The sequence below is a fragment of the Protomyctophum bolini genome, assembly GCF_963924005.1.
Source record: "Protomyctophum bolini genome assembly, chromosome: 11".
Taxonomy (NCBI): Eukaryota; Metazoa; Chordata; class Actinopteri; order Myctophiformes; family Myctophidae; genus Protomyctophum; species Protomyctophum bolini.
In genome coordinates this window covers 39,072,937-39,145,025 of record NC_137872.1, presented here as the reverse complement: position 1 = coordinate 39,145,025, position 72,089 = coordinate 39,072,937, and the positions used below count along the sequence as shown (strand labels likewise).

Sequence of the window (72,089 nt, the reverse complement as noted above, 5' to 3'; positions counted from 1 at the left end):
GAAACCCTCTAACAACCAGTCTGTGGTATAATGTCTAGTGAAACCCTCTAACAACCAGTCTGTGGGTATAATGTCTAGTGAAACCCTCTAACAACCAGTCTGTGGGTATAATGTCTAGTGAAACCCTCTAACAACCAGTCTGTGGGTATAATGTCCTAGTGAAACCCTCTAACAACCAGTCTGTGGGTATAATGTAGGTCGGACCTAGGCTGCCAAATATAAAAACCAATAGTCTGCACCTCTTAGCCCAGCTCTGAGATGGTACAGTATGTACAGTAGGAGTGCTTGGTATTGAATGACCATATATAGTCATAAAGGCTTCCTCTAGGCTGGGCTCAAAGGTGCATGCAACAGTAGCTCAGGGGTAGAGTATGGCCGGTAGAACAGCCGGATGGAGGTTCCCGGTTCGATCCCTATGTGGCGCTCCCCCAGAGTTAGTGTCAAAGTGTCCTTGAGCAAGACTCTGAACCGCCTTTGCTCCAGATGAGCAGGTTGGTGCCTTGCATGGTTTCCCCCACCATTATGCGTATGAATATTAGCTGTCAGACTCTTCATCAACCAACAACAACTAATGGTGTATTAGCTGTCAAAGATCTAAAGATGTCTGGCTTATCACAGAGATGAAACACACAGGGATGTTTAGTACATTCTCACTGAGGACACACACACACACACACACACACACACACACACACACACACACACACACACACACACACACACACACACACACACACTGAACTCCACTACCTTTTAGGTAACTGCTATTGTAACTCTTTACATCTGCAATTCAACAACTCGAATCAGTGAGATTGAAATATGCTTCATAGGATTATAATGTTTATTACTTACTGTCACTCTGTCCTCAGTAAAATAGTATTGTAATATTTATTAACATCCAGTCATCTACTGTCACTCTGACCTCAGTAAAATAGTATTGTAATATTTATTAACATCCAGTCATCTACTGTCACTCTGACCTCAGTAAAATAGCAGAGACATGACCCGCCTTATTCCACCTCTGATTGGTTCAGCTCAATAGAGGAGTGATGATTGGTTAAGGTATAGGGTCAGATATCATGGTAAACCAATCTGAGGCAGAGATGGGCGGGTCTTCCAGGTGCACTGCACGCAGACGCGTACACACACACACACACACTCACATCGCGTGCGTGCGCACACACACACACACACACACACACACACACACACACACACACACAGTAAAACACACCTGGCTCAGATCTGTACCTGGGCCGCTCGTTTCCCTCTACACCAAATCTATTTGAGGAAATATCAGATCTACAAGCTCACAATGCGTCACGGCATGAATAAATATCAGATATACAAGCTCACAATGCGTCACGGCATGAATAAATATCAGATCCACAAGCTCACAATGAGTCATAACATGGAGAAATATCAGATATACAAGCTCACAATGGCACACGTTCCCCCCAGAATAATATTGGCTCTCTGGGGTTCAAGTGTTTAACATTCTCAACCGTGTTACGGTGAAATTGGTGACCTGCTGAAATACGTGACCATCTTGTGGACTTCATGGCCTGAATACCGCTATAGGTTGAACTCTGATAATAAACAAACCACAATGATTTACATTCAGACACTGATGTTATATGTGATGTCTACATGATTGTCACATATTTCAGCAGGTCACCAATTCCACCGTAACACCTCCATGCTGGAGTGAGTGAGTGGCAGAGATTACATCATCAAACGCGGAAGTTATGCAGGAATGCCTACTGAGTGGCAAAAAAACTACTTTCTGCCTTGACAGCTCATAAATCCACACAGAAAAGTCCTCTCTGATTGCATTAAACAACATTAAACAATGTTTAACTCACTTTGCATGTTGCTTTGATGTGCCATTCACTTCAAGCATGCGCATACCCTCTATTGGAACTCAGCTAAAGGGACAGTTCACCCCCAAAATGACTTTGTCTCTATATGGACTACTCTCCCCATGGTCATGCATTTTATTGTTCGTTTGTTTTTGTCACATTCCTAAACCAATCATTTTATGAGAAGCAGCGGTTCCGGTAGGAGACACAAAGAGTCTCCTTTGTGTCTCCATAAGTAACTTTAATTCTATCCCATTAACCCATTTAGACCTGAGAACGATTCTACAAATGGCTTCTAAATCCTGACAGTTTTCTGAAAAACACTATGTTTCTGTGTCAGTGGTTCTCACAGGGTTAAACCCTATGTTTCTCTATGTCATTCATCCTCAAACATTTTCATGTCAAGGACCACCAAAAATACATGTAATTGGCCGCCGACCCCCCATCTGAAAATATGTTTTGTTCCAGTGACCACCCAGAGGCAAACATGAGAGTTAAAAACGTTCGCTCTGAAAGAATATATATTAAAAGATTTGCGCCACATTTTCATGATTTTTCAAAAATTGAGTGCCACGCTACGAGCTAATGCTTAAAACCCCAAGAGGGGATGCCACCCGAAATGGGTTAACACCAGAATAGAGAGACTATTGCTATAGTGTATAGTTTAAAATCACTTACCCTGCAATAATCTTTATGCTTTGATCCGACGTGGCAAAAAGAAAAAATGGCGTCCAGACGCCTCAGTTGACGTTGAATCAACACACTTACAGTTCTGTCATACTGGAGTCTTCTGGAGGTGGTGTCGTTGAACAAGAACCTATGAATGATGACACCATGTGATACATTGACCTGCAACCAGCACACACACACACACACACACACACACACACACACACACACACACACACACACACACACACACACACACACACACACACACACACACACACACACACACAGGTCAATGTTTAACTAAGGTGTGACACCATGATAAGTTGTTCCTGTTCTCACCTCACAGACTCTAGACTGCAGGGTGTTCAAACTGTGGCCCGGGGGCAGATTGTAGACGGCCCGCGGCTTCATACCGTGTTATGAACGGCCCGTCCGACAGTACGGGACATTTTTGGGGAGATTTTTACGTTGAAGTTTTAGTATTTGCTGATTTTTATTTCTGTTTTGCATAGATGTGTGTATTTGTATGTCTTTATAAATGTCTTGATGAATTGAAAATGGAGGACCCTGATGTAAACAAGTCTTCAGAGTGCTTTTTCTGTTTTTAATCAATCAATCAACCAACCTACCTGGGTGTTTCCCAGGGTATAACCAGTAAGACGCCTCCTGGGCGGAAACTACAGGCTGAGGCACTTTTGTCCAGCTTTTAGTGTATTTAACGCAATTTTTATCCCAACACAAATAATTGTTTAATATAATCTTACCTGCGCAGGTAAGACACCCAAAGAGGCCAACGCAGCGCGACGCCCCGTCACGCACGGCCTTCTATTAAACAAGCGCTCCCCCTCGCGTCTTGTTTTACGGCAGGTTGAAAAAATACAAAATGGCGGCTCGGAATGTTACTTGTGGAATATTTTGGACAGAAAGTATCTCATAACATTTCTACGGTGGATTTTTATGAAACAAAAGCTCGGCAGATTGAAAGAGGATCATTCAAGCTTGGACGACAGCTGCAGTTGGTGAGTTTAACGTTGTTTAAGACAAGCAGATCACAAACCAAATTGGATGAGTGGGGAGTCAATGGAGGGTATTGCAACTCTAGATTCATCCCATTATAAAATAAATCTAGAGTTACAAATTGTGGCTAGTGTACAGTAATATACACAGTGCTTTACAGTAGTGATCATATAGAGGATTACATTAATAAAACAAAATAACACAAATCTGTCCTTCTTATAAAATACAGAAAATGTCAAATACATACAGTATCATTTTATCATGAACTGTTACCATTTTTATATTTTAGCGTATTTATCAAATCACATGAATTTGCACAAAACATGAAATTACAACACTCGTAACATGCCTGCATTCATAAAGAATGGACATAGGAGACAGTGTACACAGTATGTCAGCATACATGTGGACCAAAGCACTGTCTGGGAAGACAACAATACAACCTGTCAACTACGGTTTTTTACAAGTAATAAAACATACACAAAATAATGTTTGACCCAACAAAAATTAGTCTAAAATAGTTAGCTTTCAGACCTCTAACCCAGATTAACTTTGAAGTGCTTTTCACATGAATGTTTATAATTGGTTTTGTCCACAGACATACAGACATTACCTGTCTCATGAGAATCCTCCACTACACTGAGGATTACCCATAATGCCTTGCTAATATGAGGCCTGGTGCAGGCATGAACAGCAGGTGGTAAAGTTTCCCCATTTAGCTGGATTTGAACTACAACCTATTTAACTATTATGTATACAATATATATATATATATATATATATATATATATATATATATATATATATATATATATATATATCACTTTAGTAAAAGTAAAAAGGTACCTATTAGCATTCAAATGTATAAATGATCAAAAGTATGCAGATTGTGCCATTTGAAATGTTGAAGAAAAAAAATCATTTGAAAATAGCAGATCTACAAGCTCACAATGTGTCACATCGCAATTAATGCATTGCGAGCTTGTAGACGAGCCATTTGCAACTGGCCAAAATATGGCTGTGGTGGTAAAATGACAATGTAGGCTAGTATGTTAATACCATTGTTTGGAACCATGGTTTGTTTGTGAAAACATTTACACCTCTGTTTGGAACCATGGTTTATTTGTGTAAACATTTTGGGCAGGAACCAATTTGGATGTTTTAATCATATTATGTTATGCTTCAACTACGAGCTTGTAGGTCTTCTATTTTTGAAAAATCTTGAAAATGTATGTTCCTGGAACAACATATTTTCAGATGGGGGGGGGGGTCGGTGGCATTACATATAAATGTTTGAAAACCACCGTTATAGAAACATAGGTTTTTTCTTATTTGTAGAATCGTCCCCAGGTCAAAATGGGTTAAGTTTGTTTGTTTGCTGATCTTCTCAAAAAGGACAAACATTCCACACATTGTTGTCCATTTAGTGTCACAATAAAAAAAACAACAGTGCTATAAAACCACTAATGTTTAAACAATAACCGTGTTTATGGAGGATAAAAGCGTGTTTCTCTAACAAACAAACATACCTTCAGCAGCACATGGTCCCAGACAGGCAGAGAGGCTCCTCCCACATGGTCCCAGACAGGCAGAGAGGCTCCTCCCACATGGTCCCAGACAGGCTGAGAGGCTCCTCCCACATGGTCCCAGACAGGCTGAGAGGCTCCTCCCACATGGTCCCAGGCAGGCTGAGAGGCTCCTCCCACATGGTCCCAGACAGGCTGAGAGGCTCCTCCCACATGGTCCCAGACAGGCTGAGAGGCTCCTCCCAGTCCGTTCCGTTCCTATTTAAATATGAAGCTCCCCCTCTATCACACGGAACTATGTTTTTTGTGTCCATATCACTACGCCCAAAAAGTAGTTCCATGTGATAGAGGGGTCAAAGTTGAACGAAAGTCGCGCTAATATTTTATAAATAGGCCAACAATACACATTATGTTCGTTTTGTGGATTAATTTACTTTTACTGCGTGGCCCCCAGTGCCCCCCACAAAATGACCAGAACTACTTAATATTCACTAAAACCAGAGCAGAACTCCCACCACGGGACTCGGGCAATCAATGAATACAGTTGCATATTAATGGCAAGTATTTCATACAACTTATGTTAAAAAAATCTGAACTATCCCTTTAAAACAGGAATGAATGGCACAGAACTGGGATAATGTATACAAGGAAGCAGATGTGGACAATGCATATATAACTCATTCATATCAATATTTAGGTCATTATACGATAAGCATTGTCCAATCAAGGAATACAATAAAAAAGAATAATAATTGGTTAACTAAAGGTCTACAAAATGCCTGTAAAAAGAAAAATGCATTATATAGGAATTGTATTAGACAGAGAACTAAAGTGGCAGAAGATAAATATAAAAAATACAAAAATAAGTTAACTAGTATTATAAGGATAAGCAAGAAAGAATACGTTAAGAATAAATTAAATAAGAACCAAAACAATATTAAAGAGATATGGAAACTATTAAACAGTATTATAAGAGATGGTGCCAAACAAAACAGCTTACCTAAATATTTGGTTGAGAATGACATTGAAAAGTACAATATGGAGGAGTTGGCAGTGTTTTGTTAATGTGGGCCCTGATCTAGGCAGTAGAATTCAGGACCGAGGATCAGATGGTGAACATGTGGGGGGGAATGGTTGATAGAAATCCTTGCTCAATGTTTTCTTGAGTGAATTGAAGATAATTTAAATTTTGGACATAGTCAAAAACAGTCAAAACAAAACATTTACTGACTATAATGATATTGACACATGTCACTGGTCAAGCAGGTCATTGGGGGGATTTCTAGGCCATTTACACACATATGTAGGCCTAATGTATATCATTGCAAACAAGTTAATTTCCAGACCAATAAATGATTTAGCAAAGGTCATTTCACTGTATAAAAATGGGAGCAAACACCACTTCACAAACTACAGACCTGTCTCATTACTGCCACAATTCTCAAAGATATTGGAGAAACGTTTTAACAGCAGACTTCATAGATTCATTCTCGGACAGATTTAATATACTCTCAGAGAGTCAATATGGTTTCAGAAAGAACAGATCAACATCTCAGGCATTTATGGAATCCATAGAAAGAATCAGAGACGCAATTGATAATCGGCAGTATGCAATAGGAATATTCATTTACCTCAAAAAAGCTTTTGACACTATCCATCACAACACAACACATTAGTACTGTACATAAACTGGAGAAAACGGGTATCAGAGGCATTGCAATAAACTGGATTAAAAGTTACTTGGACAGACGGCAACAGTTTGTGAAGCCGGGCACCTATTGCTCAAGTTGTCTGGAAATGACTTGTGGTGTCCCCCAGGGGTCAGTACTGGGGCCCAAACTATTTATTCTTTATATCAATGATATTTACAAAGTATATCAAAGCTGCTGTCACTATAGTACTTTCTGCAGACGACACTAATGTATTTTGCTCTGGTGATAATCTGGATAAACTGCAGGTTGATGATGTATATTGGAACTACAATTCACATTAAATATAGCTTAAATAACTGCTCTAAGTTGTCTCTCAACAAATGAGAGTCAGGCATGTCTGGACTCTGGACAGGATGCATGGACAGCAACAGGGGTCCCTGTATGCTAAGTGGATCTGGCCTGTTGATAGCAGCTGATTGATAGCAAACACCTACTGTTCTCCCTGTACCTTCTTCCTCGTGAATATTACCATATAGTGGACAGGGGGGGTTTGCATTCTCCTTTTGATGTCTTTGTCTTGAGTTATATAAAGTCTACTGAAATGTTTGTAAATGTGAGTGAGTCTCTGGAAGCCCAGGCTGAAGGAGCTCGTCCATGGGGCCTGGCCCCATGGCTGTGCGATGCTGTCTTTGTAGGACCCTCTGCAATAAAATGGACTTGGAAACTCTGATCTGCCTACACTGTCGTCAGTTCTCTTCTCTCTTAAGTTGGTAGGAAATTATACTTCACAGTGATGCCGATCCCGGTCGCTTTTTTGATGCTTTTTGCGTCAGGCGAGAGAACCAGAAGGGGGATTTTTCAGTCTAATATAGTGTTTCGGTCGGCAATTTTTGGATGGAGGAGGACGACGGTGCTGCGTGCTGCAGTCGAACCAGCGGCGATTCAACATGATGGCGACGGCCTGCCCAGCGCGGTGGGGAGGAGCGGCGATGGACGGCGGCGGCTCTCAGCTTATCGGTGACCGGAGGCGATGCAAAGCGGCTGGACGGCGGGGTGAGGATGCGCAGCGTAGCATATACCCCGGCCCAAGGAGCTCAGCTCATCGGCGGTCAACGATCAAAGGGAGGCGGTGGCGCTATTCATTGGCTCTTCTCGGCGTACGCCTCTGCTTGGTTCGGCAGCGACGGCAAGGCGGCTGATCTACAAGCTCGCAACGCAGCACGCAACAAGTTTCTGCCTTGCAGAAGCCTACAGGCTCCTGTGATGACGCTGGATCACTTTCTGATTGTTCAGTCATGATTGGATTGTCATGGCTGAAAGGGAGGAGGTGATGATAAGTGAATTCAGATCAGAATTCAGAACGAAAGTTTTCGAACAATGGGCAACTCTCCATAACAGAGCGGCCTACACGTCATTGCGGCGCATAAGTGTACTGCATCACAACCTCGTTTGGCCTGTCCGCTGGCCGATGAATGAACACTCGAAAAGGTGGGACAAAGAAAGAAGAGAAACGTTACAGGAGCAATGATTTTGTTTTGAGTTATGTAAACGTTAAAAGTGAAGTTGATTACAGTACAGAGGAGTTATCGAGGTGTAAAGGAGATTTTTCTGTGGTTTTTAAGCTAAAATGATGGTCTTTATATGTTGTTTCCATGGCGGTGAATCACAGAGATGTGGTCAGGTGCACGTGATGGTCTTTATATGTTGTTTCCATGGCGGTGAATCACAGAGATGTGGTCAGGTGCGCATGATGGTCGGGGCCATGCCTGAGTGACATGAAGTTAATGTTGTTAGTGTTTATTTTTTACGTTTTAGCCTAAGATTAGAGTAACACAGGGGGTCTTATGAGCACACCGATGATAATACTGTAATGTGATGAAGAACACTGGTAACGAGTTATGTGATTTGAATGACGCCATTCTACTGTAATTGTTTGATTTAATTATTTGTGTCATATTTTTGATGTTCCAGTCAGTCAGTGTCAAAGGGAGGACTAGGGTAAATTGTGTTCCATATTCGTTTTATGAGGCAAGGTTGCCTCAAAGGGAGGTTATGATGTATATTGGAACTACAATTCACATTAAATATAGCTTAAATAACTGCTCTAAGTTGTCTCTCAACAAATGAGAGTCAGGCATGTCTGGACTCTGGACAGGATGCATGGACAGCAACAGGGGTCCCTGTATGCTAAGTGGATCTGGCCTGTTGATAGCAGCTGATTGATAGCAAACACCTACTGTTCTCCCTGTACCTTCTTCCTCGTGAATATTACCATATAGTGGACAGGGGGGGTTTGCATTCTCCTTTTGATGTCTTTGTCTTGAGTTATATAAAGTCTACTGAAATGTTTGTAAATGTGAGTGAGTCTCTGGAAGCCCAGGCTGAAGGAGCTCGTCCATGGGGCCTGGCCCCATGGCTGTGCGATGCTGTCTTTGTAGGACCCTCTGCAATAAAATGGACTTGGAAACTCTGATCTGCCTACACTGTCGTCAGTTCTCTTCTCTCTTAAGTTGGTAGGAAATTATACTTCATTGACATCAATGAAGAATTAAGTAAATTAAAGTCATGGTTTGATTATAATAAACTATCTTTAAATGCGTTTATACTATTTGGTAACCAAAGGACTAACACACAGGTACATATACATATTGATGGGATTGCTATATTGACCGGGTCCATGGAAATAAATTTATTATATTATTATATCGGGGCGACTGTGGCTCAGGAGGTAGAGCAGGTCGTCCAATGATCCATGGGTCGGCGGTTCGAATCCCGGCTCCTCCTGTCTACATGTCGAAGTGTCCTTGGGCAAGACACTGAACCCCAAATTGCTCCCGATTTGCTGGTTGGTACCTTGCATGGCTTCTGCCGCAATCGGTGTATGAATGGGTGAATGTAATGCACAATCTATGTAAAGCGCCTTGGATAAAGGCGCTATATAAATGCACCATTTACCACTATATTGACCGGGTCCGTGGAAATACATTTATTATATTATTATATTATTATATTGACCGGGTCCGTGGAAATACATTTATTATATTATTATATTGACCGGGTCCATGGAAATACATTTATTACATTTATTATATTATTATATTGACCGGGTCCGTGGAAATACATTTATTATATTGACCGGGTCCATGGAAATACATTTATTATATTATTATATTGACCGGGTCCATGGAAATACATTACATACTAATTGTCTATTTTTTACAGAAAACTGCTCTAATTCACTGACTTTGTAGCTTATCAAACAGCAATAATAATGTACAAGGCTATATAGGAACCATAATTTACCAGCAAATATTCAGAATTTGTTTCAGGATAGGAAGGGGGGGGGGGGGGGGGGTTATAATTTGAGGGAATTTTTTTAATTTTAAAACGTTAAACAGAAATACCACAATAAAGGTGTTTGTGTTTGGATTAGGGGTGTAACTGTGGAACAGTTTGAGGGATGAGCAGAAACAATGTTCTAGCATAAATCTGTTTAAAGTAAAATGTGATTTTCACAAAATACAGGGAGAAGGAAAATGGATAATTCAGGTGCTTATGTGTTTAAAATGGATATTTTTTATATGGATGATGTGTATATAAAAGAGATACATTTTGATAATGAGTAGTTATGTAAGTAGTTGAGTACTGAGTTGAAGCACAGTAATTATTTAATTACAGAGGGGTGAGCTTGTAGATCTGCTATTTTTGAAAAATCGTGAAAATGTGCCTCAAATATTTGAATAATTATATATCATTACAGAATAAACATTTGAATCACACCCGTGTGAAGTGAGGGGCGCTCTTATCATTCATCCTACATCACTTTCCGTGTTCAACCAATCAAATCATCCGGAATGTCCTCACCGTTTCCGTCTTCAATCTTCCTGCCCTCACTTTTAGCTTCAATGTTTGCGTTCTGGTCACACTCACCCTGAACAGCTGTTCATAGGAGGGTCACACTCACCCTGAACAGCTGTTCATAGGAGGGTCACACTCACCCTGAACAGCTGTTCATAGGAGGGTCACACTCACCCGGAACAGCTGTTCATAGGAGGGTCACACTCACCCTGAACAGCTGTTCATAGGAGGGTCACACTCACCCTGAACAGCTGCTCATAGGAGGGTCACACTCACCCTGAACAGCTGCTCATAGGAGGGTCACACTCACCCTGAACAGCTGCTCATAGGAGGGTCACACTCACCCTGAACAGCTGCTCATAGGAGGGTCACACTCACCCTGAACAGCTGTTCAGAGGAGGGTCACACTCACTCTGAACAGCTGTTCATAGGAGGGTCACACTCACCCTGAACAGCTGTTCATAGGCGGGTCACACTCACCCTGAACAGCTGTTCATAGGAGGGTCACACTCACCCTGAACAGATGTTCAGAGGAGGGTCACACTCACCCTGAAAAGCTGCTCATAGGAGGGTCACACTCACCCTGAAAAGCTGCCCATAGGAGTGTCACACTCACCCTGAACAGCTGCTCATAGGAGGGTCACACTCACCCTGAACAGCTGTTCAGAGGAGGGTCACACTCACCCTGAACAGCTGTTCATAGGAGGGTCACACACACCCTGAACAGCTGCTCATAGGAGGGTCACACTCACCCTGAACAGCTGTTCAGAGGAGGGTTACACTCACCCTGAAAAGCTGCTGATAGGAGGGTCACACTCACCCTGAAAAGCTGCAGATAGGAGGGTCATACTCACCCTGAAAAGCTGCTGATAGGAGGGTCACACTCACCCTGAAAAGCTGCTGATAGGAGGGTCACACTCACCCTGAAAAGCTGCTCATAGGAGGGTCACACTCACCCTGAAAAGCTGCTGATAGGAGGGTCACACTCACCCTGAAAAGCTGCTCATAGGAGGGTCACACTCACCCTGAAAAGCTGCTCATAGGAGGGACTAGCGCTCCTCAAAGAAGGCTCATGGGAGGGTCAAAGAAGGCGTTCAACAGCATGAAATGTAAATATGTTTTTTAATCAACACATCTCAAATATAACAACAAATATATAGTTATATAAGATAACAGCATTGTGACAACAGTGTTGTTTTGGGCAGCACATTTCTATTTTAGTTTTAGTCAGTCTTTGGAATAAAACATTTGGCGGGCCTTGATGCGGTCGTAATGACTGTATTTACACAAAATAGCCGCTCTACAAGCTCACGCTGCGACACACTGGACAGCTTCTCAAAGTCTTTGTCTCTCAGGGAACGACTCAGGTGGAGAGAAGTGGATTGGGTGGATGTTTATCGGAGGTGCCGTGCCCCGTCGCGGTCCATTTGGTTCCATTTGAACCATCTGGACCCAATGCACACACACTATGTGTGTGTGTGTGTGTGTGTGTATCCGTCTGTCCTCACAGCCTGTCTGTCTGTCCTCACAGCCTGTCTGTCTGTCCTCAAAGCCTGTCTGTCTGTCCTCACAGCCTGTCTGTCCTCACAGCCTGTCTGTCTGTCTGTCTGTCTTCACAGCCTGTCTGTCTGTCCTCACAGCCTGTCTGTCTGTCCTCACAGCCTGTCTGTCTGTCTGTCCTCACAGCCTGTCTGTCTGTCTGTCCTCTGTCTGTCCTCACAGCCTGTCTGTCTGTCCTCACAGCCTGTCTGTCTTCACAGCCTGTCTGTCTGTCCTCACAGCCTGTCTGTCTTCACAGCCTGTCTGTCTGTCCTCACAGCCTGTCTGTCTGTCCTCACAGCCTGTCTGTCTGTCCTCACAGCCTGTCTGTCTGTCCTCACAGCCTGTCTGTCCTCACACAGAGACACAGAGGAGTCAGGGAACAACCCAAACCCAGCGTAGAGCGGTTGAGTGAACGTGTTCTGGACGGTGTACAGGTGAGTCAGAGTGTCCTCTAACACTCTGTAGAAGGACAGAGTCCCAGCGGGACGGTCCAGATATATGGCTACTCTGTTGGAGCCAGAGGGACGGATAGGAAGGGTAGTCTGCTTACTATTGTGTGTGACAGAGTAAACGTCACTATGCTGACCATCAGCACAGTCCAGACACCAGGAATGTTCATTCCCTCCAAGCCCACAGTCCCGACCGGCTCCTTTCCTACTGATGTCTCCGTCAGTCACTCCTATCCCAACCTCTCCACTGAACTGTACCTCACTGTAGCAACGTTCATCTAGACTCTCTGAACTCAGGACCTGAGCCCGTCTATCAAACCTGTCAGGATGGTCAGGATATGAATGACTCTGACCATCCTGACAGGTCACCTTCCTGTTGTTCTCAGACAGAGAGAGGTCACATTGTGCTGTGTTTGTGTCCAGAGTGAGACGCTGGAAATCTGATGAGAAAACAACACAGTACACATTAAATACATCCTTCACTGAATGATACGTGCACGGAGCACGACCACACACACACACACACACACACACACACACACACACACACACACACACACAAGGTATCAGATGTACAAGCTCAAAGCGCGGCACGCAGTGATGCGCTGTGAGCTTGTAGATCTGCTATTTTTAAATAGCCAACGTATAAAATATGGATAAAGTGTTTAACCCATTTTTGGGCGGGAAACCCTTTTGGTGTTAGCATCATGTTATGCTTTAGCCATTGAAAAATAGCAGATCTACAAGCTCATAGCGCGCCACCGAGTGGCGCGCTATGAGCTTGTAGATCTGCTATTTTTGAAAAATCGAAGAACGACCCACGACCCACGGACCCCCTGGAACCCCCCACGGACCCCTGGAACCCTCCACAGACCCCCTGGAACCCCCCACAGACCCCCTGGAACCCCCCACGGACCCCCTGGAACCCTCCACAGACCCCCTGGAACCCTCCACGGACCCCTGGAACCGTCCACGGACCCCTGGAACCGTCCACAGACCCCCTGGAACCCCCCACAGACCCCCTGGAACCGTCCACAGACCCCCTGGAACCCCCCACAGACCCCCTGGAACCCTCCACGGACCCCTGGAACCGTCCACAGACCCCCTGGAACCGTCCACAGACCCCCTGGAACCCCCCACGGACCCCCTGGAACCCCCCACAGACCCCCTGGAACCGTCCACAGACCCCCTGGAACCCCCCACGGACCCCTGGAACCCTCCAATGACACACACACACACACACACACACACACACAGTATCAGATGTACAAGCTCAAAGCGCGGCACGCAGTGATGCGCTGTGAGCTTGTAGATCTGCTATTTTTAAATAGCCTGTGATGATCGGGGATCATTATATCATTATAGTGTATATTTGGGAGGATATATATGAATATTTATCAGAAGTTCTCATATTGTTCTCAACTACACAGTACTAGGGTGGGGGGAGTGGTGCCTGTGTGTGTTTTCCCTAATCATCCGCAGGTGGACTGATTGATGATTGACACCTCTGAGGCTGGCCCGTCTGTCAGGGAGTGATGGGCCCTGACTGGCTGTCGGTCTGGAGTGGGAGTGCTCCTGATCATGGCTCTCCTACTCACCTATACTATATGAGTCAGTCTGTTCTAGAAGACAACGGGGAGACAGGCCGGAACCCTCTCTCTCCTACTCACCTATACTATATGAGTCAGTCTGTTCTAGAAGACAACGGGGAGACAGGCCGGAACCCTCTCTCTCCTACTCACCTATACTATATGAGTCAGTCTGTTCTAGAAGACAACGGGGAGACAGGCCGGAACCCTCTCTCTCCTACTCACCTATACTATATGAGTCAGTCTGTTCTAGAAGACAACGGGGAGACAGGCCGGAACCCTCTCTCTCCTACTCACCTATACTATATGAGTCAGTCTGTTCTAGAAGACAACGGGGAGACAGGCCGGAACCCTCTCTCTCCTACTCACCTATACTATATGAGTCAGTCTGTTCTAGAAGACAACGGGGAGACAGGCCGGAACCCTCTCTCTCCTACACTATATGAGTCAGTCTGTTCTAGAAGACAACGAGGAGACAGGCCGGAACCCTCTCTCTCCTACTCACCTATACTATATGAGTCAGTCTGTTCTAGAAGACAACGGGGAGACAGGCCGGAACCCTCTCTCTCCTACTCACCTATACTATATGAGTCAGTCTGTTCTAGAAGACAACGGGGAGACAGGCCGGAACCCTCTCTCTCCTACTCACCTATACTATATGAGTCAGTCTGTTCTAGAAGACAACGGGGAGACAGGCCGGAACCCTCTCTCTCCTACTCACCTATACTATATGAGTCAGTCTGTTCTAGAAGACAACGGGGAGACAGGCCGGAACCCTCTCTCTCCTACTCACCTATACTATATGAGTCAGTCTGTTCCTGGAAGACAACGGGGAGACAGGCCGGAACCCTCTCTCTCCCAGCCGCCACACAGTTGTGGACTTTTGTTTAGTTATTCCTTAATTTATTCCCTTCGGAAAGGAATTCATTTTGCTTTAGTTGTCGTATTATTTTGTGTCTGTTTGTTAGGTTTTCTTTTGAGTTTAATCTGTTATTCTGTAAAACATTCGTCTTTTCCCTATTTATTCATCCATATATAAAATAAATGTTCGCATTTTGAAGCTGGTGTCCTGTCGGTCCATTCAATGTTACACTTAATTACCCCTAGACTAATTGTGTCGTAACATAGCCAACGTATAAAATATGGATAAAGTGTTTAACCCATTTTTGGGCGGGAACCCCTTTTGGTGTTATAGCATCATGTTATGCTTTAGCCATTGAAAAATAGCAGATCTACAAGCTCATAGCGCGCCACTCGGTGGCGCGCTATGAGCTTGTAGATCTGCTATTTTTGAAAAATCGAGGAACGACCCACAACCCACGGACCCCCTGGAACCCTCCACAGACCCCTGGAACCCTCCACGGACCCCTGGAACCCCCCACGGACCCCTGGAACCCTCCACAGACCCCTGGAACCCTCCACGGACCCCTGGAACCCCCCACGGACCCCTGGAACCCTCCACAGACCCCTGGAACCCTCCACAGACCCCCTGGAACCCTCCACAGACCCCTGGAACTCCCCACGGACCCCTGGAACCCTCCCCAGACCCCTGGAACCCTCCACAGACCCCCTGGAACCCTCCACAGACCCCCTGGAACCCCCCAAGGACCCCCTGGAAACCTCCACGGACCCCCTGTAACCCCCCACGGACCCCCTGGAACGCCCCACAGACCCCCTGGAACTCTCCACGGACCTCCTGGAACCCCCCATGGACCCCCTGGAACCCTCCACAGACCCCCTGGAACCCTCCACAGACCCCCTGGAACCCCCCAAGGACCCCCTGGAAACCTCCACGGACCCCCTGTAACCCCCCACGGACCCCCTGGAACGCCCCACAGACCCCCTGGAACTCTCCACGGACCTCCTGGAACCCTCCACGGACCCCCTGGAACGCCCCTAGTTCCACAAAATATTTTCAGCAGATTTGGTGTAGAGGGAAAAGGAGGGTCCGAGGATAGATCCCAGAAGGACAGACAGACAGACAGACAGACAGACTCACGTGTTGTAAGGAGTTGAGGTTTAGTCCATTGAGGTTTAGTCCAGTGTTCTCCTCCATGATTCACACTGTAGGAAGTAGAACAACAATGAATCAAGTCAAAACCTCTGCTCTGGGCGGGAACCCCTTTTGGTGTTTTACCCCCTCAGGCCGGGAACCCATTGTTGGGTTCTGTACAGTATGGACAGTATTCAAAATTTTAAAATAATTGATGCTGCTATATAAATAATTTAAGTTTATGAAGGGTAGGTACCCTAAAAAAAACATGCAGTAATCCTGGTCAATAAACTGCCTCCCCCTGGCCAGCCGGGGCGCCTGATGGAGGGGAAAGGAACTGGTCTCTATACTGCCTCCCCCTGGCCAGCCGGGGCGCCTGATGGAGGGGAAAGGAACTGGTTGGAATAACGTGTTCCTTTCACGCGCTACGTCCAATCAGGGAAACTCCCCCCTGTCAGGTGTAAAGGAGCAACTTGGACTCTCAGGCATGAAGGAAGCATGAGTTCAAGTCCGTTGCTCTCCCCTTGTCCCCCATATATGGGGACAAGGTTGGCGGAGGGTGTGTAGAGCCCAGGGTCACATTAGATCATTGACACAGGGGTGAAAAATGGGTTACAGAATCGTGGGATAAAAATATATATTAAAATAATAATAATTGAAGTTTTTCAGAAAACTTAGGTCAGGCTTTAGAAGGCGTTTTTAGAATCGGCCTTAGGCCTAAATGGGTTAATGTCTCACATCGGCCTGTTTTAGGCCCACCAAATATTTACTAAACACATTTTGTCATCATTCTCCCACAGACTCTGTCCAAACATCACACACATTGGTACCATAAAGGAAAGGAAAGGTACTATGTTTACCCAGGGTAACTGGACTAAGCTCAAGAACTAGTTTACAGCCAGGCCCTGCTCATAGAACATTTCATGGTAGGGGTTCAATGCCTTGCTCAAGGGCACTTCAGCGGTGGTAATTGTAACGTGCCGGTACGGGGATACGAACTGGCGACCTTCCGATATCAAGACTTTCAAGACTTTGTACTTTCCCCCCTAAAGGACGCTTGGAGGCAGCTGCCACCAGTTTTGATGACTAAGACTAGACGATTTCAGATGAGTAAAATAGGACTAAAACTAAAGCGTGTGTTATTCAAAAGACTAAATTGGAATTAGCTGTCAAAATGAACACTGGCCAGGCTACCATATTGCAGCGTTGCAAACTGCATAATATTGCTGCCCTACAGAACAGATGTGAGTCAAGCAAGAACCCTCATGAAACAGAGGTGTTCAGAGAGCAACATCTAGTGGTCTATTGCACCTTTAAATCTGAGATTGTTTTGGGTCCATTTGGTTACAACGGAGCTTGTGATTGGCTATTTTAAAATTGTCTATAGGCAACCTTAGGCACAAATAAGGAGGGTGATCACTGGCACACTGCGGCATAAGTGTGTGAAAGAGCCTTTTTGGTTTAAAATAAACTATTAAAGTCCCTCACATGTACTGTCTGTAAATGGTGCATTTATACAGCACCTTTATCCAAGGCGATTTACTACATGTGCATTACATTCACCCATTCACACACATTCATACACCGATGACAGAGGTAAGTAATTACATCTAATTACATTCTACATTAATTAAAACTCAGAACAATAACCCACCTATCTCCCTAGTCAGAGTTCTGCTATATTTCCACCCTCACCCCAGAGGGACACATATTACACATTACATTGCACACTACTGTCGTAGCAAAAACAGCCAATCTACAAGCTCAAAACACGCCGCAATGTGACGCGTTTTGATCTTGTGGATCAGCTATTTTTGCTATTATTTGAACTGAAATCCTGAATTATTCTTTTGCTATTTTTGAATTGGAATCCTGAAAAGTAACATTTTTATTTAATTTCAAATGCATTTAGTTATAGTTATGTTAACTTTATGAACCAAATACAAATACATTGGACATAAAAAATAGACCCTAAAACAATAATATATCAATGTTCGGATATATATACCTGGAACATAGACACTATCTACTGTATATTAATCTATGTTATAGAACCATGGAACATAGACACTATCTACTGTATATTAATCTATGTTATAGAACCATGGAACATAGACACTATCTACTGTATATTAATCTATGTTATAGAACCATGGAACATAGACACTATCTACTGTATATTAATCTATGTTATAGAACCATGGAACATAGACACTATCTACTGTATATTAATCTATGTTATAGAACCATGGAACATAGACACTATCTACTGTATATTAATCTATGTTATAGAACCATGGAACATAGACACTATCTACTGTATATTAATCTATGTTATAGAACCATGGAACATAGACACTATCTACTGTATATTAATCTATGTTATAGAACCATGGAACATAGACACTATCTACTGTATATTAATCTATGTTATAGAACCATGGAACATAGACACTATCTACTGTATATTAATCTATGTTATAGAACCATGGAACATAGACACTATCTACTGTATATTAATCTATGTTATAGAACCATGGAACATAGACACTATCTACTGTATATTAATCTATGTTATAGAACCATGGAACATAGACACTATCTACTGTATATTAATCTATGTTATAGAACCATGGAACATAGACACTATCTACTGTATATTAATCTATGTTATAGAACCATGGAACATAGACACTATCTACTGTATATTAATCTATGTTATAGAACCATGGAACATAGACACTATCTACTGTATATTAATCTATGTTATAGAACCATGGAACATAGACACTATCTACTGTATATTAATCTATGTTATAGAACCATGGAACATAGACACTATCTACTGTATATTAATCCTGCTACCCTAATAGACAGGGGTACATGAGCACCTGGCCGTTCATTCGTGCTCTATCTCCGACCAAGCCACACTTCCACCACACATCTCTCTATGCAAAATAAAACCTGCACACTCCCACAAAAGACATAGACTACATTGCATTCGCCAAAAATGTCTTCTTTACTGTTTAAATATTACTTTTCTGAAACACGCTATTCTTGCTCAACCTCAACAGCCTACGTCAGAATCGTCATGTTGGCGTCTACTACGCCAACTACGTTCACTTAATGGGGCCAGTCCTTCACAGTGACACACGCGTTAGATGAACCACGCGACCGGGATGGTTTCTACCCCTCAATGTCGTGCCTACTCTACACTGCCATCCCAAGTCCCCTCCCCCTTTCACTGCTCCTGTGTGTGACCTGTGAACTACTCTCTGACTGCACTGTGGCTTGATTTATATGTGCGAGGTTGAAATGTAATGCACATAAATTAATTATAGGTCCAGCAAGCAAATCATGATTGTCTGTTTGTGCTCAATAGGTCACCATCACATTCCGATTTTAGGTGTTGTGTTTTCTATGACATTTATTTGGGCCAGTAGTTTCATATCTATCCTTTTTCCGACCAACACAGAACATGCTAACGGTGTTAGCGCGTTAGCATCCATCTTGCTTTTGATTTATATGTGCGAGGTGGAAATGTAATGCACATAAATTAATTATAGGTCCAGCAAGCAAATCATGATTGTCTGTTTGTGCTCAATAGGTCACCATCACATTCCGATTTTAGGTGTTGTGTTTTGTATGACACTTTGGCCAGTAGTTTCATATCTATCCTTTTTCCTTTGACCAACACAGACCATGCTAACGGTGTTAGCGCGTTAGCATCACACAGCTTACAGCGTCAGTGTTGCATGAATACTTTCAACCATGACAATGCCGACTACTTTTGCTACACACACTTCCCAAGGATTATGGAGATGTCTTTATTTTTTTTAAGGTTGAGAAATGAAATAATTATGGTCGTTTCTAATCTCAGCATTTCACAAGAGAAAGACGTGGATGCCTTTCGCTGCGCTGTTGGCGTTGCCATGTCTCATAGAAACAAGTAAATAGGTCTTTAAAAATAATCCCAAAACAAGCGCATATAACAGGGGTCTGTAACCTATTTTAAATGAAGTGCCATGTTTTTATTTTCTAGATAGTGAGTCAGCCACAAGCTCACATCACAACAATAATCCATGTAATAATCACAATAACAATACTAATAATAATAATCATAATAATCCTGCTACCCTAATAGACAGGGGTACATAAGCACATGGCCGTTTATCCAACAGCTTTCTCCGACCCAACCACACTTTCACCACACATCTCTATATGCAAAATAAATTCGGCACACTCCCAGAATACATATAGGCTACATTTCATTGAAAGAAATGTCTTAATTACTGAATAAATATTACTTTTGTCAACCACGCCATTGTTGCTCAACATCACCAGCCTACGTCAGAATCGTCATGTTGGCGTCTACTACGCCAACTACGTTCACTTATTGGGGCCAGTCCTTCACAGTGACACACGCGTTAGATGAACCACGCGACCGGGATGGTTTCTACCCCTCAATGTCGTGCATTTGCTGCGCCCTTCTAATGCTGCGCCACGCCTACTCTATACTGCTCCATGCGACTCGAACAGCGTCAGCAGCAGCAGCTCCGAGCCTCCGTCAGAAAGGCTGCCCACAGCACTGCACAGCCCCACACCCAAATGAATCGAATGAATGAATAAGGCGCTTATATCGCTATTGCTCAGTGGATGGGACATTTACATTAAAAGCAATCGGATGGACGCGTGGATAACGGCATGGTTGTGTGCAATCGGAGGGAAAGCTTCCATAATCCATATAGCTTCCATGCTAGCTGCTTCAGACACAGGGGAGGGGAGGGAGAAATAGTGCGAAATAGCGCTTATGCAACAATTACCCTAAAACACAAACACCTCAACTCGATGTCATTGTGAATAAGAATTTCGAGCGAAATAATAATTTTTGGAAGGACACTTTCACCCAGTATGAAGCTAAATGTGGAAGCCGTGTGTGTCACACCAAAACGGCTGACCTATAGAATCCTGTAACCAGCCTCTCGCACTGCCTGCGAGTTGGCTCCGTCTAAGGCTCCGTCTTATGAGCAAATTTAGAACTTCCGGTCTGACAGCTAGCAGATTTAAGACATCCGGTTGCTTTCAGAATAAAATAAGATTATTTAATTCGTTAATTAAATAATTTTTACATTACATTATTAGTATTATTATTACATTACAGTTATTGTAAAGACACACATTATGTTTCTGTGTAAAAATAAGTAATTAAATAACATAAAAAAGTTATCTAAATGGATAAATGCTATTCACTGGAGTGCATGGACTTTATAAAGTGGACACTGGACAAAAGACGGCTCCGCCAGGCAACTATCTGGACATACCCACGCGTTTGGGAAGATGTCCTCTACCACCCCACAGTCTCCGCTAAGCGGGAGAGGTGTAAAATTCACAGCAGCAGAGCTTCTACTGGGGTCAATGCAAAAAAATGTACCGTTTCCGGACCCAGAATGGACACTGGACAAAGAGGCCTCCGCGAGGCAACTATCTGGACATACCCACGCGTCCGGGGAGATGTCCTCTACCACCCCACAGTCTCCGCTAAGCGGGAGAGGTGTAAAATTCAGAGCAGCAGACCTTCTATTGGGGTCAACACTCAAAAAAGTGCCGTTTCCAGACCCAGAATGGACACTGGACAAAGAGGCCTCCGCGAGGCAACTATCTGGACATACCCACGCGTCCGGGGAGATGTCCTCTACCACCCCACAGTCTCCGCTAAGCGAGAGAGGTGTAAAATTCAGAGCAGCAGAGCTTCTACTGGGGTCAATGCAAAATAAATTACCGTTTCCGGACCCAGACTGGACACTGGACAAAAGACGGCTCCGCGAGGCAACTATCTGGACATACCCACGCGTCCGGGGAGATGTCCTCTACCACCCCACAGTCTCCGCTAAGCGGGAGAGGTGTAAAATTCAGAGCAGCAGACCTTCTATTGGGGCCAAACTCAAAAAAGTGCCGTTTCCAGACCCAGAATGGACACTGGACAAAGAGGCCTCCGCGAGGCAACTATCTGGACATACCCACGCGTCCGGGGAGATGTCCTCTACCACCCCACAGTCTCCGCTAAGCGAGTAAATGGGTGCTTATATTTCTATGTGAAATGTGGTGATGCTGGCATCACAATAGATGCCAGCATCACGCTGCCTCCGTCTAATAAGCACATTTACAACTTCCTGTTTGGAAACCGAAACAGATGCTTCTGACATTTGCCTGTGCGTGCTTAATCGTTGTACTTCTGAACACATTTCCCAAATCTCAGTGATTTATCCACACATCGCTCTGTGTGTGTGTGTGTGTGTGTGTGTGTGTGTGTGTGTGTGTGTGTCGCGTCGCCCTCCAGCTGCAATTGCGAGTGTGCGCTGTGTGCAGGGCACACTACTGAGTTTAAAACCACAGCTGAAACATGAAGTGGAGTCTGTCAATTCCCGCAATTTCCTTCTTCCCATATTGCGCTGCAACGACACTAGGATTGAGCCCCCCGAAGGGGGGCGAAATTCTAGTCTATGTTATAGAACCATGGAACATAGACACTATCTACTGTATATTAATCTATGTTATAGAACCATGGAACATAGACACTATCTACTGTATATTAATCTATGTTATAGAACCATGGAACATAGACACTATCTACTGTATATTAATCTATGTTATAGAACCATGGAACATAGACACTATCTACTGTATATTAATCTATGTTATAGAACCATGGAACATAGACACTATCTACTGTATATTAATCTATGTTATAGAACCATGGAACATAGACACTATCTACTGTATATTAATCTATGTTATAGAACCATGGAACATAGACACTATCTACTGTATATTAATCTATGTTATAGAACCATGGAACATAGACACTATCTACTGTATATTAATCTATGTTATAGAACCATGGAACATAGACACTATCTACTGTATATTAATCTATGTTATAGAACCATGGAACATAGACACTATCTACTGTATATTAATCTATGTTATAGAACCATGGAACATAGACACTATCTACTGTATATTAATCTATGTTATAGAACCATGGAACATAGACACCATCTACTGTATATTAAACTATGTTATAGAACCATGGAACATAGACACTATCTACTGTATATTAATCTATGTAATAGAACCAGACACTATCTACTGTATATTAATCTAGGTTATAGAACCATGGAACATAGACACTATCTACTGTATATTAATCTATGTTATAGAACCATGGAACATAGACACTATCTACTGTATATTAATCTATGTTATAGAACCATGGAACATAGACACTATCTACTGTATATTAATCTATGTTATAGAACATACACTATCTACTGTATATTAATCTATGTAATAGAACCATGGAACATAGACACTATCTACTGTATATTAATCTATGTTATAGAACCTACACTATCTACTGTATATTAAATCTATGTAATAGAACCATGGAACATAGACACTATCTACTGTATATTAAATCTCTGCTAGAATGAACCATGGATCATATGGTAATATGATATGATAATATGGGAAACTGCATTTATAAAGTGCTTTACATTACAATGTAGTTCACATTCACCCACCGATGGCAGAGGAAAACATGCATGCTCATCGGGAGCTGTTAGGGGTTCAGAGAGTCTTGCTCAAGGACACTTCGACATGTAGCAGCCAGGAGGAGCCGGGAATTTAACCTGGAACCTTTGACGGCCGCTCTACACAAGTCTACTCACTTGACAGTATCCAGGGCAGCAGACAGCTTCTTCAGAGCAGAGTCTCCTAAGTGGCTGAAGTTCAAGTCCAGCTGTTTCAGCTGGGAGGAGGGGTTGGAGGTCACAGCTGAAGCCAGAGAAGAACAGCCTTCCTCTGTGACTCCACAGCCTGACAACCTGCAGAGAAATACACATTTAACAAAGTGCTGTTGATGTTCAAGTAGAGATCCACACAGAGAGAACACACATTCTTTACCCCAGGATCTGCAGTCCACACTGTGGACTCTTCAGTAACGCAGACTGTGGACTCTTCAGTAACGCAGAGAGCTGGAGCAGTTGTGATTCCTGCAGGGAGATGAAACTGAGGTCCAATTCTTTCAGATGGAGAAGATTAGAGCTGAGAGCTGAGAGCAGAACTTCAAATCCTGTCTGTGTGAAGGTACAGCCAGCAAGTCTGTAATTACACATGAAATATCTGGACTGAATATCAGAGGTTTGGAGTAAAGACCCCAAGAGATGGAAAGAGAAGGCAGGGATAATGTGAAGTAAATCATCATAATCTTAATCTTCCAACATAGGAATTGTGTGTGTGTGTGTGTGTGTGTGTGTGTGTGTGTGTGTGTAAGTGTGCGTGCGTGCCAACATGACTACATACTGTAATCACTGTACCCCATTAGTTCACATAATGATAATCCCCTAGCAGCCATGATGGATCACATATTGTAGTTACTGTACCGTAGCATTGATAATGATAATCCCCTAGCAGCCATGATGGATCACATATTGTAGTTACTGTACCGTAGCATTGATAATGATAATCCCCTAGCAGCCATGATGGATCACATATTGTAGTTACTGTACCGTAGCATTGTGATGTGAGAGTGTGAACTAGACAACACAAACTCTGACCATATTATTATTCTAATCAGTGGGATACCATGATGTCAAATGTATTAACACTTAATATTATTAAGAATCAAACAATAAAAAATAAAACAGAACTAATGTAAATAATAATGTGACCTCAGTATCTCCAGATGACAGTTTGGACTCTTCAATGCAGCAGAGAGCAGGTCCATGGATGGATCATCTATGGGATTATAACTGATGTCCAATTCTCTCAGATGTGAAGGATTAGAGCTGAGAGCTGAAGCCACAATCTCATATTCTGGCTTGTTGAGTCCACAGCCAACAAGTCTGTAAATGTAGATGATGTAAAATCAGTGATCATCAACACAGATTAGATCAAATTCATGTTAAATGAAATGAACTATAAAGTGAAATGTAAATGTACCAATGTCTAGTTGGTCAGATATTGACAGGTCATATAAGAACAGTCTAGTTGGTCAGATATTGACAGGTCATATAAGAACAGTCTAGTTGGTCAGATATTGACAGGTCATATAAGAACAGTCTAGTTGGTCAGATATTGACAGGTCATATAAGAACAGTCTAGTCTAGTTGGTCAGATATTGACAGGTCATTTAAGAACAGTCTAGTTGGTCAGATATTGACAGGTCATAATAGGAACAGGAAACCAGCAAACATCAAAGTGAAAGACAGATAATCTGTATTAACCCATTCTGACCTGAGATCAGATTCAAAAAACGTCTTCTACATCCTGACAGTTTTCTGAAAAAGCTATGTTTCTATGTCAGTCGTTCTTCGATTAAAATAGCAGACCTACAAGCTCATAGCGCGCAACTGAGTGGCGCGCTATGAGCTTGTAGATCTGTTATTTTTCAATAGCTAAAGCATAACATAATGTTTAAAACACCAAAATGGGTTCCCGCCCAAAATGGTTTAATACTACAGTGTGTAACTTGCATTGATTGATCTATGAATGTTATCTTATTTATACTTTTTACTTTGTTCTGTGCGTGTCAGTCAGTTCCATTTAGGCAAAAAATGTAATGTAAAAATATTGTGCGCGCACACACACACACACACACACACACACACACACACACACACACACACACACACACACACACACACACACACACAGAGACCTGATTATTATTATAGTAATCAGGTGTGATGATTGATTCTAACAGGTTTTCTATCCACATGACTACTAACCGAGCCTTTCTGCTGTTCCTCACAGCTGGGAGTAGTCTGGATGTCCCCCCCCATCCTGATGATGATGTGTCGTATTGGTGGAGGTCAAACTCCTCCAGAACCTCCTCTGACGTCAGCAGCATGAAGGCCAGAGCTGAACACTGGCTCTCAGACAGTTGTGTCTTTGATCTGTCCGCTGACTTCAGGTACTGTTGGATCTCCTGATGTACTGAGAGGTCGTTCATCTCCATCAGACAGTGGAAGATGTTGATGAATCTGTCAGGAGAGAGACTCTCATCCTCATTTTTCATCTCCTTCAGGTTGTTGATGACTCTCTGGATGCTCTCTGGACTGTTCTCTGTGTGACCCAGCAGGCCTCCTAACAGACTCTGGTTGGACTCCAGCGAGAGGCCATGAAGGAAGCGGACAAAGAGGTCCAGGTGGCCGTTCTTACTCTTCAGGGCTTTTTCGCTGGCTCTCTGCAGGAAGTCCTCCAAGGAACTGACATCATCTCCCAGGAACGTCTTCAGTACCTCCATGTTCTTCTTCTGTGTGAAACAGTGCATCAGGTAGACTGCAGCCAGGAACTCCTGGATGCTCAGATGAACAAAGCTGTAGATCTTTCTCTGAGATTGAACGGTCTCTTCTTTGAAGATCTCTGTGCACACTCCCGAGTACAGCGCGGCGTGGTTCACATCGAGACCACACTCTTCCAGGTCTTCTTGGTAGAACGTGACGCTGCCTTTCTTCAGATGTACAAACGCCAGCAGGCACAGCTGCAGAAGAACATCCCTGTCAGTCTCATCATACTTTGTCATCATCCTTTTTATCATGAGCGATATGAAGAGGCTGAACATCCCGGTCAGGTTCTTGGGCAGCTGTCCTGTCTGGCCTGTCTTCACCAGGTCCTCCACAACGGTAGCGGTCATCCAACAGAAGACTGGGATGTGACACATGATGTGGATGCTCTTGGATGTCTTCACGTGTGAGATGATGGTGCTGGCCAGCTCCTCATCATCACTGAACATCTTCCTGAAGAACTCCTCCTTCTGGGGCTCTGTGAACCCTCGTATATCTGTCACCATGTCAACGCATTCAGGAGGGATCTGATTGGCTGCTGCAGGTCTGGTGGTTATCCAGAAGAGAGCCGAGGGGAGCAGATTCCCCTTGAAGAGGTTCGTCAGCAGCAGGCCCACCGATGATGTCACCGTGACATCAGAGACGACGTCATTGTTGTCGAAGGCGTCAGAATCGACGTCAACGTTCTGGAATTTCAGCGGAAACCTGCTTTCATCGAGACCATCGAAGATGAAGCCAACTTTCCAGGCAGCGAGCTGCTCTGCTGTGAGCTTCTCTAACGTTGGATGGAAACCATGGATCAGTGAGAGAAGACTGTGCTGCTTATCTCGGACCAAGTTCAGCTCCCGGAATGCGAAGAGAACCAGGAGATCTATATCTTGGTTCTCCAAACCTCTCGCCCAGTCCAGAGCGAATTTACGCACGGAGAATGTCTTTCCGATGCCAGCGATGCCATTGGTCAGAACTCTGCTGCTGGGTGTGTCTCTGCCAGGGAGGACGGTCTTAAAGATGGAACGGCACTTGATTAGGACGTCATAGAGGGTCTTCATGCTGGAGGCGGTCTCAAGCTGCCACACCTCATGTTGCTGATTAACCCCTTCACTCACTCCCGCTGATAGGTGGAGGTCTGTGTAGATGTTGGAGAGGGAGGGATGTTCAGTGACGAATGTCACATGTTCAAGACCGTCCAAAGTGACCCTATAGACCTTTAAATACCCCGGCAGACGGACATCTGATATGAGGAGACAATTAATACATGTTAAACATTATGCTTCATTTACAACTTTACATTGAACAATCCATAGCATTAAAACTACTATGTATATATCCTACAGAAAATCTGAATTTGTAAAAGGAAAACAAATGAGAAAATTGGCTAAAATATACAACATTGGATCGTTTTTTTAGTCTAAATGTATGCGTTTATCGTCAGTATTTGTATTTGGACAATGAGACAGGAATACAACGAGTATATTTAATCTGATGAGTCTGCTGCTATTTAACCATTTCATTCATTGAAATAAAATGTCAGTGTAAAATGTGTCCAGTCTTACTGTGTCCAGGTGTGGTTCGACTGAATGTCTTCTGTCCAGGTGTGTTTCTGAATGTCTCTCTGTGGAGATGAAGACAATATAATATATACATATAGATACATATAGATGAAGACAATAGAATATATACATATAGATACATATAGATGAAGACAATAGAATATATACATATAGATACATATAGATGAAGACAATAGAATATATACATACATAAATATGAAGACAATATAATATATACTGTACATATAGATACATATAGATGAAGACAATAGAATATATACATATAGATACATATGTATCTAACGGTTAATTTTCAAGCCGGGTAGCCGATGGCATTATCCGGTTAATTAACGGTTGTTGATTTTATTAATTTATTTTTTTAATATAATACCCCAAATGTAATATGCATGTATAGGCTACATAAATAAAGTTGGTAGACGAATGGTATACATTTATTTATGCTCCTTTTTTAAAAGACAAACAAAATGTTGTTAAAGCAACATTTAACAATATAAATAAATTGTTGTAGGCTTAATCATCAATAAACAACGCATCGCATCTGCATGCATGCATATGCGTGTCTACAGTACAGAGGTCCGCCGGTTCTATTCCAAAACATGAATAAGTCCAGTCCAGATCTGAGCAGCCTATAGCCTAACTATAAAGCCACTGGACGCATCATGGGCTAAGCCTTTTTTTATTATTAAGGAAGATCAGCATGCATGTCACCGTGTTCTGTTTGTTGACTTTTCGCTGACGAGAAAACCCTCCAACATCGATAGCACATGGCTAACTTGGCTAACCGTGCCAGTGTGGGGAGACGGAGTACAACAGAGAACTTTGGGACATTGAGGGGGCAGAAAACAGCGTCCGAGCAGCGCTGTTCATGCAGCCTGGAGTGTGACAAGCTGGGCGGAGCAAATAACAGCAATTTTAGGCATGTGTGCAACATGACAACTGTTTTAAAGTATTGTACAGTGACAACTACAGTCTCTTATGTTGTACTATTACTAAAAACGATCTGGTTACTAGCCGGTTACCCCCTGACATCCCTACAAACGGTGCAATGGAATGATTTGCCCAAGAAGAGAGGAGTTTAGAGAGACAAGTGCATCTCTAAAAACTTAAAACTTAGGTCAGGATTGAGAAGGCGTTTTTAGAATCCTGAAAAGGTTAAAAGGTGAGGGTACCACTACCTACCCTAGGGGACACGGGGAGAACATGTGAGGGTACCTACGCTAGGGGACACGGGGAGAACATGTGAGGGTACCTACACTAGGGGACACGGGGAGAACATGTGAGGGTACCTACCCTAGGGGACACGGGGAGAACATGTGAGGGTACCTACCCTAGGGGACATGGGGAGAACATGTGAGGGTACCTACCCTAGGGGACACGGGGAGAACATGTGAGGGTACCTACCCTAGGGGACACGGGGAGAATATGTGAGGGTACCTACCCTAGGGGAAACGGGGAGAACATACAGTACAAACTCCACACAGAAAGGCCCTTTCGCCAACCCTGCCTTGGATATGGGCACTGATGACGCAGAGGAGAGAACACGCCCCCAGCGGGAATCGAACCCAGGACCTTCTAGCTGTGAGGAGACAACACTACCGACTGTGCCACTGTCCCCCCTCTTGGTTTTATTTTTGATAAAGATTTTAAACTTAATAAACAAATCAGCTCCGTCGTTAAAACTCTCTTCTTTCAATCATCGCCACGGTCAAATCCTACCTCCCCTAAAACAGCTGGAGATGGTTATCCATGCTTTGATTTCATCAAGAATAGATTATTGCAACTCTTTGTATATTGGCATCGACCAGGCGTCACTCAGGCGTTTACAGCTAGTGCAGAACACAGCTGCCCGCCTTCTCACCGGCACTATAAAATATGTTATAGTGTATATTGTATAGTGTTACAGTGTTATAGTGTTGTATATATTTATAGGAGGGTTGACATACTGTGAATCAGGAGGTCCAGGTTCGTTACTGAAGTCAGGAGGTATTCCTTTAGACAGGTCACTCTTCACAGACAGAAGGCTGGGAGTTGGAGACTCTGCTCTGTGGTGGACACTTCTGGAATCATACAGACAGAAATAACAATACATAAACAACAGAGACAGTGAATAATACTACTAGAAATAATACTAAGTAAATAACAGACAGTAATTAGCATAACAGTAGCTTGTATTCCATGTAGTACAAACGGTGCAATGGAATGATTTGCCCAAGGAGATAAAGACAAGTGCCTCTCTAAACACTTAAAACTTAGGTCATGATTGAGAAGGCGTTTTTAGAATCCTGAATGGGTCTGTTGCATTGAGCAATTGTAACAGTTATCTCCTTAACACATTACGACCAGGATTACTGCATGTTTTTGTGAGGGTACCTACCCTAGGGGACACGGGGAGAACATATGAGGGTACCTACCCTAGGGGACACGGGGAGAACATGTGAGGGTACCTACCCTAGGGGACACGGGGAGAACATGTGAGGGTACCTACCCTAGGGGACACGGGGAGAACATGTGAGGGTACCTACGGTACCCTAGGGGACATGGGGAGAACATGTGAGGGTACCTACCCTAGGGGACACTGGGAGAACATGTGAGGGTACCTACCCTAGGGGACACGGGGAGAACATGTGAGGGTACCTACCCTAGGGGACACGGGGAGAACATGTGAGGGTACCTACCCTAGGGGACATGGGGAGAACATACAAACTCAAAAAAGAAAGGCCCTTTCGCCAACCCCACCTCGGGTATGGGCACTGATGACACAGAGGAGAGAACACGCCCCCAGCGCCGACAGCGGGAATCGAACCCAGGACCTTCTAGCTGTGAGGCGACAACACTACCGACTGTGCGACTGTCCCACCTCTTGGTTTTATTTTTGATAAAGATTTTAAACTTAATAAACAAATCAGCTCCGTCGTTAAAACTCTCTTCTTCCAATCATCGCCAGGGTCAAATCCCACCTCCCCTAAAAACAGCTGGAGATGGTTATCCATGCTTTGATTTCATCAAGAATACATTATTGCAACTCTTTGTATATTGGCATCGACCAGGTATCATTCAGGCGTTTACAGCTAGTGCAGAACACAGCTGCCCGCCTTCTCATCGGCACTATAAAATATGTTATAGTGTATATTGTATAGTGTTAAAGTGTTATAGTGTTGTATATATTCATAGGAGGGTTGACATACTGTGAATCAGGAGGTCCAGGTTCGTTACTGAAGTCAGGAGGTTTTCCTTTAGACCAGTCACTCTTCACAGACAGAAGGCTGGGAGTTGGAGACTCTGCTCTGTGGTGGACACTTCTGGAATCATACGGACAGAAATAACAATACATAAACAACAGAGACAGTGAATAATACTACTAGAAATAATACTAAGTAAATAACAGACAGTAATTAGCATAACAGTAGCTTGTATTCCATGTAGTACAAACGGTACAATGGAATGATTTGCCCAAGGAGATAAAGACAAGTGCCTCTCTAAACACTTAAAACTTAGGTCAGGATTGAGAAGGCGTTTTTAGAATCCTGAATGGGTCTGTTGAATTGAGCAATTGTAACAGTTATCTCCTTAACACATTCCGACCAGGATTACTGCATGTTTTTGTGAGGGTACCTACCCTAGGGGACACAGGGAGAACATGTGAGGGTACCTACCATAGGGGACACGCGGAGAACATGTGAGGGTACCTACCCTAGGGGACACGGGGAGAACATGTGGGGGGACCTACCCTAGGGGACACGGGGAGAACATGTGGGGGTACCTACCCTAGGGGACACGGGGAGAACATGTGAGGGTACCTACCATAGGGGACACGCGGAGAACATGTGAGGGTACCAACCCTAGGGGAAACGGGGAGATCATACAAACTCCAAACAGAAAGGCCCTTTCACCAACCCCGCCTCGGGAATGGGCACTGATGACACAGAGGAGAGAACACGCCCCCAGCGCCCACAGCGGGAATCGAACCCAGGACCTGCTAGCTGTGAGGCGACAACACTACCGACTGTGCGAAGGGTATCGCCCAATTGTCTCGGTCCCGATTTCATCAAGAATAGATTATTGCAACTCTTTGTATATTGGCATCGACCAGGCATCACTCGGGCGTTTACAGGTAGTGCAGACATACTACTGTTTGTGTGGAGGTCCAGGTTCATTACTGAAGTTAGAAAAATGTAACAGTGAGTAAAGTAAAGTAAAATCAAATAGCAGGATTAACATACTTTGTATGTGGAGACTCTGGTCTGTGGATGTGATGTTTGACAGCTCCCTCCTCCTCCTCTCTCTCCTCACACTGACTCATCTTTGGTCTTCAGGAAACCTGTCAAGATTACAGGCATGCACGCACGCACACACACACACACACACACACATGCACATTTTAACCATTTATTTATGTCAACACAAAGGAGATGCATCGAAGGACACAAATATTATTGGTGCAGTAGAGTTACTTTTACAAAACCATGGGATGTGTTTTCATGATACAATAGACATGTCACTCAGCACTCTATGGGTAAAAGTAACGGTTTCTCCGCCATATATGGTGTTTTACCTCCTTTTGGGGAATCCCAGGTTGGTGAAACCCTCTAACAACCAGTCTGTGGTATAATGTCCTAGTGAAACCCTCTAACAACCAGTCTGTGGTATAATGTCTAGTGAAACCCTCTAACAACCAGTCTGTGGGTATAATGTCCTAGTGAAACCCTCTAACAACCAGTCTGTGGGTATAATGTCTAGTGAAACCCTCTAACAACCAGTCTGTGGTATAATGTCCTAGTGAAACCCTCTAACAACCAGTCTGTGGGTATAATGTCCTAGTGAAACCCTCTAACAACCAGTCTGTGGGTATAATGTCTAGTGAAACCCTCTAACAACCAGTCTGTGGTATAATGTCCTAGTGAAACCCTCTAACAACCAGTCTGTGGGTATAATGTCCTAGTGAAACCCTCTAACAACCAGTCTGTGGGTATAATGTCTAGTGAAACCCTCTAACAACCAGTCTGTGGGTATAATGTCTAGTGAAACCCTCTAACAACCAGTCTGTGGGTATAATGTCTAGTGAAACCCTCTAACAACCAGTCTGTGGGTATAATGTCCTAGTGAAACCCTCTAACAACCAGTCTGTGGGTATAATGTCTAGTGAAACCCTCTAACAACCAGTCTGTGGTATAATGTCTAGTGAAACCCTCTAACAACCAGTCTGTGGGTATAATGTCTAGTGAAACCCTCTAACAACCAGTCTGTGGTATAATGTCCTAGTGAAACCCTCTAACAACCAGTCTGTGGGTATAATGTCCTAGTGAAACCCTCTAACAACCAGTCTGTGGGTATAATGTCCTAGTGAAACCCTCTAACAACCAGTCTGTGGGTATAATGTCCTAGTGAAACCCTCTAACAACCAGTCTGTGGTATAATGTCTAGTGAAACCCTCTAACAACCAGTCTGTGGGTATAATGTCTAGTGAAACCCTCTAACAACCAGTCTGTGGGTATAATGTCTAGTGAAACCCTCTAACAACCAGTCTGTGGGTATAATGTCTAGTGAAACCCTCTAACAACCAGTCTGTGGGTATAATGTCTAGTGAAACCCTCTAACAACCAGTCTGTGGGTATAATGTCTAGTGAAACCCTCTAACAACCAGTCTGTGGGTATAATGTCTAGTGAAACCCTCTAACAACCAGTCTGTGGTATAATGTCTAGTGAAACCCTCTAACAACCAGTCTGTGGGTATAATGTCCTAGTGAAACCCTCTAACAACCAGTCTGTGGGTATAATGTCTAGTGAAACCCTCTAACAACCAGTCTGTGGGTATAATGTCTAGTGAAACCCTCTAACAACCAGTCTGTGGTTATAATGTCTAGTGAATCCCTCACAATTGATCACATTCAGAAGAACCTGAACCTGAATTCAGAAGAACTTTGTTGTGTATAGATAATGCTCAATTCAATGACATCTGTCTCTCTGTGCGTCTTACTGTGAGCACAGTTTATGTTTTCAGCACAGTTCCCTCGTTTTTGATGCACAGCCAATGCCAGTTGGTACCACAAGGTGGAGCACTGCTCCCTCCCTTACCCATACCCACTTCTGTCAGGCTGTGATCAACTGTCTGCCAGAGAGTGTCTAGAATAGATGCTAATGTTTTGAATTGACTTCTAAACAAGTTGTGATGGTGGGTTTAGGCTACTATGCTAAGCATTCAAATGACTGTCTCTCTCTCTCTCACTCACTGAATGAATTGAAATGCTAAAAATGGGCCATCTTCCCTGCATGTTTTTCCAGCATCAGTTCAAACGTTTTGGTAGGATATAAATAAGGCTGTGTGGCCAAACTGCAAATCTGCAATAATTATTGTATTGTCATTTGTAACTTTATTTAACTGTTATTCCTTTTTTCATAGAAGTGTGTATTTGTATGTCATACATGTCTTTAATGTTCAGATTAATTGAAAATGGAGGATAATTCAACAGATACAATGCCAAGGGGCTTGTCTTTGGTGTATAATATTAATTATATTGCACTGTCACTAACTTGAACTCAGAAAAGTACATTTAACCTTTATTTTTCTCGTCTCGTCTCGTCTATTTTCCCCCTCATCTTTTTTCTCGTCTCACCACGCATCTAAAAGGCACGACTGCAATTCATCTTAATGTCTTTTATGGCGTGCACGGTCTGGGAAGAACCTGTTAAACAACTCACGGAACTTTATCGTTTCAATTTCCCAGAGTAACATTTTTCAGTTCCTTGTTCCTGACATGACAAGCAGGCGCGGAGATATAGGCGAGGCAGTCGCCTCAGGCCAGGGCTCAGGGGGCCGCTCCCGCATGCGTGGTATTAAACTGTATTCTCTCTCTCTCTCGCTCTCTCCCACAAACACGCTGTTAAGTTACCGTGAATAAAGCTACATTTCCTGTCAATAATAAGCAGTGTAACATGTAGTTCATTGGGAGGTAAAGGGTGACGCTGTATTGTGAAGGCCCCTTCACGGCGCAGGCAGGAAATCGAGTGTTTAAACTGGGCTGCTTGGCTGCACGTTAAGAGTAGACTGATTTGCTCTGGTCTGTCCGGTGGCTGTACAGTACTGCTCTGCAATCGCCTGATAAAAGGTGAGTTTTGATTCTTTGAACAGTCAAAACAAGACCCAAAAATGACCACAGGCACTTTCAAAAGAGGGCAAGATAGATGGAGTAAAAGGTGGAATACAAACACAACAGCTCCATCCACATGCACTGAGTCTTACTTAGTGGAGGTGGGGTGAAGTCGCATGACAGGAATACCAACTTAAGACAACAACAGCATCAGAAAGACGGACGGACATGCCCAAGTGAACTTTACCACTTGAATTGAAACATTAAGACACTATTTTAATCAACAAATCCCGAAGCCGTCCCATTCATCACAGCCATGTACAGACGGCAGGCGGCACAACTGTATGCGAGTAGCGGCCTTATACACCCTCCAGTATTTTATTAGCTCCGTTAGGAATGAATGGTTATGGATATACATTTTGACATGTGACTTGATTTTCAATTTGCTCCTTATATTGGGACCCCAGAGAACCGAAAGCTGCGCTCCTTATATTGTGACCCCAGAGAACCTGGGCTAGAAGAACAAACGTTCCGTCCTCTCACTGCATGTTACACTTTGCTAGTGCAACTAATTCACAGTATTAATTGTGAACCTTCATGAAACGAAATTATTAAATAATTAAACAGACTCTTAAAAACACATCAAGTTGGGTCACACTCTCCTGGCGCTGCCACACCTTTGTTGATTTACTCATCATTGGGGCTAATATTTGTCGGCCCCAGAGCCTATAGAAGGCTCTGCTCAGCCCTCTGGCCCCGTGAGGTGCACTGGCTTTTGACCAATGACAGCTTTATTATTTACTTTCTAATTCGTTTTCTCCATGTCCGTTGACGAAAACATGAAGTTAAGAGATTGGGGCATATCATCCAATGGATTAAAATAACGAAAGGAAAGAGACAAATATTATACGTTTTGTGGGTTTGAAATTCTTGCTTTTTGGGGCAGAGACAGACCGACACGGCTTATTGGACCCATAAAGATATAAGACACAAAGTTAAGAAACAAAATGGCTAGTTCAATCACATTGGAAGTGGCTCGGGAGACATCCTTTGGTTAGACATAAGGTTGGTGAGGGGTGCGTTAAGACGACCGGATTAAGGTTGGTGAGCGGTGCGTTAAGACGACCGGATTAAGGTTGGTGAGGGGTGCGTTAAGACGACCGGATTAAGGTTGGTGAGCGGTGCGTTAACACGACTGGATTAAGGTTGGTGAGGGGTGCGTTAAGACGACCGGGTTAAGGTTGTTGAGGGGTGCGTTAAGGGTTAGGTTAGGTTTAGGTGTGCTGTCCCGTGGGAGGTTAGGTTATAGGGTGAGGGTTGGAGATGGTTAACATCGGTAGACAACTTGACTGCGTGTGCGTGCGTTTGTCTTGATTTGTGAGTTATCTTGGCACAGCGCCATGGGTGTGTACGCATAACAAAACCATGACGCTTCTATGCGACGATTGGTATGAAAAACAAAAGGGCCATGCCGATGTCTGCTATGGGGATTAATGTGGTTGACACGCACTGTAGGAGGAGAAGATGATGAGTTCAGATATGTACCAGTGCCACTGTCTGCTATGTTGTTTAAAGCTGCATTACACCTCAAGCAGACTGTAATTATGAAACCTTTTAATTAATTGTCTGGTTTGGGTGTTATTTTGTTCATAAAGTGCATGTGATCCTCAACACAGGATTTGATATATCCAGACTAACATTATTAGTATATTGCCTTCACCACCAATAACCATGATAGTACAGCACTATCTGCACCCTCACTATGCCAGCTTGTGAATGTGATCGACATTTGCATTAATGTTTTATTTTTGCCACGGACATGCAAAACAAGTGATCAATGATATTACCAGAACACAAATGTATAGCCTCCAGTACTAATAGACTCTTGACGTGGCATATATTGTCTACTCTATTCCACTGCGCTACACATTTTAAAATAAGTCACTTATCAAAAAAAGCCAATCTACAAGCTCACAACACATTACGGCATGTTGTGACCTTGTAGATCAGCAATTGTCCTTTCTTCTTAGCCTATAATGACATGCCCAAAATCAGGATGTCAGGGTTAAAGTAGTTATAGATATATACAGTAGTTACCCAATTAACTTACCCAGCAAGACTGGGAAGTTATCCACTGTATACTGGCAGGTGGCCGTCCTGAGACAGGCATTACTGTATGTGGCATAATGCATGGTCCAAGTACAGTACATTCCATGTTTGGGATTTCAATAAATGGGTCTTATACAGTAAGTACAGTTGCAGTCCGAGAAAGGGACACTTGGCTGCAAAGCTGAATGGGTGTGCAGTTACTGCAGTATACTTCATATTAGGTTATTAAAGCTGAATGGGTGTGCCGTATACTTCATATTAGGTTATTAACCCATTCTGGCCGGGAACCCATTTTGGTGTTAGCACGATGTTATGCTTTAGCTATTGAAAAATAGCAGATCTACAAGCTCGTAGCACGCCACCGAGTGGCGCGCTACGAGCTTGTAGGTCTGCTATTTTTGAAAAATCAAAGAACGACTGACATTTTTTAGAATCTGATCTCAGGTCAGAATGGGTTAATCAGACCAGTGTGTGTCCAGTGGAAACCTCGTATGAATCTGATCTCAGGTCAGAATGGGTTAACAAAAGAGCCACGTCGTAGTAAATCCTGTACATACAAACAAAGCGTGAAATGCAGATTTAAAGCTGAATGGGTGTGCAGTATACTTCATATTAGGTTATTGCAGATGGCCTTTCAGAGGACAGTGTTACTTGGGGACATGAGGAGAGTTCTACAGGCTAAACTAGTTTTGTAGCTTAAATAGTTGTTGTCAGAACATTAACCCATTCTGAACGGGAACCCATTTTGGTGTTGGCATCATGTTATGCTTTAGCTATTGAAAAATAGCAGATCTACAAGCTCATAGCGCGCCACCGAGTGGCGCGCTACGAGCTTGTAGGTCTGCTATTTTTGAAAAATCGAAGAACGACTGACATTTTTAGAATCTGATCTCAGGTCAGAATGGGTTCATCAGACCAGTGTGTGTCCAGTGGAAACCTCGTATGAATCTGATCTCAGGTCAGAATGGGTTAAGGTGTGGTACTGTACTGTACTGTACTCTATGTTGATGAGTCAACTATGCAATGCCAATGGAAACATACCTGAGATTCAAAACAGATAATTAAGTACATGATGAGTGATTCATGACCTATTTCAGCATTTTTCAATATGTTCCGCCACTGGGATTTCTTATAGGACCTTTTGATATGTTGTTACTAACATATTTATGAAACAAAACAAGTTGAAGGAGTTTCGAGCAACTTAAAACTGTCTGTGGTGTTCTCATAAGCACGAGTAGACGATAGAAATGACAAACAAGACACCCCGGGTCACCGGTGTGGTGGTACGGGCGCCCTAGGCTGCAATGGTTCGAATCCCGATCCCGACGACCTTTGCTGCGTGTTACTCCCCGTCCCCATATGCTGTGAGTTACTGTCCTATCAATAAAGGCCCAAAACATAAATCTTAAGAAAGAAAACAAGAGTAAATCCTTTGAATAAAATGTTACATGTCCAGTTATGAATAATAATTCACTGCTTCAAATTATGAAATCTCATCTTCCTTTATTGTCCCACTGGGGACAAATTCACACCATAAAGATGTTATGCGTAGTCATCAAATGTTTGTTTGAATCTTTACCTGTCATGAATCCTGTCCGCCCATGGTTCTGTACTGTACACCACCCTTGGTTCTGCTTCTGTACTGTAGACTTTGGACTGGATAATAAAATGACTTCTGTGTCCTGATTAGATAAAGTGGAGATGGGCGGAGAGACAGAGAGAGAGAGGGACAGAGAGAGAGAGACAGAGAGAGAGGGACAGAGAGAGAGAGAGAGAGACAGACAGAGAGAGACAGAGAGAGAGAGAGAGAGAGAGAGAGAGAGAGAGAGAGAGAGAGAGAGAGACTATTAGATTATAACTAAAGAAAAAGATAAATGCATCACATATTGGAACGAACTCACAAAATCACAACACAAACTAGAAACATATGTGGCTCTAAACAGACAGTATACTGTGGCAGACTACACCTAACCACAGTAACTGATACAAACCTGAGAAAGACTTTGACAATGTGCACGGACAGTAGGGCTGACCCAAAAAAAATCGATTAATCGACGTTCGATCGATAAGCACGGGAGTCTAAAATAAAAAGATCGAATAGTCATTAACCCATTTTGACCTGAGATCAGATTCTAAAAATGTCTTCTACATCCTGACACTTTTCTGAAAAAGCTATGTTTCTATGTCAGTGGTTCTTCGATTTGTCAAATAGCAGACCTACAAGCTCATAGCGCGCCACTCGGTGGCGCGCTATGAGCTTGTAGATTTGCTATTTTTCAATAGCTAAAGCATAACATGATGCTCACACCAAAAGGGATTCCCACCAAAAATGGGTTAAAAAGAAAAGCGGCCCCTTTTGGTCCGCGAGCCGGCCCCTCCGTCCTCACGTGTTAACAAGGAAGTCAAGAAGTCCAAGACCACTGTGATGGAAAAATAATGTGCCACGTTATGCAAAGTTGGCACCTATTATAGCGAAGAGGATTCTATCCATCCCTGATTCCTGCCACTACAACCCCTTCGGAGCGCATCTTCTCCAAAGCGGGATTTATTGTCTCTTTTCTGCACTAATATAATAAGTACGGTAACTAACTATATAGGGGTGGGCAACTGGCGGCCCGGGGGCCACATGCGGCCCCCACATTCAGAAGAACCATTGTATCTGTTGTGTCGTGTCTTGTCTTACTATGCTAGATCTAGATAGCACAAAGTGAGGAGACTTGCTTTATAGCTAGATGTTAACACTTTGTTGTGTATAGATAATGCTCAATTCAATGACATCTGTCTCTCTGTGCGTCTTACTGTGAGCACAGTTTATGTTTTCAGCACAGTTTTCGAAGCACAGCCAATCCCAGTTGGTACCACAAGGTGGAGCACTGCTCCCTCCCTTACCCATACCCACTTCTGTCAGGCTGTGATCAACTGTCTGCCAGTGAGTGTCTAGAATAGATGCTAATGTTTTGAATTGACTTCTAAACAAGTTGTGATGGTGGGTTTAGGCTACTATGCTAAGCATTCAAATGACTGTCTCTCTCTCTCACTCACTGAATGAATTGAAATGCAAAAAATGGGCCATCTTCCCTGCATGTTTTTCCAGCATCAGTTCAAACGTTTTGGTAGGATATAAATAAGGCTGTGTGGCCAAACTGCAAATCTGCAATAATTATTGTATTGTCATTTGTAACTTTATTTAACTGTTATTCCTTTTTTCATAGAAGTGTGTATTTGTATGTCATACATGTCTTTAATGTTCAGATTAATTGAAAATGGAGGATAATTCAACAGATACAATGCCAAGGGGCTTGTCTTTGGTGTATAATATTAATTATATTGCACTGTCACTAACTTAAACTCAGAAAAGTACATTTAACCTTTATCTTTCTCGTCTATTTTCCCCCTCATCTTTTTTCTCGTCTCACCACGCATCTAAAAGGCACGACTGCAATTCATCTTAATGTCTTTTATGGCGTGCACGGTCTGGGAAGAACCTGTTAAACAACTCACGGAACTTTATCGTTTCAATTTCCCAGAGTAACATTTTTCAGTTCCTTGTTCCTGACATGACAAGCAGGCGCGGAGATATAGGCGAGGCAGTCGCCTCAGGCCAGGGCTCAGGGGGCCGCTCCCGCATGCGTGGTATTAAACTGTATTCTCTCTCTCTCGCTCGCTCTCTCCCACAAACACGCTGTTAAGTTACCGTGAATAAAGCTACATTTCCTGTCAATAATAAGCAGTGTAACATGTAGTTCATTGGGAGGTAAAGGGTGACGCTGTATTGTGAAGGCCCCTTCACGGCGCAGGCAGGAAATAGAGTGTTTAAACTGGGCTGCTTGGCTGCACGTTAAGAGTAGACTGATTTGCTCTGGTCTGTCCGGTGGCTGTACAGTACTGCTCTGCAATCGCCTGATAAAAGGTGAGTTTTGATTCTTTGAACAGTCAAAACAAGACCCAAAGATTACCACAGGCACTTTCAAAAGAGGGCAAGATAGATGGAGTAAAAGGTGGAATACAAACACAACAGCTCCATCCACATGCACTGAGTCTTACTTAGTGGAGGTGGGGTGAAGTCGCATGACAGGAATACCAACTTAAGACAACAACAGCATCAGAAAGACGGACGGACATGCCCACGTGAACTTTACCACTTGAATTGAAACATTAAGAGACTATTTTAATCAACAAATCCCGAAGCCGTCCCATTCATCACAGCCATGTACAGACGGCAGGCGGCACAACTGTATGCGAGTAGCGGCCTTATACACCCTCCAGTATTTTATTAGCTCCGTTAGGAATGAATGGTTATGGATATACATTTTGACATGTGACTTGATTTTCAATTTGCTTCTTATGTTGGGACCCCAGAGAACCGAAAGCTGCGCTCCTTATATTGTGACCCCAGAGAACCTGGGCTAGAAGAACAAACGTTCCGTCCTCTCACTGCATGTTACACTTTGCTAGTGCAACTAATTCACAGTATTAATTGTGAACCTTCATGAAACGAAATTATTAAATAATTAAACAGACTCTTAAAAACACATCAAGTTGGGTCACACTCTCCTGGCGCTGCCACACCTTTGTTGATTTACTCATCATTGGGGCTAATATTTGTCGGCCCCAGAGCCTATAGAAGGCTCTGCTCAGCCCTCTGGCCCCGTGAGGTGCACTGGCTTTTGACCAATGACAGCTTTATTATTTACTTTCTAATTCGTTTTCTCCATGTCCGTTGACGAAAACATGAAGTTAAGAGATTGGGGCATATCATCCAATGGATTAAAATAACGAAAGGAAAGAGACAAATATTATACGTTTTGTGGGTTTGAAATTCTTGCTTTTTGGGGCAGAGACAGACCGACACGGCTTATTGGACCCATAAAGATATAAGACACAAAGTTAAGAAACAAAATGGCTAGTTCAATCACATTGGAAGTGGCTCGGGAGGAATCCTTTGGTTAGACATAAGGTTGGGGAGGGGTGCGTTAAGACGACTGGATTAAGGTTGGTGAGGGGTGCGTTAAGACGACCGGATTAAGGTTGGTGAGGGGTGCGTTAAGACGACCGGGTTAAGGTTGTTGAGGGGTGCGTTAAGGGTTAGGTTAGGTTTAGGTGTGCTGTCCCGTGGGAGATTAGGTTATAGGGTGAGGGTTGGAGATGCTTAACATCGGTAGACAACTTGACTGCGTGTGCGTGCGTTTGTCTTGATTTGTGAGTTATCTTGGCACAGCACCATGGGTGTGTACGCATAACAAAACCATGACGCTTCTATGCGACGATTGGTATGAAAAACAAAAGGGCCATGCCAATGTCGGCTATGGGGATTAATGTGGTTGACACGCACTGTAGGAGGAGAAGATGATGAGTTCAGATATGTACCAGTGCCACTGTCTGCTATGTTGTTTAAAGCTGTATTACACCTCAAGCAGACTGTAATTATGAAACCTTTTAATTAATTGTCTGGTTTGGGTGTTATTTTGTTCATAAAGTGCATGTGATCCTCAACACAGGATTTGATATATCCAGACTAACATTATTAGTATATTGCCTTCACCACCAATAACCATGATAGTACAGCACTATCTGCACCCTCACTATGCCAGCTTGTGAATGTGATCGACATTTGCATTAATGTTTTATTTTTGCCACGGACATGCAAAACAATTAAATTATCAATGTTATTACCAGAACACAAATGTATAGCCTACAGTACTAATAGACTCTTGACGTGGCATATATTGTCTACTCTATTCCACTGCGCTACACATTTTAAAATAAGTCACTTATCAAAAAAAGCCAATCTACAAGCTCACAACACATTACGGCATGTTGTGACCTTGTAGATCAGCAATTGTCCTTTCTTCTTAGCCTATAATGACATGCCCAAAATCAGGATGTCAGGGTTAAAGTAGTTATAGATATATACAGTAGTTACCCAATTAACTTACCCAGCAAGACTGGGAAGTTATCCACTGTATACTGGCAGGTGGCCGTCCTGAGACAGGCATTACTGTATGTGGCATAATGCATGGTCCAAGTACAGTATATTCCATGTTTGGGATTTCAATAAATGGGTCTTATACAGTAAGTACAGTTGCAAGAGAAAGGGACACTATGATCTATGTAGGGACCTATGATCACATTGTTGTCATTATATTTTTTCTTATTTCATTCAAAAAAGAAATATACATGCATTGTGGTTATATATATATATATTGTTTTTTCTTTTTTCTTATTTGACTGTCTTACCTGAAGGTTTCAAAATAAAGATAATCAAATTAAAAAAAAATCAAAATATTAGGTTATTAAAGCTGAATGGGTGTGCCGTATACTTCATATTAGTTTATTAAAGCTGAATGGGTGTGCCGTATACTTCATATTAGGTTATTAAAGCTGAATGGGTGTGCCGTATACTTCATATTAGGTTATTAAAGGTTAGGTTATTAAAGCTGAATGGGTGTGCAGTAATACTTCATATTAGGTTATTGCAGATGGCCTTTCAGAGGACAGTGTTACTTGGGGACATGAGGAGAGTTCTACAGGCTAAACTAGTTTTGTAGCTTAAATAGTTGTTGTCAGAACATTAACCCATTCTGACCGGGAACCCATTTTGGTGTCAGCATCATGTTATGCTTTAGCTATTGAAAAATAGCAGATCTACAAGCTCATAGCGCGCCACCGAGTGGCGCGCTACAAGCTTGTAGGTCTGCTATTTTTGAAAAATCGACATTTTTTAAAATCTGATCTCAGGTCAGAACGGGTTCATCAGACCAGTGTGTGTCCCAGTGAAAACCTTGTATGAATCTGATCTCAGGTCAGAATGGGTTAAGGTGTGGTACTGTACTGTACTGTTGATGAGTCAACTATGCAATGCCAATGGAAACATACCTGAGATTCAAAACAGATAATTAAGTACATGATGAGTGATTCATGACCTATTTCAGCATTCTTCAATATGTTCCGCCACTGGGATTTCTTATAGGACCTTTTGATATGTTGTTACTAACATATTTATGAAACAAAACAAGTTGAAGGAGTTTCGAGCAACTTAAAACTGTCTGTGGTGTTCCCATAAGCACGAGTAGACGATAGAAATGACAAACAAGACACCCCGGGTCACCGGTGTGGTGGTACGGGCGCCCTAGGCTGCAATGGTTCGAATCCCGATCCCGACGACCTTTGCTGCGTGTTACTCCCCATATGCTGTGAGTTACTGTCCTATCAATAAAGGCCCAAAACATAAATCTTAAGAAAGAAAACAAGAGTAAATCCTTTGAATAAAATGTTACATGTCCAGTTATGAATAATAATTCACTGCTTCAACTTATGAAATCTCATCTTCCTTTATTGTCCCACTGGGGACAAATTCACACCATAAAGATGTTATGCGTATAGTCATCAAATGTTTGTTTGAATCTTTACCTGTCATGAATCCCGTCCGCCCATGGTTCTGTACTGTACACCACCCTTGGTTCTGGTTCTGTTCTGTAGACTTTGGACTGGATGATAAAATGACTTCTGTGTCCTGATTAGATAAAGTGGAGATGGGCGGAGAGACAGAGAGAGACAGAGAGAGAGGGACAGAGAGAGAGACAGAGAGAGACAGAGAGAGGAGAGACAGAGACTATTAGATTATATATAAAGAAAAAGATAAATGCATCACATATTGGAACGAACTCACACAATCACAACAAACTAGAAACATATTTGCCTCTAAACAGACAGTATACTGTGGCAGACTACCTAACCACAGTAACTGATACAAACCTGAGAAAGACTTTGACAATGTGCACGGACAGTAGGGCTGACCCAAAAAAAGAAATACCGTATATATTTACATTTGGCAGCAGCACCTGCAATTCAGTAACCTATACACATTTCAAAAGGCTTTGCTATGCTATGCTATTAATATTTTTTCTAATAAGGTTTGTCCTTATAGATAGAAATGTGATCATCTTTGTATAGTTTTGTATATTAACAATTTAATTATTAACGCACAGGGCCTCGCATTTCTCCCAGGCAGCTATGATTGCGAGCCATGCGTGGCGTGCGCCTCGCGCAGCAACCACTCGTCTCGCTGCTGTCATAAAGCCTCGATTAAATGACGCTTTATTTCAGTTAGTTTTACGGCAAGAGAAGCAAAATGCCGTTCCTTTACACTTGCGTGTGCCGTTTCCACGAGGCCTCTGAGTTTATTTCAGTTATAAATGCAAAATGCCGTTCGTTGTTTGCTGTACACAGCACGTGCAGCACACGACAGCCTGTGCTGCTTTGGATTAGACACAGACAGACAGACAGACAGACAGACAGACAGACATACCTGGCTGCCCAGAGGAGAGGCTGTGCTGTCACTGTGATGACGGAGCTATAGAGACAGAATTACACTTCTTAACACAATGTAAAAACTACACACTGTGATGACAGAGCTATAGAGACAGAATTACACTTCTTAACACAATGTAAAAACTACACACTGTGATGACGGAGCTATAGAGACAGAGTTACACTTCTTAACACAATGTAAAAACTACACACTGTGATGACGGAGCTATAGAGACAGAATTACACTTCATAACAAAATGTAAAAACTACACAAATATTAGAGGAGTTTTTCCCAAAATTTGAAACAAATTTCCCAGAATTCCGAAGTATGACAGAAAGGGAGAAATTACCACTCCTTCTGGGGGAACAGAAACAATGTGCAGTTTTGGCTGCAGAATATGTCAATTCCTGTAACAAGTATTATTATTTTTCTTTTCATTGATATTATGTTGTTATGTTGTTGTTTGTTATATCTGTGATTGTGCTTTGGCAACACAGACAGACAGACAGACAGACAGACAGACAGACAGACAGACAGACAGACAGACAGACAGACACTGAGATACACTTCATTTAACAGTTATTCCTTTTTTCACAGAAGTGTGTATTTGTATGTCATGTCTTTAATGTTCAGATTAATTGAAAATGGAGGATAAATCAACAGATAAAATGCCAAGGGGCTTGTCTTTGGTGTATAATACAAATTATATTGCACTGTCACAAAGAGCAATGAACAAATGTTTATCGATATATGTCTTTTACAAGCTAAGAGAAGGATAGCATTGACCTGGAAGAGGCCAGACAAACCAAGTATCACACAGCGGTTCAAGGAATTATGTTTATGTTTACCTTTGGAAAAGATTGCATTACATTCTTAAGGACAAACAAGAAAAGTTTCAGGAAGTGTGGGGACGTTTTATAAGTTATATAAAGAACAAAAATGTGTCACATTTAATGGATGGAGCTGAAGAGGAGTAGTGCCGTTGTTGTTGTTTTTTTTTGTGGTAATTGTTGTTTTGCTTTCTTTATACCAGTAATTGTCTTGTAATGTTCATTGTTGTTTTTTGTATGTTTGTATTGTCAGTTGTGTGTGTGTAAAAAAGGAAAATAAATGCATTGTTAAAAAATATATATATTGCACTGTCACTAACTTAAACTCAGAAAAGTACATTTAACCTATATTTGTTTTCTTATAAAAGGACAAAGTCTTCATTTTCAGAATTTCAATGATGCTGAGATTACAGAAGACATAATACAAGTACAGGCTATTGAAAATATTTAAGGATATGTAGCTGTTGCTTAGTTTAGTATTGGAAACACTAAAGTATTCAATATTCAGAGATACATGTAGTATAGGCTTATTGTTAACCACAGGTTAAGTGTAAACACAACATACTAACGGCACAAAAGTACCTTTTATATATACCTGTGTACACCTTGTTGAGCAGAGCAGAGCTGGAGAGCACAGAGGAAAAAGATCGCCCAAATGATCTTCTGACTGTTTGGGAGGATGGAACGAGACACTTCCTCGTTCCGCCCACACTAGAGGAGCAGATCTACAAGCTCACAGCGCGTCACAGCGCGCCGCGCTGTGAGCTTGTATATCTGATGGCTGCGACGCGACAGAGAGGGAGAGAGAGAATCACGCAGACCGCGTCCATTTTACCATATTATATTAAAGTTAATGGCAACGTGCTACCTATAGTCCTGTGACGAATAGTCAAAAATTGCTTTAGTTTTCGAGATACCCCTACCGGAGGTAGGACCAAACACAACATAGTTTTTCCTCATCTCTAAGGTCTCCCATACATGAAATGGATTCTTGTATAAAAACATTTTACTGCAAAAGTGGTGAAATTGATATATAAAGTTATACACCCCAAACTAAAAATAAAGCCTGTCCGTCTGGGGGTTGAGGCACTTAAAGTCATGTAGATTCACAATGGAAGGTCTGAGAGGTTCAAAACTTGGCATAATTGAAGCCAGAACATACCTCTACATTCTAGAAAAGACTAAATGTCAATATATGAATGTCAATATGAGATATAGTCATTTGAACACATACCTACAGTAGGCGGAATTGTACATCTATGTAGATGTCTTCTCTACTTTGTAGTGACTCTGGAATGGATTGTCATAGCAACACATATGAGGGCTTGTAGGAAAGGTGAGGTTCTACTGAATCCAGCAATACCAATTGTGTAAATGTAGCTCTTATAATCGTGGAGTTATGCCACAAAACATATATGGTGTCCCAAACGGGGGGAAATAAAACTAATGAAATCTACAGTATCACATTAGTTTTCTTTTTACTTCACTTATCAAGGGTGGGAAAACATAAAAAAATCACTTGAGTAGAAGTCCCTAAAATGTATGAAATGTCTCAAACTTGAGAAATTGTGTACAAATAGATGCCGCTTCAACAATAGTACAGATAAATATGCAAGCCTACAGTGGAACTACTAACTATTATTATGTTGCAGCACATGACCTGGATGTTCCCTCATCAAGCTCAAATGTCAATATTATCCTCATAAATATAAATAATCAAGTTATTAATATCTGTTATTTGAGTTATTTAGTTACAGTCAATTTATACTACAGTATTTGGCTCCACCTATGTGCATCTTATGTGATCTTATATGTGAAGTGTATCGGAAATCGGGGCCGATCATGCTATTTTTAAATGATCAGATCGGGAGCACAAAAATGTGATTGGGACATCCCTAGTATCAATATGATATCCATATCATGATATTAGACTGGATATCGGAAGCTCTGAGAGGTTCAAAACTTGGCATACTTGAAGCCAGGACATACTTCTACATTCTAGAAAAGACAGTAAAGACTGTCTTCTTTACTTTGTAGTGACTCTGAAATGGATTGTCAAAGCAACACATATGAGGGCTTGTAGGAAAGGTGTAGTTCTACTGAATCCAGCAATACCAATTGTATAACTGTAGCTTGCATACTCGTGAAGTTATGCCACTAACGTATATGGTGTGCCAAACGGGGAGAAATAAAACAGTCCCAACTCCTAGAAATCTACAGTATCACACAGATTTGATTAGTTTTGGCTTCACTTATCAAGGGTGGAAAAATAATAACAAATTCACTTGAGTATAAGTCCCTACATTATAATGTATGAAATGTGTCAAACTTGAGAAATTAGAATGTGTGGTAAAAATGTATGCCGCTTCAACAATAGTACAGAGAAATATGCAAGCCTACAGTGGAACTATTATTATGTTGCAGCACATGACCTGGATGTTCCCTCATCAAGCTCAAATCTCAATATTATCCTCATAAATATAAATAATCAAGTTATTCATTTCTGTAGTTATTTGGTTACAGTCAAGTTATACTACAGTATTTGGCTCCACCTGCATCTCATTGCCTACAGTATGTGGCTTTCTGCACATATTTTGGAATGTGAAAAGATGAGATGAACCTTGTCAAATCAAGTAGCTATTTAGCTGACTGGAGTGGAAAGTGACCTAGCATTTAGTTCTCTTTAGTGTAACAGAGCCTACTGCCTGTCCAGTAGTCTACACTGACGATAGCAGAACCCTGCCCTGACACTATTTCACCAGAATGGAAAATAGACTTAATTAGTATCACTTGTAATATGGTTACTGCACATACTATAGCCTAATAATAGTGCGCGCAATGCACAACATAAATACTGTATACATTCTGAAGTGTATCTTTAAAATTTTACCAAAATTGAATATTGGATCCAAATCTTTGTATCATCTTTGCTAAACAGTTGGAAAAAGGCATGAAACAAGACCCATAATGTATAAAGCCCACGGCAGAAGACCTTCAACACTAACTGTTGTTCAACAGAGAGATGATGTTCATAAAACCCTGGCAAACCCAAATTCAATATACTCTCCTCATCATATATCATGTTGAGAAAACTACTCCAGTAATATAAGACCAGAGTGAGAGCATGCAGTCTCGTCAAGAAGACTGAATATGGTACAAGTTCAACATTGTTAAATAGGATACAAAACTGTTTAACATACAAATATATTGTTTCATTTGTGGGAAGGCCAGCACAATTGATTGATTGATTGATGGATTTAATAGTTTATTAGACATAAATGTAAAAACAGCAACAGAGTAGGCCTACAGTCATACAATCAGTCCAAAAGGGATAGCACAAAAAAGTCCTTGCGGTCTTGTTGCAATCAGTTCATAGACAAAAACAGGACTACTGGTCAGAGTACCAGAGACAGGGCCTTCACATTCAGCATCAGAAAGCTCTCAGATCTCTTTGCATATGATGACAAATATCTGCTACCTAAAACACTAAACTGTATCTCTAAACGAAATATAGCAGTTATAAAACAAAGAATTAGAACAGCAGTATCTATGTCAAAGCTTTTATTAATCTCACTGAAGTAGTTTTTCTTTAAATAAATGAAAGTGATGACAAGTCATCACTTTCAATAAATAAGAGTTATGACATACTGAAGACACTGGTCCATGGTTTTCTTCATCGATATATCTGCAGGTCTATGTAGTAGTTCTGGATTTTCTTGGATATTTGCATCTTCTCTCATTGTGCCCATTTCCCATGGGCACACTTGCAGAGCATGCAACATCAGACTTTCCATGTTCTACAAATTGTAATGCTGTATGTTTCCAGGGTTTGTATTCAGACAATATCATCTTCTTCCTCCTCAGAGTCAGTGTCTTCAGTATGTCATAACAGTCAAGGAGTTTATATACCGTAAATGGAAATTGGTGCATTTACAGTATATAGAGCTTTTATCCAAAGCACTTTACATAGATTGTGCATTACATTCACACATTCAGTCACACACCCATGGCAGAGGAAACCATACAAGGCACCGACCTGCACATCGGGATCAATTAGGGGTCCAGAGTCTAACTCTGGGGGAGCCCTGGATCGAACTGAGAATATGGTATGATATAGTACTACCGGTATATTGTTAGTTCACACTGAAATTTGCCTTGCGAACCTCACGGTTCTCCATCCAGCCGCTCTATTGGCCACTCTATCCCTGAGGCACTGCCGCCTCGGCATATTACCAGTATTATTGTATATTTGTCATCATACACAAAGAGATCTGGGTACGAGAGGAGCAGATGATGTACAACTTCATCAACCTTTCTGATGCTGCATGAAGGACCATAAGTCTCTGGTACACATACCAGTACCAGCCATAATGGCTGTCAGATGTTCTGGTCTTGTACTGGCCTTCACACAAATGAAAAATATCTTTGTATGAATGTTGTATCAACCCTATTCAGACTTCTTGATGAGACTGGTGCAGGCATGCTCTCACTCAACATTTGCAACTTGCTCATTACTGCAGCATATTGTCTGTATATAGAGCCACTGCACGGTTGTATGAACATCATCATCTCTCTGCTGAGCAACATTTAGTAAGAGTTGAAGGTCTTCTGCCTTGGGCTTTTCAACATTATGGATAGGGATGTCCCGATCACACGTTTTTGCTCCCGATCTGATTCCGATCATTTTAATTTTGAGTATCTGCCGATACCGATTTTTCCCCATCCGAAAATTATATTTTTATGCAACTCCTATGCAATATCACAATAGTACAATTTCCCAAATCACGGACAATATCCAGTCTAATATCATGATATGGATATCATATTGATACTAGGGATGTCCCAATCAGAAATAACAGAAATGAATAACTTGATTATTTATATTTATGAGGATAATATTGAGATTTGAGCTTGATGAGGGAGCATCCAGGTCATGTGCTGCAACATAATAATAGTTAGTAGTTCCACTGTAGGCTTGCATATTTCTCTACTATTTCTCTTGAAGCGGCATCTATTTGTTCACATCATTTCTCAAGTTTGAGACATTTCATACATTTTAGGGACTTCTACTCAAGTGATTTTTTATGTTTTCCCACCCTTGATAAGTGAAGTAAAAATAAAACTAATGTGATACTGTAGATTTCATTAGTTTTATTTCCCCTCGTTTGGGACACCATATATGTTTTGTGGCATAACTCCACGATTATAAGAGCTACATTTACACAATTGGTATTGCTGGATTCAGTAGAACCTCACCTTTCCTACAAGCCCTCATATGTGTTGCTATGACAATCCATTCCAGAGTCACTACAAAGTAGAGAAGACATCTACATAGATGTACAATTCCGCCTACTGTAGGTATGTGTTCAAATGACTATATCTCATATTGACATTCAGATATTGACATTTAGTCTTTTCTAGAATGTAGAGGTATGTTCTGGCTTCAATTATGCCAAGTTTTGAACCTCTCAGACCTTCCATTGTGAATCTACATGACTTTAAGTGCCTCAACCCCCAGACGGACAGGCTTTATTTTTAGTTTGAGCTGTATAACTTTAAATAACAATTTCACCACTTTTGCAGTAAAATATTTTTATACAAGAATCCATTTCATGTATGGGAGACCTTAGAGATGAGGAAAAACTATGTTGTGTTTGGTCCTACCTCCGGTAGGGGTATGCCGACTTCTGGGGGCCATTGTCACAGTACTACAGCTCCATTCTATGTACATGAGTATGAGAAAGGCGGCGACACGGGTCCAGTAGCCGGGATTCTGCCAGCCGCCATCTTTCCTCCTGAGGAAGTGAGACACTGTGTTCTCCAGCTCTCTCAGCTGGTCCAGGATCTGCTGCTGTAACACCTGGGACTCTCCTCCCTGATGGGTGATGTCACTAACCGATGTCACTATCCGTTATCAGCTAAATTGAGCTAATCTCCGGCACCGTTGGCCCGATCCATGCCAAACTTTGCACACACACACTCCCTGGATGCCAACGACGAACCTCTGTCCCAAATATTCCTCAACTGCCTGTTATAGCGCCACCATGAGGCCGATTTAGGAAAAACACATTTCTGTAGATTACTCGTACACATTTTATCCATACATCACACAATTCGGTATACATCTCCATAGTCATGTGATCAACACGGATCAACATTTCCCATCTTCCATCCTGATTGGCTAAGATTGGCTTCCAAAGCTCACACGATTTGTCCGTTTCGAAAAAATGCCACAAATTACAAACGCAGTGTGCAATTTCCGTGAAATTATACAAGCACATTTCCACTAGCCGTGGACGACATGCCACAATGTTTTCCCCAAATCAGCCACACGGTGTTGTTTTTAGCTATAACTGCATCGATCTGTATACATCTTATGTATGCTCACTCCCTAGAGGCCATGGAAAAACATTGTCCCTGCATCCCTCCACATCTGCCGGTTATAGCGCCACCATGAGGCCGATTTCTGCAAAACACATTGCTTATGTTAGTCGCACAGATTTCATCCAAATCTCACGCAAATCGATCCACATGATCTCTGTAGTCATGTGATCAAAGACGAGTCTGTTCTACACTGATTGGCTAATTAAGATTGTCTTCCAAAGTTTTCAGGAGTGGCCCGTTCAAAATGCTGCACATGTCCTGCTCATCCAGAATTCTATCCTTAGAGATGCTATGAGTGATCTGGCTCTGCATTTCCTCAACAAAATTAAGAAAATTGTTGCAAAGAACTAAAACAAAAAAACCTTTTTATATTACTCCTAAACATTTTGCCAAACATCTCACACAGTCCTATCCTCAGAAGGGCACTTTTTCTAGTTTATCAATGTTGCTGTCATGAATTACTCCATTAATCAATTTTAATTACTTATTTATTTAATATAGTACACCCTAATTTGTGGGTTACATATGGGTGACACAAATGCGTCCAGCAATGCACTTTGTCTAATACATATGTATAAAATAAACTCCAAAGTAAGCAGTGCAATTTTAAATGAAAATGTTGACATTGTAGAAGATGAGAAGACGAAACTGTTAGAGATCTTTGTGAAAGAATGTACTAGAAAACTACGATTGATGAATATAAATTGCATGCTTTCCTTGATTCAGTTGATTTGAGGGAGGTTGGCCATAACTCTACGGGTGGGGCAATCACCAAACAAGAGGTGAGAGATACAATTGTCCAGTTGAGTAAAAGCTCATACATAGTCTGGATTTTCGGTGGTGACCGCCGAACTAACACATGACGTCACGAGCCACGGTAAAGAGCAAACCACCGCCACCGCTCCAGCCCTTCTCTCGGTTTTTACTCACCACCGCTCAACGTTATTTCAGCTCCGGTGGTCAGCTCACCACCGAAGCGATGGTCACCTCACCACCGAAAATCCAGACTATGAATAGGCCGTAAGGCCTCATTCACACGTATACCAATCAAGCAATGTTTGGGGCAAATAAATAAGCATTTCTACTTGACAAAATAACACAGGGATGCATGTACAATACACAATATATACAAGTGTATAAATAAGTAGGGATCTTAACAAGATAAAGCCACTCTCGTAAAATGGGGTTTTTCTGATGACGAGGACACTGTGTGTGACTGTGGCACTGAGCCGCAGACCATGCAACACCTCCTCACATGCCCCCTGCTGGAACATCCCTGCACAGCAACGGACTTGGCAGAGTTTAACGAAAAGGGACAGCAATGTGTTCAGCTGTGGCTTAACCACATCTAGCGTGTATTGTAACTAACTGTATTGTGGACACGATAAGAAAGAAGAACAAGATAATTAACATCTAATTCATATTATATATTCAGAGCATATTTAATGTGGTTAAACTTCGTCGTTGCTTTGCTGCAAATAAGTGTTGATTGTGGACTAGAACTAAAATGTGCATTGAACTTGAATATAGGTACTGTCTGGAATCCATGTGAAATGTAGGCTAAATGTAATATTATTTCCTACAAATTATTACTACCACATAATATGGTGTATACTAGCTATGCTTACTTACAAGACAAAGTCAAAGACAGTCAGTTTAGAGTTTATAATAAGAAGCTTCTCATTCATGATCTTTGATTGATTTATTGTCTTGTAGCAAAAAGGGCGCAAACGGCTGCTTTTTTTTTAAATCTCATTGGCTCTGAGACGCCGTCTCTGGTCAGGAACCTCCTTCTTTTCTATGGGCGCACTTCATGCCACTACTAGCCTACTGATTGGTTGGAAGCTCATACACACTCAGCCCGCGCTCTCGTCCGTTTCTATGATTGGTGGGGCGCACACCCGCACATAAAGAAAGTAGTATTCTTTGTGACAGTCTGTGTTGTTGAAGGTATAAAAGATCTCGCGCGCCTCTTGTCTAGCACATCTCTTCGAAATTCAACTCCAAAACTAAATCTACATCAAAATGAGTGGCCGAGGAAAAACCGGAGGAAAAGTCAGGCAGAAGGCTAAGACCCGCTCGTCCCGTGCCGGGCTCCAGTTCCCCGTGGGTCGTGTTCACAGGCTGCTGCGTAAAGGCAACTATGCCCAGAGAGTCGGTGCCGGCGCCCCGGTCTATCTGGCGGCTGTCCTCGAGTATCTGACCGCTGAGATCCTGGAGTTGGCTGGAAACGCTGCCCGCGACAACAAGAAGAGTCGTATCATCCCCCGCCACCTCCAGCTGGCCGTCCGCAACGACGAGGAGCTCAACAAACTGCTGGGCGGAGTGACCATCGCTCAGGGCGGTGTGCTGCCCAACATCCAGGCTGTTCTGCTGCCCAAGAAGACCGAGAAAGCCGCTAAGAAATAATTCTCCTTCAAGTTACAAACTCCAAAAAGGCTCTTTTAAGAGCCACCCACTGTTTCTACATAAAGAGTCACTTCTATTTATATAAGCAATACTTTCGTGATCTATTGAGCAATATGAATACATTATATTATATAAGCCTAGTTTTCAAACCTTATCTACACAGGCTTTGGGATTGCAAACTAGACATGCTCACACGCTAGTCTATTGCATTGATTCATTTTACTTGCATCAATTGATATGTATATATGACATTTACATATTGCTAATTTGATACCGTATCGGTTTTACTTCCAAGTAACTACATATGATGATGCAGTGTATAATACGTATTTAACTCTGATCAATTTGCCATGCATTTTTACATGATTGCTAGTGTAGTGGAGCGAATATGAAATCTACATTATGACAAGCTTTTTAAAGTTCATAATGTTGAACACCATTTACAGCAATCATTTTGTTGCTTATTAATTAATGCACAGTACTTCATTAACAAGTTACATATATAGTGTTAGCATTGTTATTCAGATCAGCGTCTGACTGACCTGGACTAACTGGATTAGCAGACAGTCTGTAAAGGCCATTTGCGTTTAAACTACAGGCTCTGAAATGGCCATTTGCTTATAGCATTTGGATAAACCCTTTCTTGGAAAATATGGGTGGTCCTTAAAAGGACCGTTGTGTTTAGAGCAGACAGAAGAGTTTACTTGGAGCTGGTGTACTTGGTCACAGCCTTGGTGCCTTCAGACACGGCGTGCTTGGCCAGCTCACCGGGGAGCAGCAGGCGAACGGCGGTCTGAATCTCCCTGGATGAGATGGTGCGGCGCTTGTTGTAGTTAGCCAGTTTGGAGGCTTCACCGGCGATGCGCTCAAAGATGTCGTTGACGAAGGAGTTCATGATGCCCATGGCCTTGGAAGAGACACCGGTGTCGGGGTGGACCTGCTTCAGGACCTTGTATATGTAGATGGCGTAGCTCTCCTTCCTTCCCTTTCTGCGCTTCTTGCCGCCCTTCGTGGCAGTCTTGGTGACGGCGCCCTTCTTGGAGCCCTTCTTGGGCGCTGGCTTTGCAACTTCAGGCATTGTGCTTGTATTCGACAGAACAGTTCAGTTGCAGTGAAGAATTTGTAAGAGGACGCTCTCGTACGACTATTTATACAGAGCCAATGCAAATGAAGCGTGTGACTACTAGAATTTGATTGGCTGATCCTACCATAGAGCGTTATCTGTATTATGTTTTCCCGCTCGTGTGCTCTATTGTCCCCTTGTCCCTTTTATACATTATTAATATGTATGGTAAATGTATAATTTAAAGCCCCTTTTTATCATAATGTGTTTTGTTTTGATTTTGCATTGATCCTCCTTTATGACTGCTGTTGCTGCTATGACACCCACATTTCCCCATTATAAAGGTATATCTATATCTGCATTCATTGAGACGATGACAATATTCCCGGCGTTAGTATTAATATAATAATATGTTAATTAGCCAAAATAGAGAGCTCAGGCAGCATGGTGTGTTCTTATGTAAGTCCTAGCCTGAAAGATGATGGTTGATTAAAGATGATGGTTATCATCACTACTATGCAGGGAAACACTGTATTCTGAATATTGCAAAGTAAGATAATGATAAACTGAGTGTGTATCATGTCCAGGCATCAGGTCCCACCTGACAGAAACCGGCCTGCTGAAACCAGGAACCGGATTAACTACTACATTAATTAACATGTTCTTTATGGCAAATTTCATTCATCCAGAGAGTACAAGCTTTGCCAGATGTAATAGAAACTGTTGTGTTGTTTTATATAGTTGTTTGAATCCCATCCTATAATGTTTGTTTTAAAACCGCCATGTATTGACAATGAAGGGATAATTAATGTTTGTTTTTAGTGCAATGTTTGTTTTAAAAGAATAAAGATAATGTAATGTTTGTTTTGTCACATAGCAACATGAGTTAGATGATAAGAGCATGCAGGTGTGATTTTTAATATACAGAGCGGTCCTCTTGTAAGAAACATCCAAATTCATAGTTATGAACTTATGCAATGATGTTTCCCAATAAACTTGAACATTTGATTGCCAGTTTGTGGCTCCAACTATTACATTCAGTCAGAGGCTACTGTCTTCTTAACCTCTATATTTGGACGGTTGAACTGAGTTGGCTCTGTACTTGTTCCCCTCCACCCTGTCTGTTCTTAATGCCCTGTAGGCATAAATCTGCTTCAATGTGTTGCACTGTCCGCTTGTAGATCTGCTATTATGTTTTCTATCCCAACTATTCGTTACCCCTCCAGGGGCACCCATTGTGCGTGTTGTTTAACAGCACGCGATCTCCTTCATTAAAGGCCTTACAGAGTTTCAACTTTTAATCTTATGCTAAAGTCGTTGTTCAACCAATCTTTTATGGTTGAGGCTCCACAACCAAGTGTCTCACCACTGGATACTGCACTACCACATGATTGAACCGTATTAAATACACTAACAAGTTAACGGTAGCTCAATGGAGTATAACATTGGGTAATACTCTTTAAAGAAGGTGTGGGCGGCTCTTAAAAGAGCCTTTGGGTTGTTGGTAGATCAAGTCAGCATTATTAACCTCCGAATCCGTACAGGGTGCGTCCCTGTCTTTTCAGAGCATAGACAACATCCATGGCGGTCACGGTCTTTCTCTTGGCGTGCTCAGTGTAGGTTACGGCGTCACGGATCACGTTCTCAAGGAACACCTTGAGGACACCGCGGGTCTCCTCGTAGATCAGACCGGAGATACGCTTCACTCCGCCACGGCGAGCCAGACGGCGGATAGCGGGCTTGGTGATTCCCTGGATGTTATCACGAAGGACCTTGCGATGACGCTTAGCGCCTCCTTTTCCAAGACCTTTTCCTCCTTTTCGCTTTTTATATATACTTTATTGAGAAATTATTCAGGTACAATTCATGCAGAATTACATATATACATAAGTTACATCAATAAATAAATAAATCAATCAATGCATTTCAATACAAGTGTGTGTTTTTTTTTTTGTTTTTTTTTTGTTTTTTTTTACAATGTCAATAGGTGCCATGGTGTCAGTTTCTTCCTTTTTGCGTCAAGAGTTCTTTGTCTCCTTAGCTCCGTTTGTATCTGTTTGAAGACCACCTCCCCCGAGATGGCCTCCTGGTGAATCACCATGGCACACCTGGTTGCCCACAGTTTGTTTACTACAGTGCAAACCACAGTCCAATAAAAATCTTGCTCTAGGGCAGACATCCTTTCCTCGAAAACTCCGTACATGACAGCATTATAATTTATCTTAATTTTAAAAGCAATTTGTGGCATTTTCCCCCATACCAAGCTGGCCCTTTGGCAGTCCACTAACAGGTGTTCAATTGTTTCATCCGCACCACAGTTTAAAATTGGGCATTTCACGGTTTTCACAAAGCAGCTCCATTTTACGACAGCTCTTACAGCTAGTCTCCTCACAGAGACCAGCCACATTACGTCTCTCTTTTTTTCAGAGATATTTTTACTACTATTATTTTTTATGCATATCTGCTTCTGAATATTGTTGAGGTATTTGTAGGGGAAAATGCCACCATATAAATCATCACATATTTTATCATATATACATTTACTATTCATCTCAGTCCAGTCAATATTTAAATGTGCAGAATTATATACCAAATCCCCATACATGATTTTAAAATAAGGAAAAGAGCTTCTTGCCCGGCCCTTCTTTTTTGTCCAACTCAGTGCCTCCCCTATCCACATAGCCCTCCTTTTAAAACCAGCTGCTACATTTTTACAAAACGAAATTTTTAATTTAAGTCCCAAATCCACAGCCCCAAGGCCTCCATTATTTCTACTTTTATATAATAAGTCCCTCTTTGTGACTTCCCTAGTGGTTCCCCATATGAAATTAACTAATGTTTTATTTATATATTTCAGTGTCTGGTCCTTGGGAGGAAATATAGTTGCCAAAAATAACAGTTTTGCCAATACGTATGTCTTAATAATTATAATCTTTGTTCTATAACAGCATGATTTGTTTTCCCATTTTTCTAAGTCCTCCTTTATTTCTTTATCTTTATTATCCCAGTTCTTTTCATAACTGCCATTATTGCTAAACTTTACCCCCAGAACTGTCATAGTTTCTGTGTCATTTATATTTAATTTAGGCTTTGCCTCACTCCTCCCGAACCAGACACCTTCAGTTTTATCATGGTTTAATCTGGAACCTGAGATCTCTTCATAGAGTGCTAAGTGCTCATGTATAATGTCTAGTTCATTCTTATTTTTAATTATGATGGTGATATCGTCAGCGTAGGCCAAAACAACGACTCTCTCTCCACCACTAGTTTTTATACCCGTGAGTCTTTTATCATTCTTGATTTTATGTAATAATGGATTTATAGCCAAAATATAAAGAGCCGCGGACAAAGGGCACCCTTGTTTCACACCCCTCTTAATCTCAAAGGTCTCAGTTAAAACTCCATTTACATTTACCTGAACTGTGGACTGGGCATACAACAATTTGATCAGGTTAATAAAATCATGGTGAAAACCGTATACTTTTAAGACCTCCCACAAATACTCTCTGGATATAAAATCAAAAGCCTTTTTTTGATCCAAGTTTATAATAAAGAAACCCTCATTTGTATACCCACTTGTTATATCTCTTAAAATACCCAAGTTATCCCACATCAACCTTCCCTTAATAGCACATGTCTGTTCCTTTTCAACAAGTTTTTCTAAATCTGTATTTAATCTATTAACTATTATTTTTGCAAGTATTTTATAATCAACATTCATTAATGTAACATGTCTCCAATTATCTAAATTATATGATGACCCTTTTTTATATATAAGCGATATAACACCATGGTAGAAGGATGAATGCATTTTGCCCTCCTTGATCCCATCATTATATACAGAGGTTAGCATGTGCACCAATTCGTTTGCGCAGGAGAGATATAACTCATTAGGCAGGCCATCGGGGCCTGGGGATTTACCCTTACTCAACTGGACAATTGCGTCCCTCACCTCCTGATTGGTGATTTCCCCACCCGTAGAGTTACGGCCAACCTCCCTCAAATCAACTGAATCAAGGAAGGCATGCAATTTATATTCATCAATCATAGTTTTCTGGTACATCTTTTCACAGAGATTCCTAACAGTTTCTCTTTTCATCCTCTCATCCTCTACCATATCACCATTTTCATTTAAAATCGCGCTGACATGTTTACTTTGGAGTTTCTTTTTATGCATATTTATAAGACAAAGTGCATTGCTGGACGCATTTGTGTCACCCATGCCTGCCTGTAGGCGGAGGCCCTGGGAGACATCATTTAATTTGGCCAACTCAGATTCCATTTCAGTTAGTTTATCATTATCCTCATCATTTTTATTTCCCTTAGTTTTTAGATTTATATAATCAGCCATCAATGTACTATATATTTCGTTTAGCTCTTGATTCAATATTTTACATTTGTATTTAAAGTAGTATCTTAGCCTATCTTTAGTGGTTTCCCATAAGTCAACATATGAGTTAGTTAAGACGTTTAAGCTTTTGGCAATAACCACTTCTTTTTTTAACTCTGTAAGCACGTCATTATTATTTAAACAGTTCACATTTAGTTTCCAAAAACCCTTCTTTTCGGTCTTGCCAAACCTCAAGAGGACTACTACTGCTAGATGATCTGAATTGACCAAGACACGTGTCTTATAGTATATAGGGCTAATATCATCATTTATATATATGCGGTCTATTCTTGTCTTGACATTTCTGTCAAAGCGAGTATAGCCGACCTCAGTTGGATGCAATATCCTAAACACATCTCTCACACCACACAATTCGCTCATTTCTTTAAGGGCTATACCTTCTCTATTGCGAACCCGGGCATTCAAAGGTTGAGACGAAATCCTGTCATTATCATCAGTATAAGCATTAAAATCTCCACATAGTATAGTAAAATAACCAACTGTTAATAACTCATATAACTTTTTAAACATTCGTACTTTCCTTGCTGCATCCGGAGGAGTATATACATTTATAATTCTAATTTTTAAGTTTTGATAAAAACAATCCACTAATAAAATTCTTCCTGGAATAATTTCTCTTGCCCTTATAACTTCAGCTTTATTCTTAAAAAATACGCCTATGCCATCAGCCTTATCTGTGCCAAAAGAGATAATTGAAGTGCCCTTTTCCCATTTTAGCGTCACATCTGCAATGTCCTCCTGAGTAGTTAGTCGCAGTTCTTGTGCGCATATAATATCATACGTAGTGTTGTGCAATATGTCCATTTTAACATTTCTATTTTCCATCGACTTGATACCTCTCACGTTACAAGTGACGATAGAAAGTGTAGACATTATGATATTAAGTTAGATAGAGGCATTCATTTTCTTTTGTATTTTTTGTCCTCATTCGCCAGAGGCGACGTGAGTCGCTTCTGTTTGACACTCACATGTTGTGTAGCTCTCGGAGTTTCTTCCTCAGCTGTAGCCGCGAGAATGAGCCCCCCTCCACTGAACGTCATCTCGCTGCTTCTCGAGTTGCCGCTACTCAACTCGTCGCTTGCCGAGTCGTACTCAGATTCATCGCCTCGCTCCTCCTGCTGTTGCTCGCCGGTCCCCCCCTCATCTCCCACGCCTGAGGAATCAGACCAGGCCGGAAGCAGCTCGTTGACAGCCCTCTCCAGTTGTCTGACAGCCTCCTCCGTCTCCTCCGCTGCTGCTGTCTCCGGGAGGCAGAGACGCTGTTGTCTCTCCGCAGTAGCCACTCTGACTCCTTCAGCAGCTGCTCTCATGATGTTGGCCACGGCGAAACTGCCATTCCCACGTCCTCTTCCTCTTCCTCTGCTAGTCACGGTCACACCCGCTGCCATCTCGTCAGTCACCCGTCGCTGGATCGCCTGGATCGCCTCCTCGTCACTGACTGAGCCTGCCTCCTCCCCCGGTACCTCGTCTCCCGGGATCACCAGTAGTGCAGGCTCCGTCAGCATGGTACGGCTCTGCCCACTGTCAGCCGACAGTGGGGTGCTGGCGTTAGCAGGTGGCGGCGGTCTGGTGCGCCCCTGTAGACCGACGAAGCGGTTCTGCTGTTCCTCGGCTCTCTCTTTCCTCTCTGCACGTGCCTTGTTGCTGTAGGACTGAGGGCACTGGAAAAAGGAGTGTCCCCTCTCTCCACACAGGCTGCATTCAGCGTCGTTCGTACACTCTTTGGCTTTGTGGCCCAAGGTCCCACATCTCCAGCACTTCACCTGTGTGCACTCTCGGACCTGGTGCTCCGTGCTGTTGCACACAAAACACCGCGTCTGCTGTCCAGGATAGTAAATCCGCCCGTTGTATGGGCCCAGGGAAATAGAGCTTGGCAGTGACATACGTTGCTTTTTTTCATCGTGCTTGAGTTCAACCTTATACTTGCGTACTCCATACCAGATCCCAAACTGGTCGAGTGGTTTGTATGGCTGCTCTTTTATTGAACAGTACCGTTTTAGGTACAGCTCCACATCATGATCTGAGACCCGGCCGGTCCAGAACTTGACTACAACGTTCACTGTCCCTATATTAACAGAGGATTCAATGGACCAGCCCGTCCATGTATCCTGCAGTTTGTCAGACTCATATTGCTCCAGGAAGCGACGGAGTGTCGACTCCTGGTAGAAACAAAGTTCGAACTCACGTCGGTTTGGCAAGGCAATAAAAGAGTAAATGTCCTTTGCACATACTAGGTTCGATTTGAACAAAAGCTCTTTGCCGACAAAATCCCTTGTCGGGAGCTCGGCCTCACCCGTGTATTTTAGCCTTGCCCAGTTATTGGAGAACTGGGAGGCAAACGAAGAAGCCATAGCTAGGGCATAGCTACTAGGGATCTTAACCTGCCATTTTGAGTGGTATAGTAGCTAAATTTAAATACAATTAATTTCCTCCTTTTCCTCGCCCTGACATTTTGAGTTCAGCTGTAGTTGCAGTTAGAAAACTGAGTGATTTGAGAGCTCAGAGCCTGCCTCTTTATCTGTGTTCTGAGGACGTAAGGGAGGACATGCAGAGCGAGCTGTGGGCGTTACTAACTCCGCCCCCCACAACACACACGCGCGCGCGCACACACACACACACACACACACACATAAAACTACTGTAGCTTTATCGCGTTTGTATTTTTTTTTTTTTTCAGTGACAAAATCTGCCTTGCTCTGCTCTATTCTTCTATATCATAATAATAATGTATTAATATGTATGTGATGTATTATCACTACCCTTCCGAACATTTGCACTGGGTCATATTTATTTCTACATTTCATGACTTCATGTCTTGCTAATTTATGTAACTAGGCAATTGAAAAATTGCACAATGAGATAATTCTGATGATCATCTTTTTTTACTATTACATTTTAAATGGCATTACTCAATATAAATGTTATTTTGAAAAAAACATTGAACCAAAAACCACGACCAAGGCAATAGCAAAAGTGGATTCACAAATTGTCAATATTCATTAGGGATGAGGATATTTGCAAGAATCCATAACTAATAAAATAAGTGTCAGGGGTGAACAGTTTGGGAGAACATCAGCATAAATAGGCCAGCAGCAGAATTGTCAATACATTTTCTGACCGCAGTAAACACACTCCTGTTCAAGGAAAGCATGATGGTGGAGTTGATCTCAAATTCCAATGACAGAATGCCATTTGTTGGGAAAACTTGATTCATTTTGGACAAATGACTCACTGTGATCAGAAAACTAAGCGTTTTTAAATCTACAATCCTGTATATTTGATTATGGAGAAAACACACATCTAGGTAGGCCTAGATAGTTCATGATGCATGACACATCATGCTGCAAAACATTTCATGATTAACTCATCATTGAGCTCTAAATAAAACCAGTAAGACGCATGAGGGCGAGAAGCTAAAGGGCGAGGTTGCGTGCACGCATTCGCCTTGTTGATGGCAGACTGCTGGGAGAGCGCTGGTGCTTTGACATGGACGGTCGGATCAACATGGAATGAATTCTGTAGTGGCCATATAAGGAACATGTCTTGAGTGTACAGGGTTTGATGAGGTCAGATCAACATTATGGAATGTCAGAACAGGTCAGCTCCACATACAGTATATGGAGATCTAAAGGGTGGTAGCGGGGACATTCTCTTGAGTGTACAGGGTTTGATGAGGGCCCAGGGCCGGTCCTTCATTTTCGGTCCTGTTGAGTTTTTGCAGGCTGCTGGGCTCGACTGCACTAATAATTTTGGGCCAGGTCCGTCTAGAGTTTGAATAGTCTATAATCTAGTCTATAATAACGACACAATGAAATTGATTTCAAATGAGCTTTATTGGCATGTGTTTACATTGCCAAAGCAAGTGTCAAAATCGAATCAAAATGGGAAAAGTATACATTTGGAGGGGGTACAGCATTTTGCAAACAGAGATATACATTGCATCGTTATGCTATACATGCTATACAGGCTTTTGTGGTCATTTTGGTACAAATAGCAGCATTTTTTTGCTAAAAAAATGCCAAAAAAGCTCAATGCCGGCATATTGCATATTGTACAATATTGTAGGCCAATAAAAAAAAATACTATATACCAAATGTCCCACTTTAAACAAAAGAAGCCTTTCAGCTTTTGGACTACAAGATAAAACCTGGCACACTATTGCAAGAAAGGTCTTTGAAACGCCACGCACCAACCTTGTGTACCAGACCCAGTTATGTTAGCATTGACACTGAGGATTTGTCTGTGGCACATGTGCGTTATAGTTAGACAATACATTTAGCACACTTTGAATACCCCCACAAATACTAGAAACATGCTCATCCCCCACCTCCACTTTGAGAAGCCACTGATAGTTATGTAGATTAAATTTACACCAAAACTCTACACTTGCTTTGTACAGCACTACACCAGAGGTAGCCCTACTGATTTTAATCCCTGCCATTTTTACAGGAATATGGGAAAATCATCTTTCCTATATTCTGCAGCACTACAGTGGAATGACTTGCCTTCCAGCCTCAAGCTGATCAGTTCCTTCGAAAACTTTAAATGCACATTAAAAAGATGGTTGGCTGATAAACATGACCTAATATTTTAAATATATCCACCGTTTAGATTAGAATAGGTTAAAAATAAGACAAAATCTAGTTTGTATTGGTTGGGTTTTTCGTGTTTTTGTTTCTTGTTATCTTTGTTTCCTGCCCCCTTCTCCAAAAGGAACAGGGTCAGGGAAAAATACAAATGGTATTCTGTTTTATTCCCCTTTCGCCCAAAAGGACCACAACGGATAAATGTATAGTTAGGCTATATATTATTATGTAGATTAGATTTACACCAAAACTCTCTACACCTGCTTTGTACAAGAGTCTCATTCAACACAATGGAACAATGACACCTCTCCACCACAAGGTGGAGCTGAATGTCTAAGTAATTTAAATAATTTGCATGTTGATCACATTTAACTTGAGTTAGTTGTATTATTGCTAATTCAGTGAGCACTTACTATGAGACCTAGCAGATCATGTCTGTCTGTGTGTGTGTCTGTCTGTCTGTCTGTCTGTGTGTCTGTCTGTCTGTCCGTGTGTCTGTCCCGCTATCCAAATATGGAGTGTGTTGCATCAGCAATCACTCAGCTCCATATATGGGCACAAAAGGGGCCAGGTCCACTCAGCTCCATATATGGGCACAAAAGGGGCCAGGTCCACATATACAGTAACAGCGGGACAGACACACAGACAGACAAGACATGATCTGCAGGGTCTCAGCTGCGTTCGCGCGTCTTACTGGTATATTTGATTATTAAAAGTAGGATAACTACTTAAATTAAACTATACAATATAAAGGCACGATTTAAATTTCAGCTCGTGCAAAATAAATGTCTGCTAAACGAAAGGCATTATACATCCAACTATGCGTGGATATTTCGGACAAACATTAGTTCATGTTGCAATTGAGTAGATAGAATTGAATAATGAGTAGATTCTGGCTTTTAGTTAGTTGAACGTGCAGGACTAGTGTATTAAGGAAAAAATAATCTTAAAATAACACATTTGGTGGCTCTTAAAAGAGCCGTTTTGGGGTTGTGGCAGTGACAGATAGTTTAAGCACGTTCTCCACGGATACGACGGGCCAGCTGGATGTCTTTGGGCATGATGGTCACCCTCTTGGCGTGGATGGCGCACAGGTTGGTGTCCTCAAACAGACCGACGAGATAAGCCTCGGCTGACTCCTGGAGAGCCATGACGGCGGAGCTCTGGAAGCGCAGGTCGGTCTTGAAGTCCTGTGCGATCTCCCTCACCAGACGCTGGAAGGGCAGCTTGCGGATCAGCAGCTCGGTGGATTTCTGATAACGACGGATCTCCCTCAGTGCCACTGTACCGGGACGGTAACGGTGAGGCTTCTTCACTCCACCGGTTGCCGGCGCGCTCTTGCGAGCTGCCTTGGTGGCGAGCTGCTTCCTGGGCGCTTTGCCTCCGGTGGACTTACGAGCGGTCTGCTTAGTTCTTGCCATGTCTCTGTAAAGTTGTACTTGAAATAAAGAAATGAGCACAAGCTGCAGCCTTTTATGTCATCGGCTCTGACCATCTCCGATTGTTCTTTGGTCAGAAACCTCCTTCTTTGGGAGGAGCCGTTTGCGTCAATAGTAGTGATTGGTGGGTATTTCATACACACTGAGCCCGCGCTCTCGTCATTTTCTATGATTGGTGGGGCGTACAGCCGCACATAGACTTTTACAAAGTTGAACATATTAACATATTGAAATAATTGTAATATTTAAACAGTATTTTTTAACGTTTTTCCCGGATTTGTATACATACACAAATTGTGTTTAAAACATTGCCTTCTCTCGTTCAATTTGGACTAGGCCACACATTACTCATGTTGTTGCTGCACTGTTCCCCCTTATCATGGTTATTGGTTACTGGCTTGATTGGTTTTAGGATGTATGCGCTCAATTGTAGGTTACAATGAATTCATATTGTCTGAGATACTAGAGTCCCGTATGAAATAGACTGTTAAGCAACAGCTGATTTCTTTATAAAAATATTTAATAAACACGCCCAGTAACAAACCAGCAACAGAGCACTGATGCCGCCCTGACTCTGTAAGCTTTTATTTATAAGATTATTCTTCACTTCATTCGGTACATAATACCAAATAGAATAGAACGGCTGAATTATTTATTTCGGCTGGATGGTGTTGAAGCATGTCTAATATAAATAAATAAACATGGGGCATAAGTAATCACATTATTTTGTCGACGGTTCTGTTTCTCTAAACATATTTACATGGCAACTATATTAAATAAAGGAACTTTCTTTAAATGAAGTTGTGGGTGGCTCTTAAAAGAGCCTTTGTGGGGTAAAACAGGCTGTTGTGTGTATGTTTACTTCTTCTTGGCGGCTGACTTCTTGGGTTTCGCCGCCTTGGGCTTTGCTACCTTCTTTGCTGGGGCTTTCTTGGCGGCGGCGGGCTTCTTCACCTTCTTGGGACTCTTTGTGGCCTTCTTGGGACTCTTGGCTACTGGTTTCTTTGCGGCAGGCTTCTTTGCAGCGGTAGGCTTCTTTGCAGCTACAGGCTTCTTTGCCTTCTTTGGAGATTTCTTCTCGGCTAAGGGTTTCTTGGCCACTGCCTTCTTCGGGGATTTCTTTGCCGCGGCGGGTTTTTTGGCTGCCGGCTTCTTGGGTTTGACTGCTTTCTTCGCGGGTGTCTTTGCCTTCGGTGCTTCCTTGTTCATCTTGAAAGAGCCAGATGCTCCGGCACCTTTGGTCTGAACCAGGGTGCCTTTAGCGACCAGGCTCTTTACGGCGACCTTGACGCGGGCCTTGTTCTTCTCGACATCGTAGCCGCCGGCAACCAGAGCTTTCTTGACCGCAGCCAGGGAGACACCTTTGCGTTCCTTGGAGGCGGACACGGCCTTGACGACAAGCTCAGCGACGCTGGGGCCGGTCTTCTTGGGTCGGGGTGCTGCCTTCTTCTTGGCGGCTTTAGCCGGGGCGGCGGCGGGAGCTGGGGCGACTTCTGCCATGCTGTAGACTTGAGGTCCGAGTTTCAGATGCACTGAACTAAACTCTGAGTAGATAATGTTGTAAGAGGAGGAGGGGGTGGAACTTAAAGGATATGTGAGAACGATGTAGACTCAACCCACTAGGTCAGTACTCTGTGCTGCAGAATACTGAGACAGTTGTGTTTTCTCTACAACTAAAACTAAATAAAATACATACAAAGAAATGGATTAAAGTCATACAAAAAACTCGATCAGATAGCAGACGAGTTTAGCTTCATAATCAAATAATGTGGAGCGTTGAGGAGTCATGTATTTTATTTAGGGACGTCTAAAACCTCACTTGTACACCCTTACATGTACAGTTGTTTGTCAACTTTCCTCTGTCATTTGTCTTTTAAAATAGTTTAAACATATGATACCCTGTTCCATATTTGCTGAAGAGCAAGCAGAGATGTCTGGGTTTGAAATAAAAGTAAAACTAGTCATTTGTGGTGAAGATTTTTGTTTTTAATGTACAACTTTCCAGTGTCTGCAAACACAGCTGTTGGCACTTTATCTTACCCTGCTAAGCTCTTGTTTTGTGATGAGAAATCTGACATGTTTCAGGTAATTTCGCACTCAAATGTATAATTTAAATGTATGCAATACTTTTGTGATTATATGTATCACAAAACATGACATAGGTGATAGGTCAATAAAATGTAAAATAGATGAAACACCACACATTTGCAGGCAACTTATATGCCTACAGTTATAACTATATATATGTATTATTATTATTATTATTATTATTTTTACATACACAATAGGAGAGTAAACAAATTGAATGATGACACTTTGTTTGCCGCTTCTAAAATGTCTTACATTCCACTGGTTCTTTTTTTATTTTCCCTCAAGAAAAAGTGGAGTGTGGAATAGAGCTATTAATTTGAATTGAAATATAGACTTACCCTAAATGTTTATTATCATATATCCCTAGACCCTAGTGAGACAATAGACCAGGCAGGCCGGAGAACATTATGCAGAAATAAAGACAGTGAGACACTATTTTAGCAGGACAATAGATCATCCATGCTTGAGTGTAGCCCCATATGTGCCCTCTGAGCCTCTCCCTACGCTCATTTGGTATCTCCGGAGCTTAGAGCGTAGTGCTGAGGGAACATACTGGGGCTATAGCTTGAGTGACAAAGCTTGTTCTGCATCTCTACAAATATGTTATAAGCAAGGTTGTACAAGCCGAAGTAGCTTTGAATCTATTGACACAGGTGACATCAGTAGCCTATGTTTACTCTACATTCAGAATCAGCACAATAGTTATACAATAGATCTGTAGTTATGTTTATAACAACAGTGAAGACATCGCTTTAGATCAGTGGTTCTCAGTGTGTTTAAATGGATATTCATATTATAGAATAAAATTGCTAACTATAAACATACATCATAATCAGCTATTTTCAAAACATTCAACACCTTTAATATATGCACATGTGACCAACAACACAAACAAGCAAGCAAGCTCACCTCAAAACACAGTCACCCCGGGCCGGGCATACAGCCGGCGGAACCGCTCGGCCTGATATTCCTTAGCCTGATATTCCTTAACCTAAGTAAACTATGCTTAAACAGTTAAACCTTATTTAACCTTATTACTTATTACCTAACCCTATTCATAACCTAACCTGAGTAAAAATATATGGCTAACCTTAAACTTATTTCTAACCTTATTCTCAACCTTGTGGACTATTTATAGTGACTCATAGGAATAGACTATGTGACAACCAGGTATAGTCTGGTGACCATCGGAGAGACGGGTGACAGCCGGAATGTAGACGGCACCCGGGTGAGCAGTATGGGTTAGCGCCCCAGCCTGTGTCCTCCGTGAGGAGAAAGCCCAACAACCCTTGGCGAGGCCTTTGGGAGGGCCATGCAAGCAGCAAGCGGAACCGAAACCCAGTTGACCTCAGGATACATCACTGAGGATGAGGATACGTCTCAGGTGCATCCATGCAATGTTTTTTAGTTATAGTAAAACAAATACAAGAATGCTAGAACCACTCTGACAGTGGACAGCGTGAGGTTGGCGTAAAATAATGAGGACAAGCGTCACGGTTACAGTCTGGAGTAGCTATGTTTGCTATACTTTTGTGTGATACTATAGTAAGACCATGTACTTTACAAACCGGGTTTCTGCCCGACAGTGACGATATGCAACTAGTAAATGTTAACAATAACACAGCAACACCTCCAGGTGGGTCCACACACCACACCCACTCCCCTTACACGTCCTCAGCTCCATTCTATGTACATGAGTATGAGAAAGGCCGCCACGGTGACACAGTAGAACACAAAGTAAGCTGCGTTGATCTTGGCGGCGACGCGGGTCCAGTAGCCGGGATTCTGCCAGCCGCCATCTTTCCTCCTGAGGAAGTGAGACACTGTGTTCTCCAGCTCTCTCAGCTGGTCCAGGATCTGCTGCTGTAACACCTGGGACTCTCCTCCCTGATGGGTGATGTCACTAACCTGGACATAGAGAGAGATTTGAGTTCATCTATGGACCTTGTGCAATATTATACCTGTGAAATGTACCCTTTGTGGAACCATGTGGTTGAACCTGACATTCCTACAATCCACTGAGATTCTCTGTGCCACCTTAATGTCTAACTATATTATGAACAGTAGGCGTACAATAGGTTGCTATGCTCATAATGCACCTATTTCTAAACCTCACAGTAGTAACAATACTGTATGGGATGGAAATGTCTCTCCACTATTACAATCATCATAACTCACTGATTTCTCAAATATTTTTCAAGTGGTTTGGTTCGTTATGTCAGACACGTATGGAGGATACTTCGATAACAATGTAATACTAACTATATAACCCCATGTCATAGATGGAAACAGCAATGGTTATAAAACACCAAAGAGATTTCTGTTTTATAACGGTAATGGTTATAAAACAGAAAACAAAAATAGGTGCCTACAACGTACAGCACAGGCATATTACTATGCTTGCAGTGGTGTTAAGGCAAGCTGCCCCTGGCATTATGCAATCCTGTGGTCAATGCATAGATCAGGACTATAAGTAGAAGAGTTGGATAAGGAAGTAGGAAGTTAGGTATTCAGTTGTAGGCTAACCTGTGCAGTGATGGGAAGCAGCTCACATGTCCTGTCACCTGCACCAGTCACATCACAGTACGCAGGAAGCACTCCTCTTCTTCCATCTACAATGACACGTTGGCACATGGATGAAAGCTAAACAATTTGTTTCATATTATAATTTGGTCCTGTCGGCACAGGTTTACAGACAGCAACTGTTAAGCTGCTGTGCATTGCGAGCCATTCCACACACTTCACATTGTCTTCTGTGCATGCCCTTGTCACTTTACCAGCTTACCTGTGTTTCTCCCAGTTTATCCACCAGGGGACACCAACTGTCAAGTTGTGACTAGTTGTCGCTCTATACTAGTCACAGATTCTGAGCTGTCATACCGAATCTGCCAGCAGGGCCAATCAAAATGTGTATACATTGTTGATAGTGGGAATGAAAACACAGGAACACCACAGGAAGTGGAAGGCCGATGGCGGGCAAAATGGGCAACATCTTGTTATCTAAGCTTGCTATACACATTCTAATGAGGCAAATTAAAATGAAACAAACAGCAGAGGGTGCTGTTTCTCCTTTATTTTGCTTATGGGTTCCCATATTGGTGCCTGGTTTTGCCTCAGTCAGTGCTAGTTTGTCATTGTCTGTGGTTTCTATACTAAACTTTAGTTTAGTATGGTGTAAGTTTGTATGAATTGTATAATTGATAATAATTAATTAATAATAATATATTAATAATAATAATATTTTCCAGGTATGATCCTCCTGCACAACCTCTGTCACAGCTGAGGACGGTG

General features: G+C 42.2%; 6 protein-coding genes across 6 annotated transcripts in view; 1 reads left to right on the top strand and 5 right to left on the bottom strand.

Moving 5' to 3' along the window:
* Positions 1-11,774: 11,774 nt before the first annotated feature.
* Positions 11,775-47,082, bottom strand: LOC308324079 (NACHT, LRR and PYD domains-containing protein 3-like). Its single transcript, XM_080775993.1, has 13 exons — positions 46,998-47,082; positions 44,685-44,787; positions 38,854-38,956; positions 32,301-32,398; positions 31,266-31,379; positions 30,024-30,137; positions 28,063-28,121; positions 25,952-27,740; positions 24,893-25,066; positions 24,126-24,323; positions 23,891-24,046; positions 16,167-16,231; positions 11,775-13,018 (listed from the first exon to the last, which is right to left on the bottom strand). The coding sequence occupies exons 4-13, from the start codon at positions 32,378-32,380 to the stop codon at positions 12,363-12,365; spliced, it is 3,405 nt and encodes a 1,134-aa protein (XP_080632119.1). The 5' UTR covers positions 32,381-32,398; positions 38,854-38,956; positions 44,685-44,787; positions 46,998-47,082; the 3' UTR covers positions 11,775-12,362.
* Positions 47,083-54,824: 7,742 nt separating this feature from the next.
* On the top strand, positions 54,825-55,208 carry LOC308323464 (histone H2A-like; the record flags this gene model as incomplete). Its single annotated transcript, XM_080775193.1, has 1 exon — positions 54,825-55,208. The coding sequence occupies one exon, from the start codon at positions 54,825-54,827 to the stop codon at positions 55,206-55,208; it is 384 nt and encodes a 127-aa protein (XP_080631319.1).
* A 617-nt stretch (positions 55,209-55,825) lies between these two features.
* On the bottom strand, positions 55,826-56,286 carry LOC308324091 (histone H2B 1/2-like; the record flags this gene model as incomplete). The annotated part of the gene is made up of 1 exon (XM_080776006.1): positions 55,826-56,286. One exon carries the CDS (start codon positions 56,284-56,286, stop codon positions 55,909-55,911), a length of 378 nt encoding a protein of 125 aa, XP_080632132.1. The 3' UTR covers positions 55,826-55,908.
* Positions 56,287-66,278: 9,992 nt separating this feature from the next.
* Positions 66,279-66,689, bottom strand: LOC308324087 (histone H3.2; the record flags this gene model as incomplete). Its single annotated transcript, XM_080776002.1, has 1 exon — positions 66,279-66,689. One exon carries the CDS (start codon positions 66,687-66,689, stop codon positions 66,279-66,281), a length of 411 nt encoding a protein of 136 aa, XP_080632128.1.
* An 876-nt stretch (positions 66,690-67,565) lies between these two features.
* Positions 67,566-72,089, bottom strand: part of LOC308324082 (histone H1-like) — a gene marked incomplete at both ends in the record, with an annotated part of 48,649 nt that continues 44,125 nt past the window's right edge. Inside the window, one exon of the mRNA XM_080775996.1 lies at positions 67,566-67,682. Within this exon, the coding sequence (XP_080632122.1) occupies positions 67,566-67,682 (117 nt within the window). The remainder of the gene's footprint in view (positions 67,683-72,089) is intronic.
* LOC308324373 (5-hydroxytryptamine receptor 3A-like) overlaps positions 70,473-72,089 on the bottom strand; it is a gene marked incomplete at both ends in the record, with an annotated part of 4,792 nt that continues 3,175 nt past the window's right edge. The window contains 3 exons of the mRNA XM_080776417.1: positions 70,473-70,706; positions 71,325-71,410; positions 72,067-72,089. The exon at positions 72,067-72,089 is cut by the window's right edge and continues 154 nt beyond it. Coding sequence (XP_080632543.1) covers positions 70,473-70,706; positions 71,325-71,410; positions 72,067-72,089 — 343 coding nt within the window. The remainder of the gene's footprint in view (positions 70,707-71,324; positions 71,411-72,066) is intronic.

Excerpts from the sequence above, each read along its gene's own strand:
- LOC308324079 (XM_080775993.1), bottom strand. The coding sequence starts at position 32,380 with ATGAGTCAGTGTGAGGAGAGAGAGGAGGAGGAGGGAGCTGTCAAACAT. Across the intron at positions 31,380-32,300 it reads CCAGAGTCTCCACATACAAA|AAGTGTCCACCACAGAGCAG; the intron begins GTATGTTAATCC and ends GTATGATTCCAG. Across the intron at positions 24,047-24,125 it reads TGTGGACTGCAGATCCTGGG|GTTGTCAGGCTGTGGAGTCA; the intron begins GTAAAGAATGTG and ends ATTTCTCTGCAG.